This window comes from Tympanuchus pallidicinctus, unplaced genomic scaffold (genome assembly GCF_026119805.1).
Source record: "Tympanuchus pallidicinctus isolate F22 unplaced genomic scaffold, pur_lepc_1.0 scaffold34, whole genome shotgun sequence".
In the NCBI taxonomy this organism is placed as follows: Eukaryota; Metazoa; Chordata; class Aves; order Galliformes; family Phasianidae; genus Tympanuchus; species Tympanuchus pallidicinctus.
The window spans coordinates 1,413,252-1,481,223 of NW_026294752.1; the positions used below are offsets into that span (position 1 = coordinate 1,413,252).

The 67,972-nt window shown below is 40.7% G+C and overlaps 1 protein-coding gene and 2 long non-coding RNA genes across 6 annotated transcripts; 2 read left to right on the forward strand and 1 right to left on the reverse strand.

Moving 5' to 3' along the window:
* Nucleotides 1–30,194: 30,194 nt before the first annotated feature.
* On the reverse strand, nt 30,195–50,992 carry INHBA (inhibin subunit beta A). 3 transcript variants are annotated; one of them, XR_008210251.1, is made up of 3 exons: nt 47,723–48,530; nt 36,068–37,250; nt 30,195–30,557 (listed from the first exon to the last, which is right to left on the reverse strand). XR_008210251.1 is itself a non-coding variant. In XM_052699005.1 (3 exons), exons 2-3 carry the CDS (start codon nt 48,108–48,110, stop codon nt 36,364–36,366), a joined length of 1,275 nt encoding a protein of 424 aa, XP_052554965.1. In that variant the 5' UTR covers nt 48,111–48,244; nt 50,895–50,992; the 3' UTR covers nt 34,000–36,363. The 3 variants fall into 3 exon arrangements, 2 of the variants coding, with proteins under 2 accessions (XP_052554965.1, XP_052554964.1); XM_052699005.1 differs by lacking the exon at nt 30,195–30,557 and adding an exon at nt 50,895–50,992 and having other exon boundaries at nt 34,000–37,250; nt 47,723–48,244; XM_052699004.1 differs by lacking the exon at nt 30,195–30,557 and having other exon boundaries at nt 34,000–37,250.
* LOC128088457 (uncharacterized) lies at nt 45,171–47,255 on the forward strand. The gene is made up of 2 exons (XR_008210252.1): nt 45,171–46,256; nt 47,116–47,255. It is a non-coding gene; the product is annotated as an uncharacterized LOC128088457 (long non-coding RNA).
* Nucleotides 50,993–54,464: 3,472 nt separating the features above from the next.
* On the forward strand, nt 54,465–60,159 carry LOC128088458 (uncharacterized). Of its 2 annotated transcripts, none has more exons than XR_008210253.1 (2): nt 54,465–55,596; nt 56,628–60,159. It is a non-coding gene; the product is annotated as an uncharacterized LOC128088458 (long non-coding RNA). The 2 variants fall into 2 exon arrangements; XR_008210254.1 differs by having other exon boundaries at nt 58,094–60,159.
* The last annotated feature ends 7,813 nt before the right edge of the window (nt 60,160–67,972 follow it).

The following is a 67,972-nucleotide window of genomic DNA, read 5'->3' on the forward strand; positions in this document are numbered from 1 at the left end:
GATGAGCCATGTTCCAGACAGCCATGAATATTTTTACAGATGAGGCATGCAGGCTCTTGTTCATCGCTGGCAAAAGACCACAGATAATGGTGGTGATTGTGCTAAAAAGTGGTGTTTTGTACCTGAGAATGTGCTGTATGAAACGATGTTAGTGTGCTCTTTGTATCCATTGTAGCTAACATAGAATTAAACAGGAGGCATTACTTTTGGAGGCACCTGCATGTAATGCTGGATCTTTACCTACCACCTATGAAGTGACATTTCGGTATTATACGTGAATTAGCTAGCAGTTTGTTCTTCCTGTATGTTCAAAGATGTGATGTGTAAGGTTATCTGAGGCTTAAGTATTGATAAGAATTTAGAACAACTTAATTCAACTACTCTAATAAGTTTATGGGGACAGTTTCTTGACTGTCTAAATAGAATTTTAGGAACTGCAGTCATGTTTCCCTCAAGAGAAGTGACAGAAATGCAAATAAAAACATAAGGATTTTTTTTTTTTTTTTTAACAAACCCTTGCAATACTCTCTCTGTTCTGCAAATTTCTTGTTGAGGTGATTTAAGTGATACTTCTGGTTTCACTTTTTATCACAGTGCTATAATTGAAGAAAGCTTGGAAATGTAGAGGGAGCATTACAAGAATTATATAAATAAGTAAAGAGATGAAGAGCAGAAAAATGTTAGGAATGCTTTAAAGTCTCCAAAGTGAAAAAAATTCCACAGTCAGTTTGATTTCTAAGGTGAGATATTCATCCCTTCTTAATTTATCCACACTAATACAACCTTCTCTGTTCAACTCATCATATCTTGATGAATAATGCATGAATAAATATTGCTACATATATGCTCTGTGAATACAAAAGTAGTTTATAATTCCCCAGAAAGGTTATATTAATAGTACAGTGTTAACCTCCTTGGTTTGAGTCATAGTTAATTGTTACTGTATATTTGTGAAACTCAAGGGAATGAAGACGAGAGGAGGCAGAAAGTGGGGAAAAAAAAAAAAAAAAGAGGTAGTTGCATTAGAAGAATAAATTCCTCTTAGTCTGAGCAGGAAGCTGATAATACTTGCTAATGTAGTCATTCTTTAAAATAGTCTTTCATATGATTCAGTTAGCTTCTTCATTGTGCTCTAGCTATTAACAGAAGCCATCTGAGTTCCTGGATGAAAGTCCACTGTGTAGAGAGATAATGCTGAGAAGCCTCTGTAAAGGCATCCTAAGTTTAACATTGACAGGTTTCAACCCTCATATTCCCTTTTCATTTTTAAAATCTATTTCCTGCTAGGGAGGGGTTAAGGAGTAGGTGGGTTTGACATATTGCCCATTTGTTGCTTTGCAAGCTATTAAACGGAAATATGTCACTTAGTTTAAAAAAACATAATCTCATCCATAACATCAAGGTGCGTGATGCACACCTCATTAACCTCCAGGCTGTCTCCTGCATGGAAACACGGGCACAGGAGGTCAGTAACAGGACCAGGAGTGAAACCTGAATCTGCACAATACCGCTCAGAGTCCCTGTATTCCTCCATCGCGGTGCAAACTCTGTGGGCAATAAAACCGAGGGGGAGCTCTGGCAGCAAAGCAAAGGGAATTCTCCTCTGAGTATATAGCTGCATGGACTGGGCAAGGGAAAAATCTGGTGAACAGTGGAAAGCACCAGTAAATAAATATTAATGTAATGCTTGCTCTGAACTCTTCTGAACCCTGACAGTGGCAATTAATTCCCAAAGAATACCTATTTGTTATTCCACCCACTGCTGTGCTATAGCCGACACTGAAAACATATTAGGAAAGTGTATGTAATGTTCAAGGCATCTTCAGAAGTAGGAAAATCCAGACTGGGTTGCTCAACCACCTTTTCTACCAAAACACCAGCTGGAGAGGAGCTTCTATTTATTTGGAACTCAGTGTGCTAGTATGAGCTTGAACAGATGAAGACCACAGAGAGCCAAATTGCCCTTTCACACCACCTTTACACTTGTATAACATCACCAGCTTCCACACCATGACATGACAGATGAGTGGGTCTGCATTTCTGCACATAGGGAAATAAAAACTTTTCCACTGATATGTGGGAACTGCTGTGGGCAGGGGAAAAAAGAGGAAACACAATGTACAAATAGTCTGGATGCAAGCAAGCATCAGGAGAAGAGGCTTACAAGGAGGAAAATTCTTATGTCAAGAGACCTCAGTGCTTGGTGTGCATTTCTTACATATTGCCACATCTCTAGTATGCAAGAAATGTATTTGTAGTTGGTGATTAACCCTTCCTGTGCTCTGTTATGTCCAGTTTAGGATGCATGAGCACAAAAGCACAAGTAATTTGCTCACGACACTGCAAAGGTTTTGGCAGCCATTTCAAAGTTAACATAGGTACATGAAACTCATTTGGAGTTGTTTTTTTTGTTTGTTTGTTTGTTTTGTTGTTTTTTTTTTCTTTGTGTGTGTGTGTGTGAATGGCACTCACGGTTATCTTTCAGTGTTGTGATTTTTGCAAGAATTTTCATGGAGTCCACACAGGTTCATCCAAAAGTAATGCCTCCTACTTATTTCCACAGACTTTTCCACTGAACAGCAAGAGAAACGGAGAGCACAATAAAACTCTTTGATAGAGGAAATTCTCAACTACTGAGCACCATTTTTCAGTATAGTCAGTGGGTGCAGTCTTTTCTACAAGGAGGGATTCTGTTACACCCTTTAGCTTCATATGAGCTCCCATGTCACTATTTGGTCAGACTGCCCCTCTGCTGCCATCTTTCACATGGCAACAACACGCAATGAGATATTGGCAGGAAGGCTCAACGCCTGCTGCCATACCACCAAGATGCACCTCTGATGTCACAGGCCAACATAACAAAATAGGAGGCATTGCTTTCAGCAGCACTCGTTCTTATGGAAATAGGAAATAAGGGACGAATCTGTCACGAACAGTGATACCACCAATTTCACTTTTCCTTTATGCACCTCTAGCACAGGACTGCCTGGATTGTACCACTTCACAAGATTCATTGTGCTCTCTAGGAAAATATCAGCTAGAGGATATTTATATTACACCTTAAACCCCTGATAATAAAATTAGCATGGCCTGTCAGCCTTCATATTTCCAGCCAGAAAAGCACACAGCATCAGACCCCTTCATCAGCGAAACACAGTTGTGAATTTCTGAAGCACAAATTAAATCTCTCCTTGCTGCCTTTATCTGGCTCTTCAAGCTACAGAGGAAACGTTACTGAACTACTGCTTTGCTTTGCAGAGCAACGCTGCTCTTTGGAAGATCTCCAGCAGATGCAGAATCAGGCTCCTGGGGGTGGCTCTGCAGCTCTCGCTGCTCTCCTCCAAGTGCCGCAGTGGCAAAGCAGGGTAACACATGTAGGCATGGCTGGGTTTACGTCTGTGCAAAGCCTTAAAGCTCCCCTGGGAAGAAGTCCTCTCTCCTCTAAGATCCCTAAGAATGAAAGCCTCAGTTCAGTCATGGTTGTTAAATCCCTGCCCCACTAATGGAAAGCTAAAAGAATGGGCAGAATAAATAAATATTCATCAGTCTGTAATTTAGAATATAATCCCAGTGCTGTAGCCTTGACAGCATTATTCAGCGCACTAGTTGACTTACATAGGAACAGTATAGACAACTCATTGAATGCCCCATTCAGGGCTTAGATTTTCATCCGTTGGGAATTTACGGCCCCATATACACCAAGAAAAAGGTAATATTATACATAGGTCTACAAGGAAGCTTGTATTATCAAACAGACAATAGCATGTCAGATATTTTGGTTTGTAAAACTTGCATTTTTAGCAAAAGAAGTCACTTTAATTTAGAGCTCATGCAGAGGACATAGGAAAATATTTTCCAATTCATTAGGTCATGGGCCCAAAGCATGGAAATAAATTCTTCTGATGAGTCCTGTCACCACGTTGTAAATCCAACACTGCCATTTTTTGAAATGAAGCAGACCTATGCCACCCTTTGCTCTACCAGTGCAACTCCAAATGCTTCCTGAGACTTTCCCAGGGCTGTCTGCAAGGCTGCACCATGGTGGGAACCATGGCACATGGGAGAATGTAAGGGGTGCTGTGCCCTGAGTATCCAGTGAGAATTATGAGCTGATGAATCAGGAAAACGAGCTATTTTCAGTTCATGCCCTCTCCCTGGTTCTCTTCCTGATGCCCGCTCAGATAAACAGAATAATTCTGCTTTTATAGCTCTGGAAGAAGAGCAAAGTTTGAAAATCTGAATATGAAATGTAAGTATCAAAAAAGAAGAAAATCACAAAATAAGTACTGCAGCTTCTGATTTTAGGAGGGAGGAGTTCTACCATGTGCTGCTTATTGGAGGGGTTTCCCTTCTTCATTGTGCCAACTGGCAAACCTCGAACTGAAACTTCAGTGTCAGTTTTCAATATTACTACCAAAAATCAGTTGGCTCTGGTAATCCTTTTGTTTAGATAATTACAATCCACGGTATAACAAAAGATTTACATCATCTGCAGAAGTGTGCCAGTTTGTAGAAAGTGCTCAGAGTTTGATTTTTTGCTGCTGTTGTTGACATTTTGCTTTCAGCCATTCACAGGTATAAAGGAGCAAAATCTCGTCATGAAGCTTACCTGGTGACTGCATTCAAGTTAGACATTTAGAACCAATATTGCTAAGCTCTAGCACGGTTGCTGATGGTAGCTGGGGGTTATCTCATGTGTACTGTGAACTGGTCACAGGGGTGGGTGCATACTTCCTGCATTTTGCCTCTGTTTTCATGAAACAATGCATTATGAATTTGAGAACACTTTGTTTAGCATAAATTGTGCAACAAACGGCTCGCCTAAGAGAATGGAGCACACGGCCTAAACCACAAAGATTAAGAATATTTTTGCTGTCTTTTAGGTCTGACTAATAATTACACAATGAATAGTGTCTTTGTTTCAGTCTCTTGTAGATACAGTGTCTGCAGGCAGGTATTTGGTAAAGTCAGAATTCTTTTATTTCTGCCCAGATATTAGATCAAAAGGAAAATATGGACATAAGCAACAAGGCTGTGCTTTAGTAGATACCTAGGCTGTATGAAATAATACAGTTATTATCCTCATAAGTACTTTAACTTCTGACAATACAGACCTAAGTAGAAGCACAACCCCACTAGATCCTTCAGTATGTATTGAAATTACAATAAATCAGAATGCTTTGACTAGACCCCAGTAGAATAGTTACTGAACTTTACCTCAGTCAGTCTAGTATTCTTACTAGTTGCTTATTGATATAGAAACAATTCCCTCTGACTCCTGGTTAGCAGGATTCTTGTTTGCATCCTAACTCTTGTCACCCATGTTCTCCTTACAATCAGTGAAGCATGCAAATACTTAAAGCTTTGCACAGTGAATGCTGTGTCAGATCTGCACACTTCAAACCAATGAAGTATTGTCACTGATGCTAGTAAGAAGTGGATGATAAAGCATGGTAATAAGTATATTTTTCAAGGCAGTGATATGTTGGGGATCCAAATTTGTCTTAAATGTGTGTGACCTGAATATGCCTATATTTTTGACTTTGTTCAACTCTTTTACAAAATCTATGGGTTAGCTGTGCTAATATATTTCTTGTGGAAACATTTTCAAGGAAGGAGATCTACTTTAATTGTTCCCTTTTAAAGCAGCAAATAGGTACTTGCATTTGGAGCAAGGAATGTCTGGTTTGGGTTGGTTATATTTTTCTGTCCTTTGGTCAACAAGCAACCTCAAATATGCATATGTATTATGTAGAGTCATTAGGGTTTACTTGGTAGAAAGCATGGTTGTATATTCAGTTTTCCCACAAAATACAACTCCTGTCTTTCAAAGGAATGTCCACATTTCTTCTGTGCTGATCTGGTTAAAAAGGCACATGATTTCCTGTAAATTATGCACTTTGTTGTTTCTTCTTCTTTCATCTTTCTTTGATAATTTGTTGGAGAACCTTTCCATTTTCTAATTTTAAATGCTTTTTGGGATAAACTAGTGGGATGCAAAAAGGAAGTTTGTCTTATTCAGTAGCCACAGATAAACATAACTGGAAGTTTGTGGAAGGACATCTTGTTGGTCTGAGTCTGGATCCAGAATTGTAGTTGTTAATGTGTCAGTGTCTCCTACAGCATAAAGAATGGGGCAGGTGATGTAGCTAATTGCCTTCGTGTTTATCATGTCTTGCATGAGGTTTTTTATTATATTAAGACAGGATCATTACGAGTTTGGCAAGAGGGATTTGTGGGAAGAGTAGCCTATAAGGAATACCACTGTAATAAGCACAGCACAAAATCTAAAGATAAGCAGAAGAGAGAGCCTACAATGGCAAAACACACTATTTGTTTCAGATTAAACTCCTGAACTTGTAGTTTGCAGAGCTGAGAGCAGTCATTTCTATGTCTGGGATCTGCTTGGGTCACTGGAATCTTGTACCTACAGTTAGTCCGTGTGCAGACAAAATTGTCATTGCCTTTCATCAAACAGACAGCAGAACAGAAATTGTAGGCCAGCACAGTTTAGTAGGCTTGGTTGTATTCACTGAGGCAATCTTCCATCATGTGATGTGAAATGGTTGATAATTTCACGTACTTTTTACTCTCCTCTCATTAACACAAGTAAGTAAGAGGTGATTCTCTTGTTTTAAGGACTTAATCTTCAAAGATTTTTGCATATTTTGAAGTTGTTTCTCAGTTTTGTTTATATCTTTGGACAAGTGGTATAGAAGCAGCCAACAAAAACTGCTTCTAGAAATCATCTTCAGAATGTTGCAGATGCATCTGAGAATCACCAGGGACACAAAATCTGGCAGAACCAAACAGTGGATCCTCCCCTCACACCCAGATACCCATTCATTCACTTCCCATCAGCCTCCACCAAGTACCTGTTTGTTCCAGAGGCAACACATATTCATTCCACAGCTTCTGCTAGGAATGGACAGCTTAAACATTTTCTCTGATGGGTGGCCTACAGTTTCCCATTTTTAGGGAAGTGATTTTTATACCATGGTTCTGAAGAAGACAATTGCTTAGTTTGGACTTTTTTTAAACATTCCTAATAAATTCTGCTTGAGCCCTTTGCAAGCAACTCCTTCCTTACCCAGAAGATCTTGAACTGTGCTGAAATCATTATTTTTTTTTAGCTTTATAGTTATCTGCTTCTTACAGTTGGCATTCTTACTCAAACACAGTACAATTTAGAGCACTGAACACTCTAAGTTCTGATTATCATAAATCCTGCTTCTCAAGTAGTTGCTCAATCAGTTTTAAGGTTACATGACAGTATATAAATTATCATACAGCTGGGCTGAATATATTGTCCACTGAGCTGCTAGCTACCCACAAATACTTAGGAAGTAGGTGTTTAGGTCTCTCTGCCCATCCACCTCTCTCTTCTCCCTCTCTATAGTCACCAACTCACCTCTTCTAGTTTTGTTTTTCATTAATCATTTCTCTGGGAGACCTAAGTTTCAACTCTGCTGTTGGCACCTGTTCTATTTGTAGCCATCTACTTCATATTATTTTAATGAAACCATCTTGCACAGCTACACAAGGAATCTCCAGCACTTATATAATTCTGACTTATTGAGATGATGAGCAGTAACAGAGGTGGTAGAAGAAACACAGCCCGAAGGAAAACAACTGGAAATAGGAGTGAAAACGTGCAGTGAGCTGAGCAGCTGACCATCTCCTCCACCCCCTGCCCCGACCTGAGCACTTAGACAAGGAGAAGCAGAGCTAATTCAAAACTGCAGTTGAACAAATAATCTGTGGAAGATAAAAAGCAGCCCTTTGAAGTTATAAAATATAATTTACGTTCTCTTGTTTTCCTTTTCTGGCTCTCTTGGAGACAGTTCTCTCTGTTCATTGGAAATGGCCACTCTGCATTTTTTGGTGTGTGAATTACTGGCACGTATGTCTTACATAGTTATTTAATGGGAGGTAAAGGTTAACTGAGTAATAGAATGCAATCAAGCTCTTCAGTGACAGTAAACACAGTGGTTCATAGGCCCCAGTTAAGAGGAAGAATCAACCTTAAAAACTATTTTACAGAATTGGCATGAAAGCATAGTCTAGCAGACATTGGGATTTGCTTCTTGCGGTCAGATGAGGAGAAACACTGAAGAATCTTGTTATCTGGTGTGAAGATTGTCTAATTCCATTTAACTCAGAAAAGCGTGATCCTAGTGAACAGAAGGCAGGTCAGATCGATTTGAGATCAAAAATTATTTCACAAGCCCACCGAAAAATGTTAAAGCTGCCTTGGCCCTCACAGGGGTATTTTGAGGATTAACGTCCTGTCAGCACTTTGAAAATGTAAAGTGCTAAGCATATATTATTATAACCTTTTCCATTTATTACTTTTATTGATGGTCTCTTGGTTTCCATGACGCTATGTTGATTTGCACGGGATTTTCCTGCAGTGTGCATTTCATCTCATGAAGAGTGAAAAAACAAATAGCTCTTTTTAGGCCTTGTGTCTTGTTGGATATCCTCCAGTTACTGGGGGACTCGTTTATGACCCACTATCTCTTTACCGTGAAAGCCTTACTGCAATACATCATGCAGCTGTTTGTTTTCGGCTTTGTTTTCTCAACTGTAGAAGCCTCTGCTGCTACTGAGAGCAGCACGCGGCTCCTGACTGACTCCTCGGAGGTGCCTTTGTAAGAATCAGGCTTGCACCACTCACCAAACTCCCCACAGATTTACAGTAGGTGTCTTTTTCTGATAACTGCTTCAGTCTGTTCAAGGAGAAGGGCTGAAGCCAGGCTTGTCAATATCTGGCAATCAGGGAATGTCTTGCTTGTTGAAGTTCAGTCCAGTTTTTTCTGCCTCTTCTGGCACTGACCTCACAGTCAGACCTCCTGGTGGCCAAGCTTTTCTGAGGAAAATTCCAAACTTTATTTCAAAATTTCAGATTTACAGTTTGGCTCAGTAACATGTCTGTCTAATTCTCAGCCAAGTCTCCAGGCGGCATTTACTTTTGGAGAAGTTTGTCTCCCCAGCTCTTCTTTCCTGCAAGCTTTGGGGATCAAGTTAGTCCAAGAAAAGCCAAAGGCATATGAAACCACGTATGCCTTTCGCTTCCTTCTCTATTGAGACTCTCAGCAGGGAGGTCAGCCCCAGTCTGTCAACAGTGTTCTGTGCCAACAACCTCAGCCAGGTGGGTTTTCCTTGGCCCCTGTCCCCTCCTAAGAAAAGAACAAAGAGAGCTGGAAGCCATGGCTGCAGGACAGTCAGTCCCTCTCATATGGATGGTCACAGCAGGTTGTGTCCATGTGCTTGGATGGATCACACCACGGTGCACAGACACCGAACCACCCTGTCATGTTTTCACACTTCAGACATCATCATTTGGGTCTTCATCAGCTGCTCTGCCTTTAACTGTATCTCTCCCTGAGCTTGCTCTTGCAGGTCCAATGTGTGTGGGGCTGGACACAGGCAAAATATGTTGCAAGAGGCTTGGAGCTGCCATCTTTTGTAAGCATTCACATCCCTGGCTGATTCATATCCCAGAGTGACACCTCCAGGGGAAACACAGACTCACCCATCTTTCATGAAATGGAGAGGTTTTCATGTCACAAAGAGCAGAGAGCTAACGTAGGTTGGAAGGATCTCTGGAACATCATCTAGTCTGATCTGCTTGAAGCAGGGCTAACATGGGAGCAAGATGTGATTGCTGCAGGCTGTCTCCAGGTTAGATTTTGAATCTCCTCCAAGACAGAGATTCCCTAGACTCTCTGGGCACCTGTTCATCTTGCACCACCTCACAATGAGGAATTCTTTTCTTACATCCAGGCCAAATTTCCCTGGCTGGATTTTGCAGCTGCTGTCACTTGTCCTTTTGTTTTGCGTCTGTGAGGAGCACCTAACTTCATTCACCCATCAATTAGTATACAACCCAGTCTCTTATATCCCCTTAGAATTGTTCTTCCCACAGTTTATCCAAAATAAGTGCCCTGCGGGACACGCAACATAGGCTCTTTGCCATAAACCAATCCTCAGTATTTTTCTAGAGACTTTTCTCAGTTTAACTTTTGTTTCATGTTCAACCTGAAGTGGCAAAGAGTAGAAAAAAAAAAAATCCTGTTAATGATGCAGTCAACAATGTTTTGTTTACCGCCTTCATGGAATAAAGCAGGAGAGATCACTATTGATCAGCCTTCAAGTATGCTGATTCCCGTAGACACTCAGGTCTCCAGTTCTACCAAAGCAATTCCTTCTTTTAGTGGGAGAAAAAACAGTTGTCCAAACTGGAGATAAGAGAAAAATATTCTAGCTTCTCAAAATGCTGTAAAAATAGTCAAGTGGCAGAAGGCATGAACGTTAAGCAACTAACTGTAGTTTGTAGTTGCTTTAGCTCTACAGGAAATAACACTAGGATTTCTCTGACACCTGAAAGATTAAAAATGCCTCAGTTACGTGCCTAGTAGCTGTTGTTTGCTCTTCTGAAACTCTTACTTCATGTTACTCGGAACTTGTGCTCACATTATTGGTCCCAACTTGCTGCCCTAACCAGTTCCTGCAGCATGTCCCCTTCCTGTGCTCACTCCATATGCTGGTGATGCTGGGAGGGACAGAAACCCGAACACTGGGGTAAAGTGCAGGCAAAAAGAAGCCTCTTTGGCAGAGCTTTTTTGGTATCAGAAGGAGATGGCAGCCAGTGGCAGTGGATGTTCAAAGTAGTGATTGTGATCCTCGGGCAGCATCCCATCCACAGAAATCTGGTATCTTGTCAGGACACTCAGAATGCCTGGCACAGTTCCCATCCCAAGCCAGACAACCACAATCAGTTTATCTTCAAGAGGAACTGCCCTGTTTTTGATGGAGAAAATGTCCTATCTCTGTGTGTGTTGTCTGTCACAAGTGAAGATAAGCACCAAGACCTATACAAAAGAATTGCATGCTTGCACAGCTTCATGGGCTGGTGATTGACCTCTTTGGTTAATTGAGTGGCTAACAATCATGCAACCTGTCTGCACCTTGTGACCTCAGATATGGGTTACTGAATGATGCAAAGTTCAGGAAGTTTCTTGGTCTGTGTTCACAGACAATTTTTTCCATCATTCCTCAGCATAATGCTGAAATTGGAAAGAAGCACAGAGTCATAGATGCTGTGTATGTCACGCTACCTCTGGTGCTGTGACTCTCAGCCCAGATGAAAGAAATAGAACTTAGAGGGCCAAATAAAAATAGAAAACCCATATTCCCTTCGGGACCAGGTAGACTTAACATTAATTTGTAAATGAAATAACTATTTTTCTACTGATCCCTAAAGAAAAATCAAGGAGTAGAAGGAGTTTTTGTTGTTTTTGTTTTTGTTTTTGTGGGTTTTCTTGTTTGTCTGATTCTTAGGTTTTGTTTAGCTAGCATATTGGTAAAACCAAACAGCTGGGATGAATTCTACCTGAGCAAATACAAATTCTCAAACAGAAATCTCAAATCTCTGTAACAATTCTGTTACCATGTTCAAGAAAAGAAAAATATCTACTTCTTACAACATGAAAGGTGGTATCTTTATGATGTTGTTTGCATCATTAAATTCTGCTCTGTCAGAAAACAGCATTTTAAGTTTCTGTACTACCTAGAGTTCAACCTCACAGCAAATAATACGATATTTCTTGTGCTCTTAGAGCACCTCATCTAACAGGACTGTCATGTACTTTTAATTCTGATGCCTTCACTTTCATACATTAACTACAGATAAATGTTTCTTGAATTTATTAGAATATCCAAATTCAGTGGATTACTGGACTGTAAATTTGAGGGCAGCTATGTCTGACAGCTTAGGATGTGATAGGTAGTCAGCTGTTTATCAGCACATTTAGTACTTTTAATACCACACAAAGGTGGAGACCACTTAATATTTTTAACATTATTATTGTTCATATATATTTTTTTCCTCTCTAGATTTCCATATAATCTATCCTGCTTCAATATCTACATATAAAAACTTTTCTCATTTCCATCCTAGTGATGTGTGAAAACACAATTGCTAAGATCTGTGCATCCTAGCCCAAAAGAGAATAGAAGTATTTATCTATGCACATGTTAGCAGGCTCTTTTAAGAAAAAAGTTTCTCAAATCTTACCTTCTGCTGGAAACAAGTATAATCCTAAATGGAAGTAGACATCGATGTTCAGGGGTTGAATTTTGTTCTGGAGCAGAAGTAGCACTTTGTGCTTTTTCCTTTCGTTGCTGAAGTATGGTTGACATGATTCATGATCTGAGAAAATATATCTGTTATCCCGACTGTGAGGATGACATCAACTAGGGGAAACTTTGGGAGGACGGGAATACTGTGTGTCAGTGTCTGAAAGGTCAAATTTTGTGCCTACGCTTCTAGTGGGTTGAAAAAAAACACTGGAAGGAACTTGTATGCCATGTTATTTAACTGAAACACATTTCAATTCAATGACCAAAGATTAGTTTTCCTGTATTCTTCTGTAAAAGGGCTAAGATCTTACTTAGGTTGCCTCAGTTTGTTCAGAAATTGTCATTCTAAACATCTAAACCCAATGAATTTATTTCTGTAAAATATACCTCTGCTAAATGTTAATAAAAATATTGAGTCTTTGGGAAAGTTCACTCACACTCTGGACTTTAAATACAACATAAAGCTTTTTGAGTGTATTCTCAGGTTCTTGCAATACTGGAGTTGCAAATTTAGCCTTTTGTCCTGCCCTTTCAACATAGGAAAAAATAAATTTCTAAGTGAAAATCAGACCTTCTGCTAGGTAGACTATATAAAAACACTGGAGAATAAGAGTGGTATATGACAAATGAGAGCAAGATATGCATTGTTACTTAGTTTGCTACTTCTTTCTCAAGGGAATCCAGGCAGTGCAGCAGTACACACTGTCAGATCTGGATTATAAAATGAAAGAAAGAAGGGTAACGTTGGCCCTTATTTCTGCTTCACTATATTTGTCCAGACTCTGGAAAATGATCAAATCTCCTTCCAAATGTAAAATGTTTCAAATGAAATAGCTTCACCGTTTGTGCCTCTGTATGCCAAGATAGATCGAATGCTTTATAAATGTGACGCAGAAGTTCAATCTATCTTTCATTTTGCCTTATACTTTGGAATGGCCCCAAGTTATAGGATCATAGAGATGGAAAGGACCTATTAAATTATGCATTTCCTTGCCAATTAAAGTGTACTCTCAGTGTATAGTATTTTCCATATCAGGCTATTAGGCATCCATCCCTTCATTTGAGGACTCAATTTCATGGCAGAATAAAATCAGTGTTAGGAGTTTTCTCTATTGTGCAGCCTAAAAACAAACTAGTTCATTTCTATTGCCTTATTCACATCTGTGAGCCACCAATTTCTGTCCCTCCTCCTTCAAATTCTTGTGAATTGTCACCGCATTTACTCAAAGCTCTGCAAAGTCAACCAAGTGCAAAAGGAAAGTGGGACATCTGTTTCTAAGCTGAACTTATGAACAGCCTATTACATTTACTAGAGGTGAATTTCTCGTCGTGTCTGAACTTTTCTTCAATACGGAATGAATTCTTTTTGCAAAATTACTCAATTATATCAGTTCACAGCTGTTTGGCCCAGTTGTTATCTTTCCCCAACCCTTAGGTGACTCAGATGAGAAGGGCAATTTCACCAGTACGGTTCTTCTGCGCCTGAATTTATTTCAGTAAGATTGCATATTTGGCTTTAAAGATTACTCAAGAGGTGTGTTTCTTTCATGGAAGTATGCTACCTCATTTAACATCAGCTGTACTTCCTCTGCTCGTGGAGGTGTAATTCACTTAGCAAGCAGGAGCACTAGTGATAGAATTAAGCTGGAAGCAGTGCCCCTACGACTCCATCCGGTATATGTAGTTTCATGGGCTTTATAATTTGTCTTTCAAATAGTGCCTTCAATCACTGTCTTGTTCTTTCTTTTCATACTTGAATTTAATCTATACTTCCTTCTTACTTAATCTATACTTCTAGCTTTCCCTTAAGCTCGTCATGGTAGGTAAAATGTACTGTAAGCAAACAAAAAAAAGAGACATTTGAAAGGTGCAAAGAAGAAAGATGCAAGCCCTCTGAATCCCCTTGCTGAGAAGGGCTCTGCAGTTACTTTAAAATTAACAACAACAACAATAACAACAAAACAGGGAGGAAGCCACCACTCTTGCATGAGAACTTGTGTGGGATGACTGCCCATTGTTAAATTAAGTTCATCTATTCATTTCCAAGTATTTTCACCACACTACTTGCTCTACTTTTTGCAGTGGATACCCGCCAGGTTAAGGATTTACAGCCTCCTATGGCTGCTCTTGCCAACACATAGATCTTGAGGAGGTGTTCAGCACATAAAATGACGCTTTAAAATAAAATTTGTTTGCTGTAGGCATTCACTGCTCTCTCTGGCTCTTTTCTCTCTCCCTGCTCCCTCCTCTGCTCCCCCCCACCTTAATTTGTCTACAGACTTGGCTTCTTTGTGCTTTCATGACTAATATTACCATCTGTGACATTACATATCAAGATAGCAATGCAACATATTAAGCACAGGAAAACCCGAAATGTTTGAGCTCCTCCAGGCATTTGTTGCTTAAAGCTCCAGTGTTATTCGTAGCCACCTGAAGCATCCCAAACTATCTAAAAACACACTGCAATTAATCAGTAGGTTTCTGTGTTGTTATTGAAATGGAGATATAAGGCCTCGCTGGAGCTATCTCCTTGAGAGCAGTCTCAGCAATTTGCTTGCAGTTTCATTTCTCACAAAGGGCTCATAAAACGAGCTTTTGCATTTAGGGAGTTACCCTCACTGCCAATGAGGGTAGATCACTTAGGGAACTCCCCATCTCACTTTTCTGTCAAGATCTCACATGCTACAGACAAAATTCCAGGGCTGTGACCAGTGCCTAAGCAAACCAGGCAAAGGGGGCTCAGCCACCAGCCAGGATCATAAGCAAGTTCATTTCTTCCAGACTCTGCTCTTCCGAGAATGGGGAAGCAGGTGGGGAAAGAAATGTAACAAGTGAAAAACATCTTGAAACGGGCACATCCCAAGACACAGATCAAAATCAGAGCGGAGGTCTCCTTTTGCTTCCCATATAGCTCTAGACAGATACAAATCTTATTTGCCTAGAAATGATTGCAGTAACCACCAGGATCAGATATTCCGAGAGACAGTTCTTTCCCCTCCCTCTGCTGATTCTTCAGACAATTAGTTGCTTCACTGCTTATCTCAGAACCTACGCTCATCTACAGACATCAACCTGTCCAGCTTTTCTGCATATTCATAATTTTCCACTTCAGTTTTTGCCATGGGCCTGCAATCAACCTTATAGGGGTAAAGCATTTGCCAGTTGTGAAAGCACTGCCCTGTGTTTCACATGAGCACTGGGTCATTCACGACCACTGTGTTGACACGTTGCATAGCATATAGTTGATCACTATTGCAGGATAAATAGTCCTCCTCTAGAGACAAATTTAAGGATAAATGACACATACATTGGACAGGCACGCATGCACACTTGTAGGTATACTCAGCATTCACATGTGAGATCATATAAGAAAATCTGTCCATATAGAAACCAGTAGAGACAAAGCTGCTGATCTAAGCAGGGTTCTCTTTTGAGTCCTTAGTGCACAAATAGTTGTATATTGTATGTGCATGTATTGAAATATGTCTGTAGTTTACTGTACTCCCTCTCACTGCTGTGAGAGAGGATGATGTAGGGAAGGGCTTCAATATTCAGTTTATTTATATTTTTCAGATCCTATTTGTTACTTGTAGCTGATAGTTTTAAAACTTGGGTGAAAGGGAAATGCTGATGGATGGTTAATGATGCATGGTTAATTTCTGGTACCTATGTGTGTGACCCCAATACAGCTTTGGGCACAGGCCCAAGGTTAAGGATGACAATGACTCCCATTTCTGTGCTGCCTTGGGTCAAGGTGCTGGGACCCTAGCAGCTGGGGTCTCCCCAAATAGAGGGGACTAGATGCTTTTCCTGGCAGGGCTATCAGAGAATCCCAGCACCCAACCCCTTTGTGCCACCTTCCCTTGGGCCCTTTTCCCCCTGTCCCACAGACACAGGTGCCGAGGAGCCCCAGGCAGGAGATGGCAGCAGAGCCCCAAGGGGCTGCACTGGGTTGCGCAGCTCCCAGGGCAAGGAGTCAGTCTGCGGAAGGCAGGTGCTGTTCCCACGGCCAGACCTAGATCCCGTGGGGAGAAAGTGGGGGTCAGGAAGTTAACAAAGGTCGGCCAAGTCCCTCTGGCTCTTCCTAATCCTCTTTTTCACTTACAGCCCCTTGAAACTGCCCTGATTCCTCCCAGAACGGTGTCTGGGGGAGTTACTTTACTGCTGCAGAATTGAACTTATTTTGCTTGCTTCCGAAGTATGCTTCTGTAGAGTCTCTAGTCAGCTTTGTTTCAGCTGTTTTTTAGCAACACACGGGAGAGATGTGGCTGTGTTACACTGGTTTGCTTTTCTTTTCTCTTTCCTTTTTCTTCTCCCTTTTTCTTTTCTCTTCCCCCTCCCCTTCCCCTTACCCCTCTCCCTCTCCCTTCCCTTCCCTTCCCTTCCCTTCCCTTCCCTTCCCTTCCCTTCCCTTCCCTTCCCTTCCCTTCCCTTCCCTTCCCTTCCCTTCCCTTCCCTTCCCTTCCCTTCCCTTCCCTTCCCTTCCCTTCCCTTCCCTTCCCTTCCCTTCCCTTCCCTTCCCTTCCCTTCCCTTCCCTTCCCTTCCCTTCCCTTCCCTTCCCTTCTCTTCCATCCCCTCCGCTCCCCTCCCCTCGCCTCCCTCCCTCCCCTCCCCTCCCCTCCCTTCTCCTTCTCCTTCCCTTTCCCTTTGCCTTTCTCCTTCCCTTTCTCCTTCCCCTTCCCCTTCTAAACTTTTTTCCGTTTTTACTATTTTGACAGGAAATCTTGCTCCCTTTTCCCTTGCACAAGTATGTAGTACATCTGTGAAAACAAATAGGGTTACTTGTTGTTTACATGTGTAAAACTGAAGGGACAATTTTGCTGATCAGGTTAGTTCTTTCTAATCTGAAGACTAGAGCTGTGTAAAGAATTTATTAATTTGTGTTTGCATGCAGGCCAAACCCAAAGATCAACAACAATAAAAACATTTCTTCTGGTCCACCCAGAATGAAAATTTATCAGTTTTCTTGCCAAACAGGAACAAACATGCAAATTTGAAAGACATGTCATTTCAAGTCAGAAGACATTTCATTTGGGCTTTTTAACCTCCATTGAAACTGAATGTAGGTAAATTTTGAAAGATATCCTGATTGCAGAATGAGAAGTGGAAAGTTTGTTTTGGAAGTATCAATACGATCCTTTTGGACATTCCATAATGTTTGTTTTGACCCCAGGATTTCATTCTGCTCTCACAAAGACTGTTCCACATAAGGGAGTAAGGGTAGTCTTTTTGTCACCGATGATACTTCTTGCAGAGGACAGGAAAGGTTAAAAAGTGGTTAACAAGCAATCCTCTCAGATATAGCTGGAGAATGTACTTCTTGTTTTTGGCTCCACACAAAGCATCTAGGCATTAAACCAAATTAAAATACGTAGACTACAGTGTCAAGGGAAAATTTTATCCAAACAAAATTTAAATAAATACACGTATCTCACTAGGTTAAAAAATCAAATAAACAGATAATTTTGCACATATGTAATTGTCTCAACATTTTGTCATTTCTCTTCCGCTTTTAAAACAATAAAACCCAAATGTGGATAAAATCATCTTACTCTTCCCACTCAAAGTGAACAAGTTTTTCCAAGTTCTTATGCTGAAAAAATGTGTTTCTTAGGAATAAATGATTAAAACTATATAGAATAAGTGTTTTAGTGCTCTAGTTAAGGAAAAATAAACAACTGCATTAGCTAATCTGAGTTCAAATAAACAGATACATAAGCTGGGCTATTTCAAAGCAGTGCAGGACTGAACAGAGACCATTAACACTCAAAACACTTCATAAGGTTGAGGCATGATTAACCTCTTCAAAACAAAATGTGCCCAGGTCTTGTATGGCTGCACAAAAGGAGTGAGGAGTAACACTCCAACACATTACAACTGCAGGCTCTGTGAGCACGTACACTGGGAAGGAAGGCAGCTCATATGAACTAAATTTTAAGGAGGTGAAAAGAAAGAACAATACGGTCCCATTTATTGCTCACTGACCATTTGTTGCAACGCTGACCAGACGTGGCATTGGCCAACGCTCTTTGAGTCTTAACAAAGAATCTAAATGTCCAGGAGCTTTAGCTCCTATGTGCCAGAGAAATCCCACAAGTTTCATGACAGTTGCTTATTTATATCTGTGGTTAAGTGGTATGAAAAGATTCGTGGCTTGCAGGAAAATCTTGACTACGTACACAGCTTGGCATCAGAAGTAAAACGCACAAAATCTGCGCTTTGATGCATCGTGGATTCTAAAGAAGATCTCTTTGGGTTGTCCCAGATGCGTGGACTGTTTCCACAAGAGAACCACAAAATCTGAGGCTGGTATCACAGTGGGTTTTGTTTGTTTTGATTTTGATTTTGATTTTGATTTTGGCGGAATTAAATTCAGGACCATTTGAATTAGCATAGGACTAAAAGTGTTGCACATAGGTCTGAGAACATGCAACGACTAAAAGGGCCTCATTGGATGCACTGGAGTTGATAGCCAGATAAGAAAACAAAGATTTGCCAGAATCTTCATTCAAGCACTGTTTTGCAAATGTTTTAAATTCAAAACAGCGTGGATTACTTTGAATGTATTTTTAATGGAGTCAGATTTCTTCATAGCTCTATAAAATAATTCAAATTGTCCAGCTTCTAAAATCTTAGTGTCCTAAAGGGTAGAGGGGAGACATTTAATACTTTCTGAAAAGCAACCAAATGAGAATTTTTTTCCTCAAGAGTCCACCCTAGATCTTACTCAGACTTCAGGACAAGCCAAGGTAGGGTTTTGTTGCTTTAGTTAGAACTATGGGATTACACAGAGGAGTGTAGACAAGGTCAGTAATAGTTGCAGAGGTCACTATTTAAACCTTTACGATTGCCATTTACACGTAATTAACATTACCCTGTGGCTTACAGTGTTCTCCATGCTATGGATGCTGCTGTGAAGATAATTAGGCAGAAGTTATAACTGTAAAGATTTTAATGGGTGTATTCCTTAATATGTGATCTCAATGCTGTGATTTAAAGAATTCCCCATAGCTGCAGAAGCAGCTGGAGGTTTTGCATGGGAAAGGAAGAATATTTCTTTTAAGAACTCCACAAAGCTTTGTTAAGCTGCAGAAATCCTCTGTAGTCTTATCTATTATAGCCTAAATAATCTATACTTATACTAGGTTTAACTTATGCTTTCTCTGTATAAAAATGGTTGCTCTTTGTTTAGAAGGATTCCACTTGGAAATTTCAATTTCATCCACATAGCTGTAAGAAGCTGTAAGAAACCCTGGCGTTTCTGGAGTCAGAGGTGTTGAACAGAGTTTTGCATTTGCCGTTTTTTACTGCTAGTTTTAAAACTATGGCCTTGTGTCAGAGAAATCCAGCTGTGCTGAAATTATAAACCTGAATTAGGAAGTCTCTGGCTGCGAGCAACCTCTGCAGAAAACGGCAGCCAGGTTTGGCTTTTTCACTGCTCCCTGAGCCGCTCCTGGTGGGGACACACTTGGACCCAAAGCACAGGGCACGGATGCATCTCACAGCAAGGCTGTGATGCTGTGTTTCCTCGTCACCCCACAGCCTGTGGCTCAGACAAGTCCTTCGTGTATTTGAGCCGTATAAACATAACCACAAGCTAGATAGTCCCATTGTTCAGTACAGATTTCCACTGTGCTTGGAAACTGAATTATAAAAGCCTTTCCATAACAACTTCCTAAGGGTAATGGATGCCTAAAATACATCAGCTCCATTATCAAGGAGCAGATTATCCCAGCTGAATACACAGTATCGGAGTTCCCTGATTTGTATATAATCTACATTCTTGACATTCTCCTGCAGCGCTGTTAGTTTGGGCTAGTAGGGCTTATTGTACTCTCAGCGTTGAAAGACGAATAGGCCTATCAGCTGAACTGCATAATAAATTTCTTAGGCTGTGTATGTTATGCTCCACCTCTCCCTCATTCTTCATCGTGCATAATGCAGCCTAATGCAATATGACAGCTGCTAGCAGAAAAATGGTGCAGCAGCCATAAAAAAGTGATTTATGCCTTATTACTGAAGCAGCTAAAATTAAGAAGCTGGTGTTTGGGAGAACAGCAAATAAGTGAAATGTGAAACACAGCATATATATATATATGTATATTCGTGAAATATAGGAAGCTGTGAAATGCTTAGACTGACAGTGAAATTCTCCCTGGGCATCCACCGCAATGTCGACCTAATAAAGGGGGTAATTGGTGGTGATGTTTGTGGATGTTCAGAATTGCCTGCATGTCACAGCTGCTTATGCTGGAGTATCAGAAACGTGTTAAATGCATCTCCTGACGTGAACCCAAAGATCCTTCCTACCAAAGGACATATGAGAGCCTAATTTAAGGTGGCAGCTGGCAGAAAGAACAACATATCAAACAGGAAAGTTATTGTTAGCAGCCTCAACGCAGAGAGGAAACAGTGAGGTCAGAGAAATAATGTGGGCCCAGTTCCCTGCTTCGCTCTTCTGGCCATGCAAATTCACCTGTTTAAGGCTACAGTTACAGATTAGGGACTTCTCCCTGGATGCCAAAACTCTGAGCATCAGGAAAAATTCTGTATTTGGCTTACAACATACCCAGTAAGTAAATGTGATGGTGTAACATCTGCCACTGAACAATGTAGCACATTACTCTGAGACACAAATGAGAGCCATGTCTGATCCCTCATTGGTTCCTGTTCACCATATAATGCATACATACACTATAAACACACATATGTTTCTGTATGTACATGCTCAGGCTGCCGTTAAGTGGGATGGGTTTGATTCAGTGGGTGGCAATCTTTTTCTGAGTCGGTGCTAAGCAAGTTCTTCCCCCATGGGGTTTGATGAATGGTGGAATATGGTCAGGTCAGAGAGGTTAATAGCCTGACTTTTGTGGAAAGTGCAGGGAATCTTAGCAAGAGTGAGAGTCTCCTGCTAAATACCATCTGAAAGGGAGCCCGTGCCCTGCTCAGAGTCAGGCTGGGGTGTTGCAGTAATGCAGAAATGGGGGGGAACTGTTGACTGACTGAGTTATCCTACCCCCATATGTCTTTATGGGATGCAGTGAAACTGCTTATGCAGAATAACAAACTAATGACCAAAGACAGTGTGGCTGGAAGGATAACAGAGCCTGCTTTTGGCGTTTTGTTTTGAAGAAACATTAGAGAAGCTTTTACCTGGAAGTGTGTTCATGTTGTCAGATGATCCAGGTTGGGGATCTCTTAGCCCTTTTGTTGTCTTACTTTGGATTTAATAAGACAAAGCAAGTGGCCATGTTTTGTACTGCTGCCTTGGACAGCAATTGCACACTCCCTCTGGGGATGGAGTTCTGGCTCTTATGCATTAGATGTTCTGAGTGGCTTACCAGGCCATAGGCAATCAGGACAGAGGCTTTTTTAACAACGTTATGTATTTCTGCATCTTTCCATGGCAAAAGGAAACAAACAGGAGGCATTTTGTGAAGCTGTTGAGCTCTCTATTGCTACCACAAGTAACCAGAAGCTTAGAGGCTACATACTGGCAGATGTATGAGCTGCCTCCTGTGAGATGACAACCACTAAAATGCAGCCATCCAAGAAGTTTGGATGACTACAGGATTAGGTTACAACTTTCGCAAACGCCAGCAATGCCTCCAGATTACATTAGGGAGGTATTTGTAACCACTGAATACTTCTGTACCTAAGACACCCAGTAGGTCACAGCTACCCACAGGGTTTTTCTTTTGCAAGTCCTCCAGTAACCAGTTTCAAAGGGCATTTAGGACACACCATGCTCTCACGTGCTGCTGACCTGTTTTGTCAGGACACAGTTTTGTGTGTGCTTCTTCTCCTCTCCCTGGCATTTCTCTCCCTGCAGAGGAGCCCAATCCCAGTTAGCCACTGCTGGTTGCTTCTGCCTCTGAAACCACTTGGGGATTAAAGTGCCATTCATCCCTTTTTACTGCAACTCTTTTCATGAGCTACATGATCTGTGTAATTAGGATACTTTACTATCAAAATGATCTTTTTCATAGTTTCTCTGCTTTTTCCCTATTAGAAAATACAAAATACTGTATTTAGACTTTGGGCTAAAAAAAAAAATAAAATCATAAATTCTCCTGTTAGACAATACTGAAATAATATTATTGCATTTGTCTTAAACAGTGTTCACTCATTAGTTATCTCCTGAAAATTGATTGTTTCAAATGTCCAAACAAAATGTTCAGATTATTTCCAGGCATACAGTAGTTTGTCAGATAATAAGATCTTTTGCAAACCATGTTAGGAATCACTTCAGCTGTCATTGCTTAGTGGTACTTAAGGTGAAATGAGGCAACTTTTAAATAGCACGAAGAAAGATTGCATAATAATTTAGGTCAAAAAGTGAATAGCATCACGTAACCAAGATGTTAGATGAACAAAGCTAGAACAGCAAATGCCGTGCATTACTGTCATCATTCAAGATACTTTTAGTTTTGTTGCAGTCCAAGTAAAGTAAAATGTTAACACTACTACCAGCAAGGGTTTCTACAAGGAGGGATTTTGATGGCAAAGGACATTTCATGTTCTGATGGGCACTGCTTAACACACGTTTAGATATAAAAAGTGCAATGACTGTAGATGCATTGGAAAATTAAAGAACTATTTCATGAAGTGCAACAGCTTTAATAACTTCAATAGAAAGAAGTGATTTCTTGCCCACTGAAGGAAAAAATTTAGCCCTCTTAGAATAGGACATGATATTAGAAATTGAAGCAGGGCAGGTAACTGGAAGCAGGCTGTACTTCTTTGTCTTCTCAGAATGGTTTTGAAGAATGCATGCATCAAAGCAAAGGCAGGAGCTGCAATCTCTGTCATTTCTTTTTATTATACCAGATCACACAAAAGTGTTCCAAAACCAAACAAGTTCTGTCATATACTCCTAATCGTAAGGAATTATGGTGAACTTCTTATTTTATGTAATGATTTGACTGAGTCTTTTTTTTTTTTTTTTAATTAAGTAGGTGCTACATACCAGCTTGGCCATGTGTGCTGCTGAAAGAGCACATGCCTACCTATCTCTTACTTTTAGTGAGAATCTGTGCTTGGATTCTGTGTCCTTTCAGCCTTTCAACAGCTGCCTTAGAGGATGCAAGGTGCCCTTTGAGGGAAGCGCTGAAGCTGCCTTGTTTACAAAGACAGCTCATAAGAGCTCACGTAACTTTGCATCTAGGCAGGTAATTTTATATGCAGCTTCAGTTCCAGTTCAGCATTGTTGCCATGGTCTTCAAAATCTTTTTTTTTTTTTCTTGCTGTATCTTACTTTGCCTCTCAGCCTCTTTCATGATGACTTTGCATAAAAGTATTACCAGGATCAGCCTGAGAAATAGCTTTAAGTGTTCCTTGACCCCCAAAGTTTTCTTCAACATCTCCTAACAGCCTTGCAGCATCCCAAAATTAGGGAATTTAATCTACCTACAGATCTGAGATGTAGTTCTCTGCTGACTGAAAGTACTCAGGCTTTTGGTTTGGACTCCAGAAAGCTTTTTGAAGTATGCTCCAGTTAGTGACTGACTGCAGGTCCTCCACAGCAGAGCATATTTCTGCTTCTGGTTGTTCTGGGATTGGTAGGTGCTCATTTCGGTTGTACTTGCCTACATCAGAAGTGATCCTCATGCAGTAATTCCACATTTCCTCTGGTTTCCCTGAGATCAGGTCTGACTCAGTTCTATACCTAGTCTTTAAAATCAGATCTGTTCTTTTTCTCTTTAAAACTGTCACTGTGCTTCACCGTACTTTAAAGCGTTGCATTACTTTGGAAAGGGAGCGTAAAAAACGTCATTTCAGGGTTCTATATTTGTCTGACAGTTGTGTCTTGTTGCAGAAGTACTCATTTGCTAAATTAAAAAGCTGCCTTTCCTGACACCCAGCACAAGGTGCTCGGGCTGTTGGCACAGGCTGTTGGGTTCTGCAGCTGTGAGGCCTCTGCCTGCCTTTGCCAACCTGTCTTCTGTCACTCGCGCCCTCGGTGACACCTCCGGGCTCTCTGTTGGTGACAGGTCTGAATTCATTCTGCGCAGGAGAAACAGGCTGAACAGTTCCAGCAGCTCTCTCAGCCTTTTCTCATCAGGGAGATGTTCCAAGCCCCTCTGTAGCCCTTCTCTGCACTCTCTTAGCAGGCACAGAGACACGCTGTGGGTTACTCTTTAGAGGCTGAGCACTTGTAACACAGAGATCCGCTCACCATTCTGTGAAATGCGCCAGGAAAGCCTTAATTTGATCTCAGAGGAGCATCTAAGGAACTCAGAGCACTTAGTACCTCTCAGCACTGGTGCTCGCTCAGCTGCTGTGACAGGAAACTGTGGCTAAGGGTGCACAAGCAGCAGCTGGCCCAGGAAAAGGGGTGGGCTGAAATGGCGGATGTAGCACATTATGGCACCGAGCAGACTTCCACATCTTGCCGTCAAAGGTCTGTCTTTCATTTTCCTTTTCAGAATGTATCAAACTGTTTGGCATAAAAAGTACAACTTTTGTCATATGGAGAATAACAACGTGTTACAAGACAAGGGAACAAAGGCTGGAAGTTGAGGGAAATTAAAAAAAGGGAAGAAACAAAGAAAAAATGAAGATGTGAAACAGTTGTGTTTAGTTTGGGGAAGAAAAAAAAAAAGACTCCATCATTCCTCTGCCTCCTTGTCTTTTTTTAATACTTCAAAACACAATATTTGGAAAAATCTGCATGAGTCTAAATTTAGGTTCTGTGTTACTTTACTCTGCATTTCTTTATCACACTTTAGTCACCGATACATCATTTTGTAGAAAGTGTACGTGACAGGCTGATGTATGTCTTATTTTAGAAGTATTTATTACCCACTGGTGTGTTCCTATCTTTGAAGTTACGTCCTTTTCAGCCTCTGGTCTCTCCTTTCCCCTCCTAAGAAAACTCTCGTCAAACAGTTGTGGAAATAGTATGAAGACTATTTTAATGTTTTTAGCTTCATTTTTATTTTAGTTTCCTTTTCTTTCCCTCCACCTTACTTTTCTTTTTAGATACGAATGATAACGTGAACAACAAAATTTGTATTGCTTTTGCACTGCATGCACAGGAGGGAAAACCTGGCGGATCACAGCCCATCAGGCTGTCTCAGGGGATGCAGGAAGCTTGTGCAACTGAAGCAGACTGGAACTTGAAGGAAATAGTGACTGGCCCTTGAAGAAGGCTCAGAAATAATCATCACAGGCTGCAGCAGCTCATCCACGAGGATTATAACGCTTTTGTGTTTTAACTGGAAATGATCTTAAAAAAGATGGATTAAAGGAATCAAAACAACTGGCTGCACCAGAAGGATATCCAAGCTGTCTGATTTGCTGCAGCATAGTTGTATTTTTGTCTTGTGGTATTGGGTAACCTCCCTCTGCATACCCAGGATCAATGCCTGCTGTGACCCGATCCTCCAGAAGGAGCGTGGGATTATACTGAGGCAAAAGTGACAGAACTAATGGGGAGTCAACAACAAGCTTTTCCAATCAGCAACTCAGTGACATTCAAATAATGTCTTATTCTTCTCGCCTCACTCTGTCCCTGTGAGGGACATGTATGAGGAGACTTTGAGCGGTCTTTCTCAGAGCTGGACTTTCTCAGCCTGAAGGAGAGAAGCCGAAAAGGAGACCCAAACTGCTGCCTTCAGCAATCTAATGGGAGTTTCTGTTTCACCCCAAAACCTGACGTTCTCTTTCAGTACCCAAAACTATGCCTGCATTTTCCAGGTATACCGAGGGTCTAATAAGCAACAAACCTTGTCTTGCCTAGTAATCCCTAGTGTTCACTTTACTTTCCTGACTGACGTTGAAACTGTGCTATAGCGCTCAAGTCCCCTTCCTGAGGGGCAGCTCACTTCTGTTCATGTGAAGTCAGGACTGTTTCCTCCTGCATGTGTCATATGTCACCTGTGTTACTTTATATTCACCAATGCTGAATTCCAGCTGCTATTTCATTATTTTGTGAAGTTCTTCTGCAGTTCCTTTCAGTCAGCCATATTCTTTGCTATTTTGATTAATTGCATATTGTCAGAACACTGTCATTTGGCTTTTCATGCTGATTTTCAGATTTTTAAGCTCGTAGGACAGACCCAAATTCAGAGCCAGACACTGATGACATCTCTCCATTTCTTTCATCTCTTCTCATAAAAACTCTTTGTGGTGTCTGTGTGGCCTTTTTAATCTCATGATGGGTTGGTTTACTCGGGGAAATACTAGTGGGAGTCTTTGTAAATTCTTCTTGTAAACTCCAAGCTGACTATATCAGTGTCATTTCCTTTCCATGAACTTGTTGATTTCTTCAAGGAAATAGAAACAGGTTTTCCATCTATAAAGCACACGCTGCTTTTAACTCAGTTGATATGGATTTTGCAGAGTACTAGATTCTTTTCTAACTTTCTGTATTGTGCTTTTAGAATTGACTTACCAGTCCTTTTGTTCTTTTCTATTTTTCTCCCTTAAATGACTTTATCCTGCTTACTCATCGTACTGGATCTTTTTCCACTGCCATGTCTCTAACACACAGTATCCTGAGACAGTCTGCAAGCAGCTTTTTCAGCCGCTCTTTTTAGATCCCTGCAGTCCTTGCAATCTTCCCCAGGTGCTTCAGACCTTCTTGGTAGTGGGCTGGGTGGTTGGCAGGGCAGGTCTTGTGTTGAGCTTCTCCTGTTTGGGCCTGGAGTTTCTTTCCATAGGGAATGTCTCTTACTGGTTGATGTAATTAACTTACTTATCTGATTCCTGTCCTTCCTGCCCAGACATGTGGGGGTGGTATAGAAGTCCTGTGCCTGAGAGTATTTTCTTAGGCTATGGAAATATGAATGGAGAAGGGAAGCTTGAAGGCTAAGCCAAGAGCAAATTTCACCACAACAGCTGTGTACAAATGACCAGGCTGTCCACTGCAAGCGTGAGAAAGGAGTAGGATTTGCATAAAAAGGTATGCATTTGAAAACATGACAAATTTAAACCTGATTCATACCGGGGTAACTTGCCAGTGCTGAAACAGGCCTGTTTTACTTCTGAGAGTTCTGTCATGTGGTAGAAAATGATGAAGAAAAAAAAAATTGAAATAGTTTGATTTATCACTTCTTAACCAATCTGTCTGCTAAGACTTTAGATAGACTTGTACTGCTGTACAGTCCCACACTGGAAAAAGGAGTGAGTGTCTGTCTGATGCCTGGCCCTGGTGCTGCACCTTCTTGCTTCATTGCTCCATTTCTGAAGCTGGCATGTCCCCAGAAAAGGTGGTGTCAGTGAAGTGGAAGACACACCACTCATCTGAGAAGAGCTAAAGAGATTTAGACCTTACATAACATACAGGCTCCTTACATATCAGGATGCTGTAAAGCTAAAGTCTGTAACTGGAAAATTTTCTACCAATGTAAGTTATCTTTACAGTTCTCAAAGGCACACAATTCTGATCGCTCTCAAACAAGATTTGTTAAAGTGCCGGCGTCATCTACCATCTTTGTACTTTTATACTCAATGGTTTTTTCTCAAACAATAGGACTTCATTTTACTTTCAGCTAAGCCATCCAGGTCTGTAACACCCTGCTGACTTCATTAAAATCATGCCGATGTCTACAAACTGCATCCTAATGCAGCTATAGGAGACATTCTTGTGAATACATAGCTTGTGGAGGAGCAGTCATCTCAAAAGCCCCTCTAGGGACCTCTGCTCTGCCAACTTTCCATTGAATGCTTTTCTTCTTTGAATAAACCTGCTATGTTGTTTTTGTCTTCTGTTATATGAAATTCTGGGGGTCATAACTCTGGTGATACATATTTCTATCTTCTGAGATAGAACGACTTTCTAATGCAGCAGAGGCTGGATGATTCAGACATATAAAATAATTGTTATGCTGCTTCCTGATGTGGTGCTGTAATGTGTTCATTAAATTTGCCACTGCAGCTATATGCTGCAGTGTCCCTGTTCAAAGATAAAATAAACCCATGCCCATACACAGAATCACAGAATGGTTGAAGTTGGAAGGGACCACTTGGGATCATCTAGTCCAACCACCCAGCATCAGGGAAGGTCACTTAGCCCAGGATCACATCCAGGTGCATTTTGAATATCTCCAGAGATTCAGCAATGTCTGTGGACAACCTGTTCCAGTGCTCAGTCACCCCCACACTGAGGAAGCTTTTTCTCATCTGCAGAAGCCGTAAGAAAATGGTCATAAGAAAGTGATACATGGACAGCATCTATTCACGTGGAGTTTTCTTCTAACCTTCCACTTCTAACTTTCCACCTAACTTCCACTGTAAGAATGAAAAGGGAATCCTTGCCATTCACTTAGCTGTATTACAGAAGTGATTTAAGATGTTCTAGCTGCTGGTGGTTTTCTGCACTGCTTTTCCAGCCAATGCAATTCCAACAAAGATGATGAGAAGCAATGGTAGTCAGGAGAACAGTGATCAAGTGGTGACAGTGTGCGAGATAGCCAGATAACTCTTTTGAAACCATGTTACACCCAGAGACAGAACCTGGGCAGCAAATGTCTATGAGCCAATGGGTTTGATGGCTGTGCAATATTACTGTCAGCGGTATGAGAGAGGACAGAAACCCTGAGCAGTGGTTTAAGCCAGTCTGTGGTTGTATTTCAGAGAGGCAGACAAACTTTAGTAAAAAAGGGAACACAGAGGACAGCCTCTGCTACCACCTGAAACACAGGCTTTGTTGGTCCTGTGAGAAGTATGGAGGAAAATTCTGATATACAGTGAAACTGGCACAGTGAATCAATAGCCCAAGTTGCAGCACTAAAATCTTCCTCTGTGATAGGAAATCCACACTGAGGAGACACTATCTATTATGAGATTTTTTTTTTGTATTATCTGCCTGTGTATTACTAGCATGGTCTACTTTCTTTGGGATAATTATTTCGGATTTAACAGACCGTTTGGTTTATGCAAAAGGCAGCTCTTAGCTCTCCACTGTTGTTTTGAGCAGGGGCATTTCAAGCTCAAGCATTAGCAACAGTTTTCAATAGTATTCTTAAAATAAAAAGAATATCAAACAGCTGGAGAAAATGGAAAAAATCTGGATTACACCAGCCAGTGTTATACTTTATGTTGTGCCACAGAAAGGCTGACTCCCTGTTTCACACCTGAAGTGTAAGCCTCATTTATACAAGGTTAATATGATAACAGTTTGAATCAAGTAGCCCACAAGATTTTATTTTGCTTGTGCAGCTTCCAAAGCCAGTTGGATTTATCCTTAATGGCAGTAGTAATAATAGTGATCATAGCAAAGGAAAGAAAGCAAATATTCAATCATATCTTAATTTTCTCTGAAACAAAGGCGTCCTGTAACTGTGATTGCACTGATCTGTTGAAAACTCGTTCTCAGTAAGAGGAAGGAAACTCACTTCTCCAGCCTTTGCAAAACAACTTGCAGTGCGTGACTATTAAAAGGCCTGCTAATGGCTGTGGTGGCTCGTGTTTGAGCACCGTGCAAATAATCCATTTAAAGATCAACCTCAGAATTCTTGTTCCCTGATTCTCAGCCCACTGGAATGTAGCAGGAGTCCATTTATCACCCTAGGAATGCAATGACTGGTAAAAATCCCTCATAAGTGCGCTTTACTTTCAAACACGGGGGTATTCAGATGATTTCTCACTCAGGCCAGAGACCGCTGCCTGTGAGCAGGCTTCTTTGATGACTTCATCTGCTACTGATCAATTTATAAACTAGTGCACGTGAGCCGACGTCCTTGCAGGTTTGTCAAATACAAATTCTCCTTTTCTGTGTGTAAGCGTCTAGTTCTGGATTACTCAAGGGAACCGTGGTGACAGCTGAAGACCTAGCGGCCGGTGGGCAGAGGGAAGCTGTCACCGACCGTGGTTTTCATAGTGGCTGCATTTCACAAGAAACGGGCAGCCTAAAATTGCATTACTCCTAGTACTAGAGTCTGAACAGTTAGCACAGTCAGACTGGAGACAAAGGCATTATAGGGCTGCATCTGAACAGGCACCCATATGTCTCCCCTCTAAGGTTAAATTTTTCTGGTGTTTTTCGAACTCCCATGTATTTCCCAACCAGGGATGTGCATTAAGGGACGATTAGGCAATGGTTGGTGAAACTCCCTTTATTTATTTCACTTGTGTTGTTGCTGTCATTGTATAAGAAAGAGCAAAATAACAAAAAGAACCAAGTAAAATAGTAGCTGACCCAAACATTTTTAATACGTTGAAATCCCATTCCAAATGCAAAGACTCTTTCTTTCCTTCTTTCTTTCTCACTTTCTCTCTGTCCTTTCTTTGCATTGATCTGCACAAGCGGTTTCTCGGTGAGCCAAAGACATCTCTGTTGTAACTTCACTGAAGTCACCGGACTTACACCAGAGGTGGTTTTGGTCCTCTGTCCTGGGTAAATACAGCAGGAATAAATTGGTCACGCAGGCAGGGTATCTGGCAGTAAGTGCACTGAGTGCTCCTGGCAAACCAATAAGAAAGATCTAAAATAAAAATTCCCAAACAGGTCTTTTATTTAACGTAGGGCCTAAAGATCTACCGGGAGCTGCTGAATACTGCCCACTAACTGTACAAAGTATAGGTAGCATGCCTTCCAAATATCAAAATACCAGACGGAATGCCGTGAAAATAAATAACTTCTAATATAAACAAATGAGAACATATCAAACTGTTACCTCTTTAAACATAATGTAAATAAAAAAAAATACCAGTCCTTCTACACAATAAATATTAAGAAACCATTGACATAGTTGAAATGTACTCATATAAATTAACAACTTTAATTACATTAGCCAAACAGACATTGGTTAAAGCACTGCATGTAGTATGCAAAATAATAATAATAACAATAATAATAATAATATCAACAACAAAACACAAAATGATAAAAACAAAATAGGCTTCATAATATCTTGGCTTTCATAATTTATATATATATATATGTATATACATATATATGGTTGTGTGTGTATATATATATTGTAGATATATATATATATTATATGTATACATACATACATACATATATATATCTTCAACCCATCGTCAATGTACTGCTTTTGAAAGTATTTAAATACAAAGAAACCCATTGATAATTAACACCGATTCACCGTATCTCAAAAAATAAATAGCTATATAACTCAGAAGTGTTGCTTGTTTCTGCCCACGAAAATGTCGTTCGTAATTGTTCACCAAAGGTCAAATTGTGATTTTCATTACTCAAACTGAAAACTTTTTTGCTCCATGTGTAAGGCAGTGAGAGTAGGTTGGGAGTCAAGTTCATTCAGTGTCGGGAACGTGATCAGCATCTGATCCTTATACTGATGCATGGTATTGACACGAGGCTTAACTTAAGGAAATCACTAATTTCAGTCACATCTCTTCTACCTACATTCCAGAAATAGATTTCTCTCATGGTATTCATGCTGACGGTGACTTTCTAGGGCAGGAGACACTCTGAAATCAACAGCATTACTTACAGAGTAAGGCACTATTCCACATAAGTAACGATAGTCCATAAAAGTTCTCCTTTTGCACACAGACATTACAGGTGCCTGAATTTCTCCAACTCAGAGATATTGCTGCTAGCCTCCGTGTGGCCTTGTGGTGTCACAGTTAAACGAACCTGATGGCTTGAACCTTAACTAAAGACAAAGAAGTAGGTATTTGTAACAGAGTCCTAGTTTGCAGTGGTGGGCTAGGGGACTGTTTCCATTAAAATCAATGACAAAACTCCCATTTCAATCAGTTCTGCAGTTTTGGGCCCTAGATCTGTATTCTGCTGTGACATATAAGTGCAGAATAATCACAAGCTTCTGTAAACATTTCCTTTTGCTAAACCCCGAGAATACAAATACATTCATCCCTCCCAAAGAAACACCTTAGTGTGTAATTCTGCCAGTTTTGTTGGCCTGTGTGATACAGTGAGCATCTGACATGGAGAGGGGGAAAGACCACCAAATGTCAGCCCCGGAGCAAGAAGATTGCGGAGGTACTCAGCAAGTACATTCTGTGATCAAATATATGCTGAAAATACATTTTCAGTATAAACAGGAAACGGGTTATACAGAAAGGAATGTGTTAGTAGTTAAAAGCCTTTTTTTTCTTTTTTTCCTATAGTAGTACCTGAAAGGAGAAGTAATTTTTGAGACCGCATCCCCCTGGAAAACTGTTTAAATATGGCAACAATTTCTAATTACGTTTCTAAGTACACGCAGATGTAATTAAACCAAGTTATCAGGAGTAGGGTGTTTTGCTGGAATCAGTCTGTCTTGACTAACACCACAATTTCTTATTTTACCATATAGTTTTTCACTCTCCTCTGCTTTAAATAACTTTGCTCACAAATCAAAACTCCATGACTGAGATTGGAGGGAGAAACCTTTTCAATTTGTGAATAAGATAGACACATGAAAGCTAAAAAGCTGGGTTTAGAGTAGTTACTTTTTGCTTTGCAAAAGCTTCTTCTGATTTTGGCACACCTATTACGAAATACACTCACCACATGTAAAATCCTCCTTTCTTTTCTCACATGGAAATTGTCTCAAGCTAGTTTTGTGCATTCCAGGGCCAGCCCTAGAGCACCATACAGAAGTTATCAAACTCAGACTTCATTTTAAAGGCTCTGCCAGCTTTGGACAAGGAGACAGTGAGCCTCAACTTACTTTATTTGCAGCCAATGGGAGTTTTGTCATAGTCCTTTGGGGAAGGTGCTGGGATTTCAGAACTCCGATGCTCTCTAACTAATCACACTTGAGAATAATTTTTGCCAACATGAGCCATCTCACCTGCTTCCCTCGCCACTACATACAGAGAACAACCCATGATGCAAGCAGCATAGTTTTAACAGTCAGTTGAATTAAATGGTGTTGGATATGGTACCACTCATTCAAAATCCATTCTCTCCCTTCACACTGTTTACAGTACAAGGAATCTGTGGTTCAGCCTGGCTAACCTTTACTCATATAAGCAGCGTCACTGCTCTTGCAAGGAGATGTCAGTGAGCCTGTTGACATTAGGGAGTGTGGAGAGATGATCTGCACCTAATTTTAAGTCCTGGTCCAAAGCTCAGTGAAATAAAAGGTGCTCTCCTCAGATGTCACAGGCTATGTCCCTGCTCCTGCCATTCCAGAGCCTAGCTCTCCTTCTACAAAACGAAACAGCCATTCTGCTACTTACTTAAAATGAAACAGTCAGGAACTTGGTTTTAAGTTATGAAGATAAATTAGTTGTGCATTATTATTTTTTTTTTCCTACTCCCCTCAGGAAGAAAACTCCTCAAAACAAACAACTAGCCGAACCGAACCAAACCAGACAAAAATACACCTTCTGAAAATAATTTAAATCAGAAAGCCTTGATATTTTACAGAATAATTTAGTGACAAATTTAGTGTTTACCCAATCGTTACCATTTTTTTGAAGTTTTTTTTTTGTCCTTTTTTTTTTTGTTTTTTTTTGTTTTTTTTTTTTTTTGCAAACTGCGAATAGGTCTGTAAAAATGCACTGTATAAAAAGTACATACATGTATAATCGATTAGCTGAACTATGCAATCTAAATACTGTGGAATAAATTAGATAGAAAACTTAGCTATAAGCATGTATGTTGATATCTATTCAACTGAGGAAAGGGCTTCTTTTTTTTTCTTTTTTTTTTCTTTCGATTTTTTTCTTTTTTTCTTTTTTTTCCCCCTCGTTTTAAGGTTTCTATCACTAGGTACAAACAGGGACACGCACCCACACACCGACACACACACACACATGGAGTGCACCCACACCACACGCACACAAGCAGTTTTGGCTGACGACAAATGAAGGCCCTGATTACACTGCTTAGACATGGGTCCCTCCGTGAAGGTGCTAACACACTATCCCTAGCCAATGTGACCGGGTTAAATTGTGCTATCTTTTCCTTTTTCCTTTTTTTTTTTTTTTTTTTTAAATGTTTTTACAAACTGTGCTCTCAGCAATGAGGGGAGCCGTGTTAGAGCTGCTTTTGCTGGGAGGCCTTTGAAAGCTCATCCTATCAGAAGGCAGTGAACAGGGGCTTGGTCCTGCAAACCTGTGAGAGTCCAAAAGTTCAGGCTCAGGGTTATCAAATTCAGTGTAAACAGGGCCGAAAGGTTTCTCCCGTTCCCTCTTCTCATCTCCCCTACTCAAAGACACGAGTTATAACTTTAACATTCTTTTAAATACGACAGCAATAGAATTTTTTTTTAAAACTTATCTACCTATGCCCTAGGGGTTGGACCCTTCAGGTTAGGTGCTGATACTGAAAATTAAATTACATTTTACAGGTAACGCGCAAACCCAGTAAGAGTTGTCGTGCTAGAGGGTGGTGGTTGAGACTGCCAGCCTTTTGCTGAAGGCTGCATTTCAAGCAGAAATCCGACCACAACTGCCACTCTTTTTTTTTGTATTTGCAGGGGCGAAGGTGGGCAGGGCCCAAAGCTGCTTGCAGTTTTGCATCGATACTTTCGTAGCGTACACCACCGATTGAGGTTCCTCTCACACAAATGCCATTCTGAATGTGCTCCCTCCTGCTTGCTAGTAACAAACAAACAAGTTTGTACTGTACTGTGCTTTGCACACAAACATTCATTGCTTTAAGAACGCTAAAGTGAAGCCAGAAGTGCTTATACCTTGTGTATGCACACATATATACATATAGAAATATATACATATATATATGCATATCCCTTGTATAAAATTGTTTCCCAGTGATGCAGTTTCTGTGCATCAGGGATAAGTCTAAGTGTTGTACATGCAGAACAAGTATAATTAGGCTTAGACGGACTGTGGATCCAAGCGCCTTGCATCCAGGGCGCTTTTCTGAGCTTACTCCAAATTGCAATTTCCTGTTTAGGGTAGAATTTTAATTTAACTGGTTAGCAGATGTACTGCCCTGAATGGAATCAACCAACTGACCCCTAATTCAAACTGTAACTTATTACAGGTGAATGGTAGCAACCACAAATAGACTTTTTAGAGGCTCGCACGAATGTCTTTGGTGTATATGTCTATTCGCTTTAAGGTACAAAATAATAATAATAATTATAATAATAAAAATAGCTATTTTGTGTGCTGTAGCAGTTCTTGTATAGCTCACAATAAGTGCAGCTCTCAACCCCTCCCACACCCAACCACCCTCCCTTGCAAATGTTTGTTAAATAAGGATTAGACAGGTCAGACACCATTGTAGTGCAAATAGTAAACGATTAAAAATTTTTTTTACAAAATATAGAAATGTTTGGCTCCAGTAACTGGACAAACATATTCCTTTCAAGTATCTCTCACTGAAGAATGTTTGTTTTTTTTTTTTTTTTTAAACAAGTTACTTCCATTTATAAAAAAGTCTTTCTGGTTTTTTTTTTTTTGTTTTTTTTTTTTTGTTTTTTTTTTTTTCTTTCTCTTGCAGGTAAACAGTTTCAAACCAACTAGGTTGCATAGTTCTAACATTGTAAGCACCTTTACAGAATGTAACTTTTATTCTTTCATTCGTTCTTTTTAAATCTTTTTTCTTCATTTCTCTTTTCTCTTTTTTTTCTTTTTTCTCTCTTTTCTTTTTTGCAAATGTAGTGCAGAAGATGGAGGTGTGTACACCTGCACAATTTTGTCCCTTTATCAAAGTAAATGCGTGTAAGTGTGTAGTGCCTGTATGCATAGCGATACGTACAGAAATACGTAGACACATACATATCCACACAAACACCACACACCTACTCAGTTCCTCAGTAAATTTGGGAGGAAAGTGCCAGTGAATGCAGTGTTCATACACATGGCTTTTCAAGGAATTTCAATGACGTTTTGGACTCAGTCCAAACTGCTGCAGGTTACGTGAGCTGCTACCAAGGCTCGAACTGATGGGTAACCAGAAGAGGGAACGCAACTCCTCTAGTAATAACTAATGCTTAATATACTGTCTAATAAGGTAAGGAGCGTACTGAAAGGAAGGAGAAACTCCCCAACCCATACCGCCATTCAAACGCAGCTCATTCAAGCCTGGGTTCACGAAGCTTTCTTCCTCTTAATAGCTGTACTCCTTTTCTCTCCTCCATAAGTCTTTTTTTTTAAAAAAAAAACTTTTCCCTCTTTTTTTTTCCTTTAATTTTCCTTTTCTTTTTTTCTTTTTCTTTTTTTCTTTTTGTTTTGTATTTCAGATGATTGTTTCATTCAAAAAAGTTATAAATCATGCCAGGTTTTTTCTCTTCTTGGGCTTTTAAAACACTTTCTTCTCAACATAAAGAGAAGGGTCTTGTGCACACACGTGCCTATGAACAGCCACACTCCTCCACAATCATGTTCTGTATATCTTTCTTGATGATGTTCTGGCCGTCGTCGTAGTACAGCATGGACATGGGCCGCAGTTTGGTGGGCACACAACACGACTTGAGGTTGGCAAAGGGGCTGTGGCCCCGCATACGGTAATGGTTGATTACAGTGGAGTGGAAAGATAATGATGAACCAGATGTGCCTGCTATATGGCTGGGGCACTCTCCTTCACAGTAGTTAGCGTGATAACCTGTAGGTGCAATGATCCAGTCACTCCATCCTATGTCCTTGAAGCTGACAAAGAACTGCTTCTTGCAGCAGATGTTAACTTTGCCATCACACTCCAGGCCTCGCCTCCGCCGCCTGTGCTGGCGGTCCTCTGAGTGCCGGGCAAGCATCATTAGGAAGGGCCTATGCGATTGCTCCTTCTCTTCTTCTCCTGTGAGTTCTCCAGCATCCTTCTCTTTCCCTTCCCCGTCATCTTCCTTTTTCTTTTTCTTGCCCAGTAACACCAGGCTGGCCCCGGTCTCTTGGCACAAGTCACAGGCAATCCGCACATCCAAGGAGCTCTTGCCTTGGTCCAGGAGTCGCTGGACGCTGCTGGAGACAGGAAAGATGTGCCACGTGCTCTTTCGAGTGTCTACTGCTTTTTCTGAAATCAGAGTTTCACTCCTTTCACCTTTTAGCCCCCCATCCTCCATATCTTCCGCTCCTTCAGAGTTGCCCTTCGGCTGCCGCTGCTGTTGAAACAGGCGGATGGTGACTTTTGTCCTGCTCCGGTTGGCCTTGGAGACCTTCAAGAAGAGCCACACTTCAGCATGCTCGACCACCGATAATTCGCTGCCTTCCTTGGAAATCTCAAAGTGCAACGTTTTCTTGGGTGTTCCTGATTTGGTAAATGAAAATAGACAGGAAGAGCTAGTTAGTATGTCAGTTTACATTCTATTAGACTTCTCTGTCACTGCAGGCATGGAGCTCCCTAGGTTTCCTATTTGACTCCACGTTTTTTACGATTCTTCTGTTCTAATCTTCCCTCACCTAATCCCCTCCTCAGTTTCTTTTGTGCACATCCTCTCTTTAGAAAGCTATTAGTTTGTCTGTTGTTTCTCAGGATCATATTTTCACATTTCCAGTAGCATATTTTAAGCATTTTGTTTAGCAGTGAGATCTTTATGTTCATTTACACAAAGCTTTTCGTGGCAAGTAAGCTCCAGTAGCTGCTAAGAATTGCCTTTGTGATCACTGTTAGCTGAAAGGCAAAAACATATTTGTGATGACAGTCTGTGACTATATGTACCATACACATACAAATCTGAGCCTAATTGCTAAAGCTGGGGAGTGGGTTCCAGACCTGCCAATTCTTTGACAATTCTTTTGAAAATGAAGTGGGAGTGAGGGCTGTCCTTTCTCCCTCCGTAAAACACCATCTTCATGTGCATCTTAAAATGAGTAGTAAATGTCAATTTTCTCAAAAACAAAGAAATACCAAAATATGAGCTTCGAGAGGCTAGCAGCTAAATCATAAAGAATTACAGAATTGCAGCAGGCAGACTCTTCATCCTGTGAGATGTTAGCTGTGGTTTCTGTTCTTAATTTAACACACTGTACTTGCAGTGATTATAGTAATGGTGAATACACTGAAAAAAAATGAGCTAAAGAACTGTATAATTATGAGGATGGTTCTCTGGCATAATTGTATCAACTTGCTGAGATGTCATGATGATGATTATGATGGTGAGGGGGTGTTTCTCTGATACAGAGCTCATATCCTTGGCAGAACTTGGAATGAATAATGAAGGCTGTTTAATGATTTGATCACTAGAGCATAAAAAAGTTAAGAAAGAATGAATTTGCCAGGGGGGAAGGGATATTATTTTTTAAGAGAGGAACTTCTCTGTCTTCGTAACAAAAGGAAAGGCCCTGATAGCATCTTCTGTTCTTTCTCGTTATGGAGGCCAGAGGTCACGGATTTGAAATGCACAGATATCTCACCTTAGCTAGACAGAAGCAATATTCATAATTATCAGTTGCTCACTGATTCTTGAACAACTCATAACTGTTGATCTGTTTCACTGTGCAATGGTTCTGCTTGTCAGGGAAGCAGAACTTTGTACCTTGGAAAGGAAAAGTAGTGAATGAAGAAATGGTTGGAAGCATAAAGTAAAAACTGCTCTTGCGGCAGCAAGGCTCTGCCCCTCATTTCCCATTGCCTCAGAACTCCTCCAGTATGAGCTCCCAGACTATTCCGGTCTCTACAGTGTGTATGTATGCTCTACTGCCCCTTGAGCTACCTGTTGCCTTCCTCCTCTGCGAAGTCCTGGCACTGACACATTCAGCTTTCCCTGGTGGCATTCCCAGGTCAAAGAAACAGGCATGTGTGAATTAGAGTGGCCAAAGGGCGGGCACAGTGTTTTGTTTGTGTTTTCCCTCTAGATGAGAGTGTGAAATTGTAGACTCAGTTCTGTCAACGAGATAGGAAAACACATGGTTTGTGTTAACTGCTTCTCACAGTCTTTGCTGATGTACATCTCCAAAGTCAGCTCCGTTAACTTCCAAGGCAGATAGGTGATCCCATGAGACTGTGACTTAGAAAAGGAAATAGACTGTAGAAAAGACAAAGTTCTAGAGAGCACTGGAGACACTATTTTGTAGTGTTTTTTTAAATGAAATTTGTTCAGTAATGACTGAAATTTCATTAGTTAGCTATCAGAGGGTAACGCTAGTTTTTCCATTCTGGATATGCAACTGTGGCAAAGCTGCCAGCTGCACCGGATTAAAGGTTAGCTGATTAGACACTAATCCCCACCTGCCTGGGTTCAGGAGCACGTGGAGGTGTATAGTGACATTCTGCCAGCCCAAAGCAAACCTGCTCCTAGGGCTTGGCTGCGTTCTACATGGGGATGTTGTACAGAATGTGGTCTATCAGAGTGGGCACTTCAGAGGGTCTATCAGAGTGGCCTGCGAGGGCCACTTATCCAGCCTGCATCTTCAGCTCCCAGACCTTGTCTCACAGAGCAAGCTGCTGATTTCAAGCACATCTCTTTCCTTAACACTGTGCTGATGAACCCTTTCTGAGGGGAGTGGGCTCCTCCAGGAGCTCCTCTTTCCCTACAGCAAATCAGACCAGGGCACTGAAGAGCTATACACACAAACACGGCCACAATGAGAAATGCAAAACTTACTTTTATGTTCCTGGGGTGCAGCAATGAGCACAGACAGAAGTTGTGGTTTGCTAGGAGGTATCGTGGACAAGTAGACCAGCTGTACTGGACATGGACACCGATAATGGGCCCTCTCATATGCTATGACAAGGGCAGCTGGGATGCGCATGCTGGCCTGACTGGGGAAGAAGCTGCATTGCCCAGGAGACCAGAAAAGCTTGAGAGCCCCGTGTTGCTGAATAACTTAATGTTGTTAATGCGTGGAATTTCATATTTTGTAATTTCCATTCCAATGGGAACTGAAAATCGTTACAAAGTGACATACCTTTCATATTAATGCAGTGGTCCAGAAGTGTACCAATGCAGTCATTCTTTCTGACAGATGTTACATGAAAAAATAAACCTTACGCTTCTTATGATTCTTATGCTCCTGTAAGTGTGAAAGTTGTTTTTTTCTCATTTCTAGAGATGCTAGAAAGTGAAGGCATGGGAGCATACTTGCAATACTTATTTTTTCACTGCAGGGAAGTAACCTAGAGCAAGGGAGCATATGACCTGTCCTTATTCAGGGATAACAGCCTCCCTGTAGGTTGTTACCTACAATAATGGACTCCCTGGATGTGGTTAGCTGCATTTTCACACACAGATTGATTCAGCTCCTGAAGAGAGAAGATGCAGGAAGCTGATATGAACCTAATATTACTGCATGGTATGAAATACTCTGTCCTCATACCTGCATAGCTAATGAAAGGTTTAATAACAATTTAAAATATCATTCCTTTTCTCAGATCTTTTTACAAGGAGACTGGGAATGATCCAGAGCTGGGGACAAGAAGCATGGAAAGAAAACTGAGCTTTTCTGAATTCACTCCACAATCAGTATTAGTGTATTGCAATCACACAGCACAAATGGTATGAATCCTGCAGTCTGTGCAAGGTTACTGAAGCTCAGACCAGCTCATTTTGAAATCCAAGTTTGATCTGTATTAGAATTGAATGGAGATCTCCAAATCTGGCTTACGATGATTACATATTCGCTTTGTAACAGGATCTTCATATTTCCAAAAGGTTCTGTACTACAATAAAGTATATTATTCAGGTGTTCCAAGACCAAAATTGTGCTGAATTTCATTTTATCCACATTTTGCATAGGGATTTACCAGTCTTTTCCTTCTGGTCTGAGTTAACAACCCTGTTCAAACCGTTAGAGATATATGCTGTTCATCTACCTGAAAAGAAAAGGGAGACCCTCCTGAAAATTGGGCTCGGTCTCACTTTCATAATTACACTTGGTTTACCCTTCTGTCCTGAACTTCTCGTCTGCCACAGCTGTTTTACAGGGATGTTCTTATCATCCTGCTCTTCCTGCAGAAAGACCCCTAGACCAACAGTGGTAACGCCTTCCAGCACTCCTATAAACAGCAGAATGAACAGGCTGGATTGTTACTGCTGAAGAAAGCAGCTGAAAAAGGAAACGAGGGATTACACTGAGCCCCCCGTGATTGCTTTTCTTCATCTCTGCTTCCCAATGTCCTGGAGAGGACACAGGGCTGAAGTGTCTTCCAGGAAGAAGGCTGGGATACTGATGGAACCACCCAGCAGCACCAGGAACATGGCAAAAGCCGTGAAAAATAGTTAAAAACACAAGCCCTGTGACATAGTGCAAGTTTAATGGAAGGAGTTACTGAATGGAAAGAGTGCGGCATCACTATGTAAGCACGAGGGTTTGCTCGTGTACGTATTTCTCTTCAGTGCTCACACACCATTTTAGGACCCAGACGTGGGTGAGGTGCCCGCACGGGTACCTCACTCACAAGAGCCTCCAGGAGGGCTGTCTGGGTCCAAGCCAGAAGCTTGGGCTGCTCCCAGGCACAGCCAAGCATGGGTATGGCACAAGGCAGCACAGAGGGCTCAGTCTCTGGAGCTAAGGATCCCTCCTGCAGGACCACTGGCTGTAATTGTGTAGTCAAAACCATTGGTTTGCAGTTTGAAATCTGCCTCAAGGTCACGCCTGCTTAGCTCGAGCTACGTGCTCAAGGGAGGGCCTAAACTATACAATCTAGAGGTTTTGGTTCATTTGAATAAAATGCCAACACTTTCAATTACTTTTTCCCCCATAGCCACATGCTGTTAAATGATTAAGGCTGGTTTTTTTTTTTTCAGAATGAAAGTGATTGTGCTTCCTAACGCTGTCATGTGACTTATTCTTAATTTCTCTTAATATGCAGCATTTAAATTTTCCATTCAAAAATGCTGGGTGGAAGAAGGTGCTGTTACTTTAAATTTCCATTCTTCCCCACTGCTTAGTTTTGAACCATTTTTATATTTATACTGTATGTGAGCTGTTTTTCCATACAAAGCAAGCTTTTTTTTTTTTTTTTTTTCCTTTTTTAGTTGCTAACTTTACTACTGCCTATGTTTAGATTTGGGGGAATTTGTGCTGCGTACCAATGTGTAATTACATTCAAAAGCATCCTTCTCTTCACTTCTCATTTCCGTTCCCCAGGAGACAGAAGAAAAAAAAAAATAGGTTACTAGAAAGGTTCCTCTAAAGGGAGTGAAGAGAGGAGCACGGTTATTGAGAGATAATTGCTCAAAATGTTTACTAATGAGTGACCACTGGAGTTGGATGAATTGTTCACGGTGCAGAATTTATTCAGTGAATTTAGCACTGTTATCATCTGACAATTATCTCCTGGGCAGGCTGATTATTACGAATGCGTTAGCACTGCGATTAGGCCGTGGCTGTTTCTATGAATGCATTTCAGCCTATGGATCACTGACAAATGATTTATTCTAACTATTCAACACCTCGTGTATGTGACTGGTCATCTGGGTTGCACAGTTTTGTTCCTGCTCCCTGTCCGGGTGACTGTTGCCTCTACAAAAGGGAGGGGGGATTATGACACAAATAAACACTTCAGTGTTATGGTCACATACTCTTTTCTGCAAGCAAAATGGGATTTTTGTTGTCAGGAAAAAAAAAAATAAAGAAAAAAAACAAGAAAAAGAACTATTCTCCAAGCATTTCTGGAAGAAAATGCAGCAGCAACCTTACTTAACTTTTCTTGATAAATTAACCCAAAGGGGCATCGACAAGGTCATTCAGAATGTCAAATAATTCAGTTCTGGTGAACTTTGACTCTCCTTTGCTATTTTGTCAAGAGGGAAACACTTTACATCCACAATCTAGAGCACCTTCCAAATTCAAAGCCCTTCCCCCAAATGGCCTTCAATATTTAGGAATAAAAAAGGTGCTTGCTCGGTTAAGATTTTTTGCTATTTGATTTTTACATTCACATCTGAAATAGCCAAAGGGAAGTTCAGGGTCACTTGCACCAATAACATATCTCAAGATACAAGTAATACCCAGCCTCTTCCTTTCAGAAAAGATTTTTTTTTTTTTTTTTTTTTGTACACACTTGTGGTACTTTGTTTTAAATTCTAAGGTGCAATGCACCAGAAGCTGCCCCTCTTTTCATTAAAATGCTTAATTTCTGCGTGTTAAGGTCTGAGTCACGAGGTCATGGAAGTGAGTAGCAAAACTTCCAACCACTTTCAGTAGACTAAGGCTCACTTCTGAATTACATCTTGCAGAACTCTGCTGCATGACAGGAGGTGGTTGTTTCATCTTCGTATAGATATAACTGGATAGAAGAACTGCTCAGCATAGATTTACAGGTGTGCAGTGTAGGTGTATCCTGCATTCCGGAGGTCACATCAATGCACATACCTATATGTAGGAATCTATTCCCATTCCAATGGTGCAGGTTCAGCTACATGGGTATGTAAGTGTGCCTTCTCTGGCATATTCCTGCCACACAAATACAAGCAAATACATACTCATATATTTCCAGCTCCATTTGTGTACCAGACACTATGCATGGCTAACCACAGACAGGAACCCATGCAGAACTTTCACACTCTCTCCCTTTCTCAGGTATCTTTTTAGAAACTGGTTCCCACCTTCTCAGATTCAACCATGCTTTCTCAAATTGTTCTCAAGCTAAACAGCCTCCCTGAATTCTCACATCTCCTTACAATGAAACAGATTAATAGAGAATGGCATTCTTCTTCTGGAAGTAACTTGCTTTCATTTGCTAAACTTGAAATCTTTGATAAAGTATGCTAAAGGAGAAAAAAAAACTAAACTGGAGGGAAAGAGACTTGTTTTCTAAGAGCTACTTTAAAAAAAGATATGAGAAAATCAGCTCAGATGATGATTCACGGTCACATTTCACAGTATCTGGTAAAAAATAATAATGAACATTTCTTATCTTTTCAGATTTCCAGAACTTCTAGCTTCCATCATTTAATCAGTTTTTAATCACTTTTTCCTCCAGTGCATTATTTTACTTGCAGTCTTCCACTGCAGCGAATCTCTGCCTTTTAAATAACCGCGAAGAGAGAAACAAGAGCTCCTCTCAGAGAAGCTACGCATAAGCATGAAGATCTGCGGGATTCGGGATTCAGTTAGGTACAATAGGAGTTTGCAGGAAGGTTGCCTACATGGAGCAAAAAGCCTTTGGATTGTGCCCTCTCGTGGCCATTCCTCATTCGGCACAGATAGCCATGCCGTTAAACATACTGCCTTCCAAAAGCAAACTGATGAAATGATTTAGAGTCATGAGTGGCCCATCCTTTTCCTCCTCCTGATCTGCCAGCCTGGCTTTATAGGAGTAGGCATCTTCCTAGGAAAAGCTGTGAGTGTGCACCTACGCATATCTGAAAATAAAAGTAGGTATTACGTGATCAAGGCAGTTCACCTGCAACTGTGTGAAGGGGTAGAAAAAGCAGAAGCAATGTAAATAGCTGTCACACTTTTCTTTCTTTCTATCTTTCTTTCTTTCTTTTTTTTAACCCTAGTTCACAGTTCACCTAATGATAAGCCTTTGGATTTCCGTGTTTCTACACAGAATTCCATCAACTTTCCAGGGGCTGACGTTAGCAACCCGTTTCATTGGCAGTTCAGTTGCCAGGATCAAATTTACTTGGAAAAACCCCAGGTCTGTTTAATCAGCTATCTACTTAAAATAAGGAAGGGCTTAGTAGACAACCACATTTTATGAGTGCAGGCTATCTCAGTTATAGAAGCTGTTGGATTGTTTGTCGCTAATACATATGACTCCTCTCCTCAAAATAATTTTTAAGTCCTTGAAGGAACCCACAGAGCTCTGGCACAGCTACCCTCATAGCAGAACTAATCGAGGTTAGTAATTGTAGTTTGATATGCAAGTAGAAAATCATTTTCATGTTTAACTTGTAAGAGTGCCAAAGGACAGTAGGGTGCATTTGCAAACTTTTGCCCAATACAGTCATTAGTTTTGCAAAGATTTGCCTGGATTTGTTAGCTGTGAGAACTACCTGCCAACTATTTTGCTGATTTCCTGGCTGCCACTACACCTGTGCTTCAGACGAGTTCACTGCACATAGTTTCTCCCCTAATTGTCTGTATCCTATGCTCACCTGAATTTTAGTCTCTTTTATGAAATAGCAGTCTCGAGCCAGAGCCACATGCACAAGGTACTGTCTCTTCATTCACTCAGTTTCATTGTATGGCTGAGGATACAGCTGATGAAGGAATGGAAATACTACTTTTTTAATTAAGGCAAGCAGTAAACATGGCTTCTGAAAGGTAAGGGGAATGGCTGGTCTATGTCAAGTTATACTTAAAGGAGCAAAAAGTCTAAAGTCTTGCTTCTTTTTCCGTGGACATTTATTTGATATAAGGCACTGTGCTTCCATTCATTTTCATTGATTTCCTATCCCCTCTTTGGAGACAGAGCAAGTTTCATATTAAAAACAGGAAGAACTGTAATCTATCTGTGAGAGTAACACACTCAGTTTTCCTCCTCGGTGCTTTAAACTTATTCCAGTTTCTACAGAGTGAACTCTGGTAACTGCTCACGTGGCTGCATTATATCCCTGTCTTTTTTTCCCAATAGTTCCTATCTGACACATCACTTGCCATCCTTTTCCCTCAATTTCCTCAGAAGAATAAATAATACTGCTTTAACATTTGAGACACAATACTGCTGGTGGGGAAGTGAGAGAGAGCCCCGGAGAAGTTTGCTCAAGTTATTGCAGCGCTTGTACCTGCAAGGCACGGTGGGTCCAGCAGTTTTAGTGAGACTCCAACTACGAACAGCCGCAGATAAGAAACGTTTCAACAGTTTGAAGTCTCTCTACAGACTGGAGTTAACATTGCCATGAAAACTAGAAACTCAGTTTCTAGGTTACTCCTTCCAGGTAAAAGCCTATCAGGTATGGGATGCGGGGCTGGAGTAGCCTTCCAGGGCAGGCTTGATGTGGAGCTGGAGAGGACAGCAAGGAAGGAAAGGCATAGGAACATAGCATATGTCCCAGGCACACTCCATAACATAAGTCTTCTTAAATGAATTTGGCTAGCAGTGATGGGACAATACTATGTGAATCAAAGTCAGTGATGCACTGGTGTGGGGTTGTTGCAGCAGGGGGATCAGTGGCTGAACTATTGGCCAGCCTGTGGGCTTGGGCATGATTTTCACTGCTCACGTGGCCCTGAGAGCCAATGGCTTCAAGAGCCGCCGTTGGAGGGTGTCGTACTGAGTGGGCATATATCAAATTCCAAATTCCTTTGTGTGAGAGCTCAGGAGAGACAATAATGTGTTTACAAATGATTGGGACTCACACAGGGGAGAGAAACCACTGCTCATGCCATATGTGTTTCAGAACGAGCTGCTGAATACCAGGTGGGGAATCTGACTCGTAGGGGTTTCACTGCTTTTAAAAGCTCATTTCTAAACTAAGGTTGAGCCGCTCCTGCTTCTATGGACCACTAGGCACTGATGTCTGCCTGCTTTCTGAAGTGGAGGGGATGAAAAAAAAAAAAAAAAAAGCCAAAAAAAAAAGCCTGAACTTGCATGCTGAAGGAACTGATAATGTGCGTATTGACAAGGACGCCAAAGGCGAGGGCTCCCTGTACAGTTGGAAATTGGACAGGCAGCAGGAATGTCTGCTCTTAAAAGCATGCACACTTCTTATGCACGGCTTCCCTGCAAACAGAACATCTGAGTCAACAGGTTTTCAGGACTGGAAACTCTGAGTGTTGTCTTAATTGTTTATACTGCTGCAGCAAACTTTTAAACAAAAATGCTTGGTGTTCCTTTGCATACTTTGCCTACCATATGCTGTACCAAACAAAACAATGACATTCTTTTAAAACTGTCTTGGCAACAGGAAAAATGCTTTGGCTAGACAGCATCATAAAAAGTTGCTGTTAGTTAGATGATAGAGTTATTGCAGGATAATGACATTGTTGCATGTATAAACATACATATGCAAACAGATACATATGCACATACACTGATTTAAAATGAGTTTTTGTCCTATTCATGTAGGAACAAGACAGTAAACTACAACTTTAAAGCTGTTTCCGATAGGCAGTTGATGTGAGCCTTAGTAAATATCTATATTCTTAGCCCTTACTATATAACAGCTAGGGAAAAACAGTACTGTGAAAAAGTTCAAAATATAACCTATCAAGGTTGCTTTTTTTTTTTTTTTTTGGCAGAAACAGTTTAGGAGCAGAATTTTTTTTCTTCTTTACAGCGTGCAGAAGTCTGCATTACAAATTGGATCAGCTACAGCAACTTGTCCAATTCTATTGAAGTCATCTGACAGTCCCTGCAACTCTTTATTGCCGAAGATGCTGTGTTAAATTAGAAAACAAAAATGCCCTAAAAGTTAAAGCTGTTTCATCTGATTTTATAACTTCCACTATAATTTTTAAAAGAAAGGGCAGCTTCTCCAGTAGTTTGCAGCTCACTTTTCTGTCCTTAGAAAATCCCCAAATGCCTTGAGCCCTTTCTCTTTCACCATACTGCGATCCAGTACTTTAGTGCAAGTACTTTGGTTTCAGAAGCAGTCAGGAGCACCCCTTTGCAGCCTGACTTTCTGCTTGAGATTGGTTAAAGAGCTTCTTCCCTGTGTGTCTGCCTGTGCCTAGCAAGTGTAATGTGTAGGCAAGACTAAATCAGAAAAATCAAATTCCTTCAGAGTGCCCCCTACCCCCCCACCTCATCCCATTCGTCCTTCTCCCTTCCCCCAGGTCTCATCTCACAACCTCGCAGAAAGCAGTACTGCTGCAGAGAAGAAAAGAAGTTAATTGCAGTTCTGGCAAACAGGCTATTTTACAGCTTTGTTTTTAAGCACTCACCTGATTCTGCAAAAGTGATGATTTCTGAGGTTTGCTCCACAACTTCATTCATTTCTGCTCTTCTTCCAACATCATCCTCTATTTCCACATAGCCATCGTCTCCCACCTTTCCCACATGGAGTTTCTTGATGGCATTTAAAAGTGCTGCCTTGGGCACAGGCTGGGTGATGTTAGGTCTGTCCCTCAAGTGCAACATGTTCAGTATGTGCTTCTTTACTGCTTCCACCATCTCAGGCTGTGAGCTGGGCACATCCTTCGAGAGCGTGGTGAGGGCACATGATGGACAGTCAGTGACTGAACTGTGCCCCTCGGATCCTGGGGTTGGGGAACTCCTCACTATAATCCAGCAAATCACCAACAGAAATCCTCTCTTCCAAAGCAAAGACATCCTGGCAGCAAAAGTTGTTGTGATTCCCTTTTTAAAAGGCCCTGCTTTTCCTCCCCCTTCACGCACAGTTTTTTTGGGGGCTGGTTTGTGTTGTTTGTTTGTTTGTTTGTTTTTCTTTCTCTTCAGCAAATTCTCTGGAACAAGAACCAAAAGTTTTCTGTGAAGTTTTGTTTGCAGGTTCCCTCTCTGAATGCAATAAGTGCTGTAGATGTTAGTGGCTGTCAGGGAGAAGAGTTCTGACTCTGTCTCAGAGTAGGAGAGAGACACAGAGAGAGGGAGAGAGAGGGAGAGGACGGATTGGCCTAAAGTGAGTGAGTGAATGGGAGAGGGAGGGAGTTTTGTCTGTGAGTAAAGGCTATGATTAGGAAGGGGGAGGAACAGGCAGGCTGGCTTCCTTATGCTCATTGCTCCCCTAACACACACCTCTCTTCAAATATCACTACTCAGGCTTTCTGCCCTCCTCTCTAAAATCTCTCTCCATTCCTGCAAATTTACTCTTCCTTTTTCCCAGTTTGACCCTTCTGGCTCCCTCCTGGCTGTCACATTCCCCCTCCTTTTTTCTCTTTTTTTTTCTTTTCTTTTTTTTTTTTTCCATTTGTTTTATTCCTACAACAGTATCACTGGCTTAACTAAACAGAGGAAACATGAATGAATGAAGAGTGAAACCTTTTATTAATGAGCACCTTGCTCTTGTCCTGCCTGGTATTGTTAGGGTTAGCAGGAGATCTTAAATAGCTTGTGAACAAGATGAGGATGACGGCAGGGGCTGAAAGTATTTTGGGCAGAACGCTATTCTGCCTTGAGCGGAAGAGAAAAAGATCTTTTCTGCTCATTTGTAAATGCTGGAGGTTATCAACACTGGCAGGAGATCTGACAGAAGCAAAATAATCCTGTTGTTTGGAGGGCTCTATTATACTTGATACGCTCTCCAGCTGCAGAATGCAAGCCAGGCACTGAGAGCACGAGCAGGAGGAGCTGGTAGGGCACAGGTCTGTGACATGCAAAGGTACTGCTCGGGAACCAGAAACATCCCTGCTGCTATGCTAGCCTGTGCCTAGAAGTTCCTATTTAGGTTTGGGATTAATCAAGTAATGTCTGAAAAATGCTTTGAAGACGGAACATATTACATGTCATCTGGCCAAATCGTACTTGCTCCTGACTCAAGCAAATCCCTCATCAGTGCCAATAATAATTCTGTCTGAGTGAAGACTAAGATCTTCTACATTTGGCCCATTGTTATTCAAAGGAACTTTTTGTTTCATTCATTTAAACCACAGAATCATAATATTAGAATAAGACATAATGAGTGAAAAGCAATCTTAAAGCACTGCTAGGAGCCAGAGTTCCAGTCCGTGTCAGCAGAACCTTAGCAGCTCATTCCGATGAGGCTTCTGCCCTGCAATGGGAAGTTTCTCTTAGGGCTTCGTATTGCCTCTAACCTCAGCAGCATCTCCGTGCTGCACCTTACTTAGCGAGGGTGAAGCTAACAAACTCCCTCACATTTGGACTTTGTAACAGAGAAAACTACAGCTGATGGAGTTGAGCTTCTGAGGTTCTTTCACACTGGACTTAAACTTTTACTGATTTTCTCAGAGCTTCTGCTTCTTTGGCATTTACCTTCTTTCGTTCTCTCTCTCTCACACACACACCTCTGTCTTCTTAGGTGTGCTTACCTCCCTCCAAGCAAACATTTCACTTTCAGTACATTACCATCAACCACTGTATTTGAGTGGGAAAGAGTAATTTATAAAGATGAGCACTGTGAGGTCTGTCGTTTCCGTGAGATAGCTCCCGGCACGCGGGCAGAGAGACAGGCAAGGGATTGGAGTTGGAGTGAGTGAAGCATACAGAAGTAATTGAAAAATCAACCAAGTTTTACAAATGTTATATATTGCAAGTCCTTTTCAATTAAGGTATTTTATAAGTCTTTCACTGTTAGAAGGCATTCACAGTACACCCTCATCTGCGTTTTACTGACCTCAGTTGCTATACTGTTATATACTGTTACACTTACAGGTCTGTCAGCATTATAAACCCTGCAGCCATTCTTATAAACACATCTTTGTAACACAAACCTCGCTATAATACATCTAAATTTCTTGGATCTTGTGAACAGCCCAAAGTCTGTTGTAATTATATGAAGTCTGAAAGTCAGCTTGAAATAGAACTAAAAGTTTAATTGGACCAAAGGAAAAAAAAAAAAAAAAAGAAAAAAAATTCAGATGAAAATACGCATTCATGATTAGATGTACTAACAGATGACATAATTAAAGGAGTTATTTATAGTTCTAATACAGTATCTATCCCAAAAGTGTCTGATGAGAAGTAAGGGATAGGCATATTTCAGTTTAAAAGACAGACAGTGCACTTGAGTTGTTGCTGTGCGGCGTGCGTTGCTTGCCAATGTAACAGGTACACCTCTCACAGCCTGTTACACGTAGGGATAGCGTAGCATGCCTGCATGCCATGCTGATGACAGATTTAATGCTAAAGCATAACTTTCTAAAAGCATTGTTTTCTGAAAGCGATTTTGCTGGTACCACTGATAGAGAGTTCATTCATCCTTCCAGATATGCATGCACACACACATCTATGTTCACGTCTAAAAATGCAGGGTTTGAATAAATAGAGAAATGCTGGTTCAGATTCTTTCCATAAAATTACCTGAGCTGCAAAGCTCTGCATATACATTCATTCAGCATCGCCCTAGCAATATGCAACAGCATGCACATGAATTGAAAGTTTTAGTTTTAAAAGAAAAAAAAAGCTGGTTTAAAGTTTTACCTCTCTAGTCCTCACTCTGAGAAGGAGACTGCTGTATTGTGCATTAAGAACTGCTGAAGTTCCTCTTTGTGGTACTTATAATGCGAAGCTTTATACTGTACTTCTCGTGTGTACACTCACATATAGTGTCTGTCAAGAGTAAGTGGGCCGGATCAGTGTGCTGGATTGGTTAATCCTGTTACATCAGCAATTGACTGTTTTTCCTGTATGAGACATACTTCTGGTAATTATCTAATGGAAACTCCTAATTGTCTAGCATGACAAAATATCGTGGATTCAACTTGTAGTGGTGATCTCTGTATCCATTTAAAGAATAGAACTTAAAATCAGACTGAATGCAAACACTATGAGTCAGGAAGACACTCTCCAACTTGTTTTATTGCATAGCTAGATATAGATATTATTAGATGTAGATAACACTGATTTAGTTCAAATGCAGTGTTTGCCAGATATTTAATTACTAGTTAGCAAATTGTTTGAGTCTGCTATCGTGCTAAGGATATACCAGATAATCTATCTGCAAATTTGGATTATTTTCAAATTCAGGAAAATGCATCTGGTTAAGAATCCTTTTGCAGAGGATACAATTTTTAGTTCACTCTTTGTACAAATATGTCCTTCTGTTAACTTAGGCATACTTTTAAAGTTCTTCAAAAATGAATCATATTGCTCATGTCCAAGTCTCATGGCTTCTTGACGTGCAGATTACATCACTATTAAAAACTATTTAGACATCTAAAAATAAGCTGCAATGAATTACAGGTGAAATAAAATCAACTTCAACTTCCATTTCAGTTTACATTAGCGAAACTCAAAAATTACCGTATGCCAATTAGGCAGTACAAAATTAATAGAGATGCATAAGGTCACAAGTAAATTGAAAATCAATCTCCTTTCTTAAACACACATAATAACTGGTTTTATGTGGTACCGTTTATGACAAATGGCATGATCATGCAGTCTTTACTCATTCAAAACACCCACTGATTACCAGAAAATCCCCATCCTTCAGATTTTTTTTTTCTTGGCCTGAATCGTACTTACAATTGTATTTTTATGTCCTGTCGGTAATGCACATTTAATCTGTCTCAGAATATGACTGCTGTGGACCAGGCAAGAAAGATTTCAAATTTTCTTCTCCCTGATACCAGGGAGTACTCAGAGCAGCACTGATTCCAACCAAACTATGTGCTCTATTCACACAACAGCTTTAGTAGAATGAGCAAAAAATCGGGAGTTAATGGGAAACATATGACCAGATAGGTTGTTTTGTTTCCCAGTTTTTACATGCATATAATAAGTTTTCAGGCTGTAACGTGCCGTGGATTGAAGCCCCTTGAAACAGGTTTCCTTCGTTTTTTTTCTGCGGTCTGACACTGAGGGTTCCAGTTGTTGCAAAGAACATTTTATTTTTATTTTTCCTCCTTGAAGGACAGCGAGAGAGACACGCTTGAAGAAACAAATGGTGAGCATGCACGTACCTACTTCTGTGCAGGACAGTCACTTTTGTGGGGATCCTAAACCCAAGCTTTGACAGAGGACTCAGAACTGTGTTTTTCTCAGGACCAAACTGAATTTGGTTCTAACCGGCGTCCTCAGCCCCTCTGAAATTAGTTACATACTGGTGGCACAGTGACTGCTGTCATTTGGCAGCAGACAGGCGCTCAGCAAGAGATCTTGTACTGCCTTGGTTTTATAGAGAGTGGAAAATCTGCCCCACAAGTACCAGAGCTCTGTACCCAAGCATCAGGCTGGGGGCTGCTGAGGGCTGGGGTCCGGGGAGGGTGTGTGGTCTGTGGCAGAACCGGAGGGCTACAAGCAGAGCACAGCAACCGTGTGCGTGATTTATAGCCAGGATAATTTCTGAAAGGAGATTAGGAGAAGTGAAAAGCATTATTCATTTCAGAGCATGCTCCTTGTTGCCTCGGGGAATTCGTGTATAGCTTTACCAAAGGCCTAATGAAAGCTTTACTCAGTGACTAATTTTTTTTTCACACCTATTTCTCTCTTTATAAATATTTTTCTCCCCACCCCTCCACTTCTTCTCATTTTGTTGAACACAGCAACACCTGCTGGCAGCGGTCCGGGAGTACTGCTGGAAAGGCCCACTGATCTGGCTCTTCAGACCAGCTGCCATTAAGCACTGCCAAGCCATATTAATGAGCTGCCTCTATTTTTACCCCTTCCTGCCAGAAAGGGCAATTGCTCTTGGGAAAGACTTTAGCTGTTTTGTTGGTTTTTTTTTTTTTTTTCTTTTCTTTCGTTCTTTCTTGCTTTCTTTCTTTTTTTTTTTTTTTTTTTCCTTTTTTCTGCCTTTATTTTTTTTTCTAGCAGATTCAGAACCCAGATGATCACTGTTCATTTCGTGAAGTTGGGATTTCTAATGTCAGTTCTGATGCCGCCAGTTGAGACCACATACAACATCAGAGTGACACCAAGCCTATCGAGCTGGCTTGTAGGCACGCTTCTGTTCCTTGCTGAATCAGAAATAACTAAAGGAGTGGGACAGAGAGAAAGGTTAGCGTAGCAGCAACCTGCTTCTTATTTCCTAATTGTGGATTTTATCCTACAAACCATTAAAAAGGATGGCCCGGTGCCACTTCATTATTCACCTAGTGGAGGTTGTGTGATTTACTGGCTATTTTGGAATTCCAAATTGCACACAATAGCATTTGTGTGCCTCCACTCCTGCTTTGAAGAGCAGTCACTAGAAAACACTTTGGCACAGATTTCTGTGCAAATCAGCTGGAATTTCACTCTGGTGTACCTTATTTTACTGTAATAGCAACAAAAGATGTGCCAGAAACTTATATTTAGAAGTTTTATGTTTCCGCTTTTATGTATAAGGACCAATTAAGCCTTGTCTTTTTGCTGCAAACTCTAATACTTCTGTGCTGTTTGGAGGGGCCAGTGTTTTCAATCATAATTAGTGAGCCGGTCAAAAAATAAAGTTCATTTGAGGATAAGAACTCAATCTAGAGGGTGGGGTAAATAATAGCTTTCAACTTCTTGCCTTTTTTTTTTATACTAATGGATGACACTTTTCTCAGGGGGGCAGAATAAGTAAAAATGTTCTGATTGAAGTGATTCTTGTATAAAGTCAGTCTGGCTGACAAAAGCAAGCATGTTTTCTTTCTGTCTGAACTATACCTACATCTTCTGCTATGCAATTCACTCATCTTCCTTTCCAATCCCTGAACAGTGAGTTATTTCTTTAAAAGGGATATTTTATGTCTATGCTATTTTAGCATATGTGTGGCCATTTCACACTTAAAAACAAAAAGCAGGAGACACGAATACACAAGCCAGATGATGGTACTGGTATGAGATGAAACGACACAAATTGTGTCTTCTTGTTTAAAGCATTTCCAGTGGGGTAAAATCTATGTACAAAGAGAATTTTCTCCAATCTGCAGAGAGAATGGAGTTAAACCACAACTACATGAAATGAAGTGGTTCATAAAACCTAGTGTCCTGCCTTGGTGGCTCGATAGGCAGATTTTTGTCACATTACTGGGGTAGTCTTTTTTTCCTTGAGAAGCAGCTCTGTGTCTTGAGTGATACTGAAGATGTGACTGGAGTCATGTCAGTGATTTAAATCACACAGGGAGGAAGCCCCAGATGACCGATCCTGTTTGGTATCAAGGTGGGTGAAAAATCTATGGCTAAAGTTGAAGCAGCATTTAACACTTATAGGTAAGTTAAAGCTAATAATGAAAATTAGATTGCACTAAATTAAGTTGCACAATGAATCATCGCAGCCATTCCTAATAACAATTGTTCTTAGACCAGTGGAGTTTTGTCAAGAATAATGGATGTCTATTTCTCTTACAAGTTCTGAATTCTCCGTTCTGTATTCTTTTTACTGCAGCTAATCACAGCGTATTGAATGCAAACTCTTATCTTTCAGCTTTTAGAGCCAATTCTCAATGCCACTGAAGTTAACACTGTCTGTGGGACCAGAAGTCAGCTGAATTGAACTTTGACTTTGAAGATTAATATTAACCATTGAGAGATGGAAAGAGAGACTAGAAATCAAGGCTTAGGCAAAAGCTGTTCAGCTGATGTGCTTCTTAAAGTAATATTGCCTGTGGGTTTCAGAAAAACCTGCAACTCTTTCTGTAAAAGCAGAGCTGAACGTTTAGTTAATGTAAATTGGAGTAGCCCTCCTCAGAGTGCTCTTTTCTGTCTCTTCAGAGACAGAAAATCTGAAGTCTTTTTTTAATTTAACTTCCACGTATCAACGTGTATTTTTTGCCTTGTTCTTTAAAACATAGATACCAATGGTTGTATTGTAAGAAAGGCACAATATCATCTCGCTTTAGCTCCCTATACGACAGGGATGCATTTTTTACTGTTTTGTGTGCTTTTAAATCTGCAGATGAGTGGGAGAGAACTGAATGAAGCTCATGAGCTGGCCATTTGCTTTGAGTTGAACTCAACAAGAGATTACTCTGACAAATCTTCCAAAGTAGTCATCGTGCACAGGCCATTGGGAAAAGTCGTAGCAACCCACACTGATGGATATTCCCTCTTTGTGAGAGTGACAGGTAGAGAACTGGCATAAGTGAAACACTGAGGACACCAACATGTGCCTTGAAGAGGACATGCTGATCTTGTGCATCGCTGCAGCTTTTCCCACTGTGAATCCCCAGTAGAACAAATCACCACAGAAAAGTCAACATATCCAGAAGTGAAGATGGTAAGGAGAAGCCTGACTGCTTACAGCTTTTCCGAGCAGAGTATTAGATGGGGTCCTGGGAAGTCTGGATTCTCTAGCTCTACTCTTGATTGCTGGGCCCTTAGGACAAGTCCATAACTTCCCCATCTGCAAAATGGAAACAAAATGATGGGGAGTACTGAGATCAGTGGATCAGGAATAGCAAAAAAAAAAAAAAACATCATTGCAGTTGCTTGGTTTTTCAAAGTGTTTTGGGATCTGAAGGAAGGAAACTGTAGATGGAAGCAGGGTGTGGATAAGCGCACAAGCTCAGCTGATGTCAAATGAAGTGCAGTCAGTGCTCCCAGTGTGTTTTTGCACTTCCTTGGTACCTTTGGAAGTATCCACCAATGCTTCTTCCTCAGGCAGCAGTGACCTTATAAGGGAGGCAGTTTCAAGCCCTGTGAGCCTGCCTTGGCTCTCACAGAGCAAGAAACCACAGATACCTGTCTATTTATTGAGAATCTCAATTTACCATTAACCAGCAAATTCAGAAGCTCCCTAACTTGAAATGCTGTTCAGCTAAAGCACATAATATGCTTTAGCAATATGCAGTGAACAATGCTGTGCTGTATCCTTACTACCAGCACCAGATTTAATTTTGGTCATTCAAGATCATTTCAGACTCGCGTCCAGCACAGGCATCTAACCTCTGAGGGATGGGGTTCAGTGATTATTTTCATTAGAAATTAGGAAGTTTCTGAGAGTGTTTCACATATGCCAAGTGAGAGAAGTGAAATAAACACACATTGCTTGCTAATGTAATTAAGTTGACCCCCCTTCCCTATAAGCACACGTACCTTTTACAAGTCAGAATTTCCACATTAAGATGAAAATCTAAGTTCTGAGAACTTATTTCAGAATTTTCCCCATAACTAGAAGTAATAACACTTGAGATTTGCCTTGGTAGCACTGAGGCTGATCCTTTGGAGTGGATGTAGTGTCCCCAGATCTGGACTGAATTCCCTAATCCACTTGCAATAACTTTTCTCATGTGTTTTCATGTTTTGTAGTTGAAGCACCACGCTTGTATTTGAGTGCATGTGGGAGGGACAGCATCTAATTCAGTACCTGCTTGCCCAGCGTCCTTATCTACAGACTTCAGTGTGCACACAAAACATGGGGCAAGCGTGTTTATCAGAGCACACAGAATTGTACCTGCCAAGCTCAGAGATCTCTTACAGGTGCTTTTAAAATGAGCTTTAAAATCATCCTGTAATCACTGGGAGAACAGCGGGCTGATATGCAGCAGTGATGGCCAGTTGCCTAGAATATCAGTTCTTCTTCAATAACTTTCGTATGCCAACGATGAACTTATAAACAGTTATTTTCTTTATTCATTGTCTGCTTATTGGTGTCATGCCCTCGTGATGACTCCTGCTAAAAGGGGTGACATAAGGTAGCTCAGAATAAAGTTTTTGTGTGCAAACAGGGCTCATCTGTGTATCCATGCACACATTTTTTAATTGCTCCTTTGAAGCCGTCCATTCAGAGGCAGTAACCAAGCATCTAGGAAGTATAAAAACAACAAAGAAGTGTTCAGATATTTCTCATGAAGCAGATTTTGTAGTTAGTTCTCATTCTTTTTTCTTCCCGCTTAAACTGAATTTAGCTCCTCTGATCAGAGCCAAATTGACAGCTTTGAATACTAAAGTAATCTGCTTGCTCACGGGAGAATTACAGCAGGGAGAGCCACAGGACAGCTTTCCTCACCCACTCGCAGAGGCTGGTTCATCCCCACGGTCCAGCAAGCTAACACGACACTCAGCAGAGCTGCCTGATGCTGTGACTTGTTCTGAGTGGGGACTGATCTGAGAAAAAGGAATCCTTTCATACCAGTCAGCACATAGTCTGGAAGTGACGCTCAGGGTAGCATTGCTGAGAGGTGTCTGCACCTTAGTTCTCCAAAATTATCCATGCAATGACCAGTGGAAGTCCGAAAAGCCAACAGAATGTGTGCTTTTGTCAGGAGGGGTGTGGAGAGTAAGACAGAAGGCACTATTTTGCATTGGTACATACAGCCTGGGTGCACCTCTGACATGGATGTTGTGTGCAGTTCTGCTTTCCCCATCTCAAGAAGAACATAGTGGAGTCAGAGAAGAGGCATTAAAATGGTAATGGTAGTGGAGCAGCTGCCTAATGAAAAAGAGTAAAAGGCAGAAACTCTTCAGTTTGGAGAGAAGGCTGAGGAAGGCACACTTGGGATTTAGAAAGTCATGAAGATGGCAGATAAGGTGAATGTAGAACTGTTATCCACCAAACCCTGCAGTGCTAGAACCAGGGGGAACTCGTTGAAACTAGTAGGAAAAGATTTAAAACAGATACAGTGCTTACACAATGGAGACTGAACTTCTGGGATTTGTTGCCACAGGAGGCTGTGGGGCAGACAGTATCAGCAGACTCAAAAAGGTCCATAAATAACTACCAGAGGGAATAGGCAGGGACATATCCTTTAACATCCTTAATACAACAATTGCAGATGCTGGGGAGTTTGAAGAGAAAGACCCACAGAAAGTGGCCAGACTCACATTCTCTCTGCACAGAGCATTTGTTGTTGGCTTGAGAAAAAGAGGGTTAGATGGACTACTGGCAGGACCATGCAAGAAGCTTCCTCATGTGGGACTGAGGCTCCTGTCTCCGTGCCACAGAGAAGAGAAGAATGCTCCTGAAGGTGATTCAGAGCAGAACCTACCTTTTCCTGCCCTGAATCATCTGTTAGAAAACCCTATCTCTCACCATCAATTTCACAGGAAATCTACCCTAGACAAAAGTTAGTCCTGTGAATAACCATCTTAGTCACAACTGACACAGGTTGGATTTGAACTGCTAATCTGGAACTGAAAAAAGTGTCATATACCAAACACCAGTTGTTCCACACACCCCCACCTCTGGTCAGTTCATTGAGGGTTTTTAAGAGGAAAAAAAAGTATTAGAGTTCAGTACTATTACAAAGATTATTGGCTGACTATGATCACATCCAATTGGAAGCATTTCCTCAGCCAGTGATGCTGAAACAGTACGTCAAACTCTGGTTAAGATGAAAAGTTAAAAAAACATCTTTTGTATATGTTAGACTGCTTTCTCATAGTCTCAAAGCTGAATCACTGGGAAAGACTGCTTCTGCTGTCTAGCTGTGAAGCTGTTCTGAATTGCCCAGGTATGGCTGGATGTCTCAATGTTTGTGGGAAGCCTGCTGCATGTCACCATCTGGAAACAGAAACAGCAGGAGAGGCTGGAATTGCAGTAGGACATCTGAATCAGAAAAGGGAGGTGAAAGTCAGGAGGTGAGTGTTCCACACGAAGCTACCTCAGTAGCTTCCTTTGACCACTCCATCTCATAGAAATGAAATACCTGCTTGTACGACACAGAATAAGCTGTATTTCATTACAAAATATCCACATAGAATAAGCTGCTTCAACAAGCAAATACAGACATTTTTATATTACTTGGAGTTGGAGATGCTGGGAGACATTTTCAGTCATCAGCTGAAAATCTGATAGCTCTAGGAAAAGGAAAGTTCCAAAGCATATTCTGGGATTCAAAAATGGACTGAAATACAGTAATAACTGCACAAAATTTAAACCTGTCTTTTAAAATGTGTTTGAACTTCAAAGTATCAGGGTCTCTGGTAGCATGAATTCCTGGTACTCAGACAGTACGTGACAGGCAAAAATCTTTGCAGAAATCTACTGATTAATCTCCGGTATAGGTAAGTGTTGAAACTGGTATTTGTTGTCTTTCTTTTTTAACTTGGAAGATACAAAGTGGAAGTTTGCTCATAGCACTTGGTTGGCTGCCCAGGACTTCCAAAGAAATCCATGGTTGGAAGGATGGAAAGGAGAACTTGCCATGGTTTCCAAGCTCTTCTTCCTGCTGGCTAAAATATGTTGCTACCTGCTTTGGAACGGAAAAACCACTCCACGCTGTGCAAAACCTCCAACAAAAAATGTTTAGAATATGGTTAACTGTTTTATGATAGAACATTTCTGGAGCCTGGAGAAGCCTCCATGGTAACCTGACAGCAGCTTTCGGTATCTAAAGAGGGGCTACAAGAAAGAAGGGGACAGACTATACAGCAGGGTCTGTGGTGACAGGACAAGGGGAAACAGTTTCAAACTAAAAGAGAGGAGATTCAGGTTGTATGTAAGGAAGAAGTTTTTATAATGAAGGTGGTTGAGGCGTTGGCACGGGTTGCCCAGAGAGGTGGTGCTCCATGCTCCATCTCTGGAGATGCTCAAGGTCAGGATGGAGGTGGCTCAGAGCACCTGTCTGAGCTATAAGTGTCCCTGTCCATTGCAGGGGAGTTGGACTAGATAACCTTTAAGGGTCCCTTCCAACTCAAACAGTTCTATGTCTCTATGATTTCAATATCTGTATACTTTGCATCTCAGTTTCTGGCTGAGCCTGCACGTATTACTATTGGGACCATTATTCACTGTTTAGTTCAGAAAATCCCTTTTGTTTCTCTCACAAGATGTCTATGAGAAAATGAGAAGCACGGTGTTATTAGTGTTTGGACAAATAAATTGTTGGCTTGCACACTCCATCTTTTGTTTCTTTCCTTTTGTTGTTCAGAAAGGGCATTTGAATAGGCTAAGCTCAGGAAGGTTTTAGCAATATGTTGTCAAACCTCTAGCTCCTGTTTGGAACTGTTTTCTCAGTGCACACAACACAGAGTTGCAAGCGGTGTCATACGCTTTTACATTGTCAGTGCAAACGCTGTTCCCCTCATGTGAAAAAGTTAACATGACAGAAAGAGTCCAAAGTATCTGACCTTCTCTCAGAGTACCTCACAGTTACGTTCAGGGCTGCACAATGCGAGTGCTGTTACTTTACAGGGGTAAGAATTCAATTTACACTGGCAGTGCTTTCACAAGAGTATTTCAGTTCAGTTAGTAAATATTTCCAGGTGGCCAGGTCTAATTTTAGGGAGGGCAAATTTACAAAGGCTAAGTGGCAGGCAGGGTTGCTATAAGTCTCTATCAGTTTGGAAAAAGAAAACGTAATTAAACACAGCATTCTTCACAAGATTAACTTGATGCTCAGCATTCTACATTTCATGTCTAAACTTTTTATGCTGTTGCTGTTAAAATCCATGCTCCAAGGACACATAAGTTCCTCTTATAATGGCATTCTGGAATTAGTAACGAAAAAAAAAGTTGTTACATGTCGGCAGACAAGGCAGAAAATGGAGATGATGCATACAGATTTATGTTGGAAAGGCAGAGGGGTAGTTTTTGACTGGTTTTGAGTTTGCTTGTGAGAACAGAGAAAGTTAAGCGCTTGCTGCAGGCCAGCCAAAAAGTCTTTCACCTGTAAAACAAAGCAGAAGAGCAAAATGGTGGTTGTCATTGCAAAGCTCCACCAGAAGCCTCCTTTCGGTTCCAAGGGCTCTTTGTGCCCTGGGATGCTGTTAGCCCCTTGTTAGTCATTGCTAGCAAAAAAACTCAACGACACACAACTAAGTTTGGTCAGTTTGCTCAGCTGCTGTTGATGTCACTCCTTGCCCACTAAGAGTAAGTTACTGTAATAATCCTCCCTGTTTATTAATCATAGCTCTGGAGAAAGCAAAAGTTGGCTGACATCACTTCTCAAGAGGACTGGCTAACTCATGCTCAGCTTTAGTCAGCTTTGCTATAGCATCTCTCGCGTGTCATATGAAAATAATTACCACCTCACACTTTCCATGTCTGACCAATCATCCTCTTTTTTTCCTCTTTATGAGGTTACAGACCTTTGCCTATTTCAAACACCTGCTGAAGGTGTAATCTATTTAGAGATGAAGGAGAACTTTTTTAACTGGAAGCAGGGACATTCCAGGAGATCCTCATAGTATGACGCCACTTGCCATATAAAACATTAGTGACATATATTATAGTGAAAACATCATCTTCCAAAGTGTATTAAAATGCTTCAGACATAGGCCATCATAGTCTGAATGCAGAGTATTCATTGCACTAGGCAATTTGTGCTCTACTTTTGCTTTGAATAGCATGAAATTTAGCCTGCCTGTCTACATATCTTTATAAGAAGGCTGATAAGCCAAATTTCAAGGGTAATTTCTTCATTGTTGATTTTCTGAAGGATATTTAATTAGTGATTTGCTAAGAAGCCAATGTCTTTCTGTCTTGCTGACCTTGCTGTATTCCACCCAACATCGAGGAAGAGATAGAGTCTACCCTTGGCTTTTAACTCCATATTTCAGTGAGTTGGAGGCCAAAATTCCCACTTCCCACTTTGAGAGAAGTTAAGTAGGGAGAAGTTCTTAGCCAGACAGGGAGAGCTATTTCACTTCAGCAAGTGACTCTTTCTCACTGGGGAAGGAAATAGAGATAAGACATTGAGTTAAACAACTGTCACCTGTTATGGACCAGGGAAAAAGGCAAAAAGGGACAGTCATTTTTATCTCAGCAAGTCACTTGTCTCTCTTGAACTTTTCAGTGTTTCAGCTTACGTGAGATAACTATGGTGATGGTCTGTTTTGCTTTCCAAGCACTGGAAATTTCTTAAAGAAAGCATCACAGCATGATATAATTGCAGAAGAATAGATTTAACCTTATATGATACAGTTTCATCTCTTACATGATGAAAGATGCAGGATTTCAGTCACTGATACCTGTGTTCCCATCTTTCCCATGAGACTTGTATATCCTCTCATTTACAAGGATCCTAAAGACCAGGTTCAATAGCATAAAAAGTTCCTAAATTCTCAGCAGAATTATTTGTTGAATCTGATTAAAAGAAATGGAAAATCAGGCACTTTTCTTGGTAAATTTCTTGGCCTTCATTTGTAGGTTAATGCACCTTAGGCCCAGATTAAATTCAGCTAATGTCAGCTTCCAGACACTGTATGTTTTCATGGATTTGTCTTCTTAGGAGAGGTGTCATTACTGTCTGATACCTATTCTTCCTGTAAGGATTGTGAAACCATCATTAAAATAGCATCTCAATATTCTCTTTGGAAGATGAATAAGTTTGAGCTTCTTAAGGTTATTACTGATTAAATAATGTCAGTCTTGTATTTTTCCTGAAATTTTTCTGATTTCATGCTCTTGCTTCAAAAACACTTCTTTTCTCTTTTTTTCATTTTTCTATTTTCTTTTTTATTTCTTCTTTTTCCTTTTTCCTTTTTTTATGCGTGTGCATAGTGCCATATACTGAGGAAACACTGGTTTCTTACTGCTTTGCAGCACAGTATAAAAAGCTTTGCTCATTTCCTCTATTTACTGTAACCTCTTAATTTGTTTCACTGTTTCATCCTGTATGGCATGTATTCTTTGTTGAAAGGTGTACAGCGTTGCTCTCCATAGTTCTAAGACACCTGTTATGTGCTTTAACAGAACACAGAAGCTAAGGCAGCCTGTAGGATGGGTCTCTTGTACAGATCATTGTCATCTGAGCACTCTGCCTAAGTGGTCTGCTGATACAGTTATTTATTGCGGCACCAAACTTTCATCACTTCTAGTTGTGGCCAGCAGTGATTTCATTTTTATATTCCATATTATGTTCCCAAACCACTATACTGAGTAACACCGAGCCTTCTGGAGATCCAGTGGAATTGAAATGAAGTGCCCTACTCTGTGCAATTCTTCATGAATAGTTCTGTTTATCAACTGTTAGATACAAACTCACCTCACGTCTCCTCTGTTGGTTTTAGCACACTGATTTTGCATTCCAAACGCTAATCAGTATTCCATGAAATCATGCAGATTGGTATTTCATAGTGCTTTTGTGCGTGTTTTGTTGTTGTTTTTGCTTTTCAACTTAAGAAATCTGGAATTGGTTATTTTGCCTTGTGCAGTGTCAAAGCGTCCAATGTGCAAAGACAATTTTCATCCCATGTATTTGTTTGAAACTTGACAAACCTAGCATGAATTAGGCAGATCTTTAAGAAGCAGACAGATTGCAACGAATCTAAGCCTTTTTTTTTTCTAAAAACACTGAATTTTCTCTTTCTTTTACAAATATTAAAAGCCAACACTAAGTGATAAATGAGCACTGGATCCAACTCCTTCAAAAATGCTGGGAAGAAAATAACTGGAAATGGTGAAGGCAAATTACGGAGAGCAACATCTGTAGTCATCGCTGCAATACAAAGTTGTCCATTATGACTTAGGCACGCAGTCTCCCATTTTCTCTTTATGGAAAAATAAAGGACAGAAATATTTATCACGCACATTTGCCCTTTTCTTATTGCTGACAGAAAAAAAATTCCTAGCAGAATTTGAACTGCTGTATTGCAGGTGTTCCATTTTTGCCTGATTATATACTACTTGGGACAAGTAGACAATTAACGCTTACTGATCATGATGTTTCATTAGTACTTTTAGCTTTCTTTATCAATTATTTGCATTTCTTTGTTCTAATTTATGTTCACAGAAATAGCGTGCTGCTTCATGTTTCAGTATATCAGGTTTTAGTAGATAATAAGGGCTTCTGGGAGGGGGGAGGGGAGTGAAATTTCTGACTAAAGAACACCTATAAAACACAGCAATTTGGAGGAATGCACATTGCTATAGATAAGGGCCACTTAATATCATGTCAAGCAGACCATGCCTAATCTACAGTCTGCTTAGGTTAACCACAGGCTGCCATAACACTCAAATGTCAATCTTGTTCAAGGCTATCTGAATGATATTTAATGATATTAATCAGGTTATTTGTCGTATATATAGGAATTTGCCCAATATTCTAGTCCAGTTTGTCTTAGAATACACATAAAATATTGAGCAAGGGTGAGTTGGTAAGCCTGCCCCAGTAATACCTTGCATCTTCCTCAAGGTGGTAATAAAAGAACAGAGCAATAAGCAAAGAAACATCACGTTGTAGTGTCTTGGTAGACGAGGCTGTATTGATTGGTTTCATTTAGCCACCTTGCATAATTACAGATTATCCTGCCTCTTTAATTAAGATGCACCAGGCTAGTAATAGCAGCCATCGGTGTGTACGGTGTCTTGTTGAACATTCCATGGTCACACATTTGTTATAAGAGTCCCCTTGCCCAGAGCCTTGTGTCTCCTGTTAGTTTCATGCTGTGACATCCGATTTTAGATCACTTTTGAGGGAGCAGCCCTTGTGGAGCATCTTCGCCTGAGACCCTTCTTTGTAGCACAGGTCGAGGGAGGCCCCTCTGTATCTACCAGAAGTACTGGTGCTTAAGTGCAGACTGCCACTTTGGGTCTCTGGGATGAACCAGCTGTGGTCACATACCCCACATTTCCATTCCAGTGGCTGCGTGCTCATCGCCTTTCAATGTGGAGTGCTTCACACCGAGCTACAGATGGCTCCTCTATCTGCTAAAGCTACTGCTTCAGGCCTCTCTCTTTCAGGGCAGAGTTCTCTAACTTTGCTAAGCATGTTATCACTCCTGCTCAGCATCTTTGTTCTTGGATATTTCTTCTTAGTAAGATCTAAAGTTTCTTCTGATGACAGCTCAAACTGCTGGTAATAAAAATATAATTTAAAAATGAAATAAAAATATTGCAGACATCATCTCCGGCCTTTGTAGATGCCTTCCAAAGGATTTTTTTTTTCTGGTTTTTAGTTCCTTTTTCAGACCTAACTACTCACAGGTCCCACTTTCACCCATCTTTTTATCATATTCTCTTGGAGTTCCTGAAGACTTTCAGTAAGATGTCTTATTCTGCAGCTTTTGTTGAGAAAGAAGCTTTTGTAGGAGAGAGAAGAGAGAGAAGTTCTCCTCATTAGAGAGGATGAGATTTGGAAATAACAGAAGCTCCCTGTACTTTGTTCTGGGGCATCGCCGATGCTTAGAGTTCCTAGCAGTATCTCTTGTAGCATCATGACAAATGTTTTACTGCAACACAGACTGTCTTACCCTTCTTAGGAAAATGGCATTAATACGAATGAAAGATATGTAGGTATTTGGCACAGAGTACCTCTAATGAAACCCTGTGTGCTTTTTACCTGTTTTGTACCCAAATGCATGTGGCTGTGTAATCTCACTTGTTCCTTTTTCAAAGTACTCCTGAGACCAGCCAGAAGCCCTTTTTTTTTTTTGCCTGAATCACACTTGCTTCCATTATTTATGGCTGCCATATTCAAAAATCGCCAGTAATTCAGTGCTCTCACAGCCTGACAGATTTACTAACAGGCTGGTACCAGGCTTACTATTTAATGGGACAATTCTATGAAATCTCTGGCACAGCAGCTACCATATGATTTAAGCATGCTTAGCAATTTTAGATTTGTTTTTATTTCATATGCATCCATTCCATTTCCAAATTTTCCTTTGCATTCACCCTATAAGCTTTGTTTCTACACTTAACTGCTGTATCTTCACTGAAAACCAAGGCAATATATTCACTTCATTCTGGGGGTTATTTCTCAAGTCCTCTCCCTCCCTTCTGCACAACAATAATTCTTGTTTTGTTATTTCTGTTGTACAAAGGATCTTTTGTTTGTTCTCAGAAAAGTCAGGAAATTCACAGTCTGTGTGGCTCAATCTAACTTTTAACAATTTTCACTCTTCTTGACCTCTGAAGTGCACTTCTACTCATGTATCCTTAGTTCCTTCTACATACATCAATCTCTGCAAAATCCTAGTTTTCTCCTGACATCCTTGTCCACCCAGTCAGACCTGGTGCCTTTTTCAGATGTCTTTTCATATTTCATGGAATACAAGTCTGCAGTTAAAGAATAGTAAGTTTTGTGTGCATTGGAGTCCTCAGGTTTGACAGATGTGCAGCATGAAAGCCTTTTCGTTGTTGTTTTTTTTTAATTCCAAGCTGCAAGAGAATAAACAATCAAACAAAAAAATAGATAAAATACACAGTTTTTGACATTCTCTATCTATTTCAGCCATTTTTATTTTTTCTAAATGTTCATACCAGTATTATTTGTGAATGTCATTTGGAATGTGTCTTAAGCCTCATTTCCAAATGACTGACACTTTTACCAGGGCAGAAACTGCCTGTATTTTTCCTGGTTTTGTTTTCCAGTAAAAAAATATCAGCAAAACTACCCTACTAATCTTCACTTTATACAAACAAACAAACAAACAAACAAGAGAAAAACAAGAAACAAAACCCGCAAACTTGCCTATGATCGAATTTGTTTTATCCAAATAATTTCTCCTGAATTTTATTCCCCGGAGCTACACCATAATGCAGTGTCATATTAAGCCAGTACCTTCTGTCACTTGGCTATCCCTTTCACTTGACATCATGCAAGTTCGTTATACGCTGCAGTGTTCTGATTCTAAAAGGCTTAATCATGTAAGCTAAGGTATAAGAAGCGTAGCAGTTTGGCTTCCGGCAGCCCCACCATTCTGCACTGTATCCTGCTAAAGTGATGTGGATGGCTCAGCATTAGATGAAAGGTAATGTAACATAAATGGAGGAGGCCAGAGAAAAATAGTTTATTTCTCTTGCAAGACAGTATGTACCTGTATGTCAGCTGCTGACAGGATTAATGCTGAGATAGAGGTAATGTATTTGGATGAAAAGCAAGACCAAATTTCTAGCCAGTTGTAGTCATTAAGGTTCCCAGCTCAAAGGCAATTTCTACAAACGACCGCCGTCAGTCTTTCTGCTTTGACCAGTTCTAACTCAGCAATTGTATTCCAATGAATTAACTTTCCATCACAGTCCTCTTCCCAAAGCCCTTCTGCACAGTAAAGGTGTGATGGTTAGAATTTGCCATCCTTCACTTCTGAGCTAAAAGAATCCAACCAATGTGGAAAAGACTGTGCAGCCTGTGATATGCAGAAGAGTGTTTCACTTGAGGCTGTAGAAGACTCAAAACATTCTTAATAACTTTGAGAATGAGTTCTTAATGCCTAATTTGAGTGCATGGATTTTTGGTTTTTTTTTTTTTACACCGTGGGGGGAGGGGGAAATAAAAGCTCAATTCAAAGCGAAATTTTCCATGGAACATGTGATCAACACAATACAGAAGTTCTTCCATATACAATCAAGATGCCTTGCTGGTTGTGAGCCTAGCACACTGTGCAATGTAAAGTCCTGCCAGCCCTTCTCAATGGAAGCTGCAAGCATCCTGAGAATAGTGGCTTAGCAAATGCAGTACTTATCTTTTTACTACTGTAAATAAAGCTTACCCCTAAAAAAAAATCAATTTATAGATCTTGCTTCCTGTCAGAGAGTAATTTATACCTTGAGACCTAAGGCTGATAACTCATAACTTACACCACTTGGCCATTCCTGATCAGGAAAGTCTTAAGCATGAAGTCGCACAGAGGCTGAATTATCTCTGGCCTCACAAGAAGCAGCTCCACCAGATCATGGCTGTGGCCATTACTGAACTGTTTTCTAAAAGCTTGTCAGTACTCACAGCATATTATTTGCTTGTTCTTGGGGGATTTAACCCTGCAACATG

What these genes read in the sequence shown, in the direction of transcription:
- INHBA (XM_052699004.1), bottom strand. Translation starts at nt 48,515, where the DNA reads ATGAGCATAAGGAAGCCAGCCTGCCTGTTCCTCCCCCTTCCTAATCAT. An exon ending in CATCACTTTTGCAGAATCAG is followed by an intron (nt 37,251 to 47,722) that starts GTGAGTGCTTAA and finishes TTACCAAATCAG; the next exon opens with GAACACCCAAGAAAACGTTG.